The sequence below is a fragment of the Panthera onca genome, chromosome E1 (genome assembly GCF_046562875.1).
Source record: "Panthera onca isolate mPanOnc1 chromosome E1, mPanOnc1 haplotype 2, whole genome shotgun sequence".
NCBI lineage: Eukaryota > Metazoa > Chordata > Mammalia > Carnivora > Felidae > Panthera > Panthera onca.
In genome coordinates this window covers 4,668,932-4,739,778 of record NC_138352.1, presented here as the reverse complement: position 1 = coordinate 4,739,778, position 70,847 = coordinate 4,668,932, and the positions used below count along the sequence as shown (strand labels likewise).

The window sequence follows — 70,847 nt, the reverse complement described above, 5'->3', positions numbered from 1 at the left end:
ATAGAAGGATCCTGGGTTTCTGGCGGGGAAGCCACCCTTCTGACTCTGCACTGAGAACATACAAATTCATTTTACATTTAAACCACTGTTATTCCAGTTTTATGTTTTATGCCCCCAACCGTCATCCTATCTGATGCACCAAATGTATAAGTAGTCCCTGGCATAGGCGATGATAACAAGCCATATTAGTGCCATGTAAGTGGAAGCAATCTTCCAGAAGAGTCTATAGCATAGAGAGATTTCTGGGAACCTCACTGCAAAGGCGGAGGAAGATGAGACAGCTAATGAGGCTTGAAAGGAAGAGTCAGAAAACTGAAAGAATGTGTCATGTCTAGAGATGTGCCCTTCAGACCCCCCGCTTCAAGGAAGGACCCACGGCAAGAATATGTCTGGTTGACCGCCTCCAGCCGTTGGCCCCTTCTCAGCTTTCAAGGCCATTAATGAGTGAGGCAGTGGTAGCCAAGACCACTTCGTAGGGCATCTCTGCCAATGACTGAGCAACACATGGCCCCAAATCCCTACCAACACAGAGCTCCCTGAACAGGCAGTCTTTGCTACAGAGATCTGCATGGCTCTGGTAGAGACCATCGATCTACATCACAGTCAGATGGTTCCCTCTGGGCAGGAAGACTTTTGCCCTCCTACCTCTGCATTTCTGCATCCCAGAGAACCCAACAGCTGCAAAGGATAGCAAGAGGCTACATGCATTCACATGCAATATTTGATTTGGTTGAATGAGCATTCAATCATCTAATCTCAGAGTAAAGACGCAGGAGGTTAGTGATTTCCTCAACTAACTAAAACTACGAAATACAAGCATTCTTACTCAAAGCCATTCCCTTTCCAGTTCACGTGCTCAGTCCTCCCTGGATTTTTTGTTGTGTTTTTTTCTTTTCTTTTTTTTTAAATCTCTTAACCCAGGGTGCCTGGGTGGCTCAGTCGGATAGCAGCCAACTTCGGCTCCGGTCGCGATCTCATAGTTTGTGAGTTCAAGCCCTGCGCCGGGCTCTGTGCTGACAGCTCGGAGCCTGGAGCCTGCTTTGGATTCTGTGTCTCCCTCTCTCTCTGCCCCTCCCCCACTTGCGCTCTGTCTCTTTGTCTCTCAAAAACAAATAAACATGAAAAAAGAATTAAATATCTCTTAACCCAGAATATAACCATAGCCTATCAACAATCCCTCCAAAATATCACCCACTTCTATTGTCTTACTTTCCTCTTAAATTTTATCTTGCAATCAAATATTATTTAGGAAAAACGAACAGGGATGAATAAACCATAGGTAAAGGAATTCATTTAAATCCCCTTATGTATGTCATTATGAATCATTTTCCAAATCCAGCTATATTATGGCATAAACCATAGCCATTGAACACATAACTCTGTATGGCAAAAGCTTCATATAATAAGATGAGCTTATAAATCAAGTATTAAATCTGTTCCAAGATGATAATGGCCAAAAGTATTGCCAATAGAATTAACTGACAAGATCCTGGTTTCTGAGAATCGAACCATTCATTTCACAAATATAAGGGTTCATTTTCTCGTTCTTCCTTTTACATCACTCACCATTTAAGCCAGATTAATCTTCCAAAAAAAGCACATAGATCTGCCAATATGTTGGCATTTCCTTCTTATGAGGAAACAACAGAGCAGATCAAAATCTGCTTTCTCCGGTTCTGGAGAGCCACGATTATCGGTATACTATTGCAATTCTCTGAGCTTCTCTCTCAGGGGTTAGCAAACTACCACCCATGGACTAAATCTGGCCCACCGCCGGTTTTTGTCAATAAAGTTTTATTGGAATGCTCCAATAAATGCTCCATGCTCCTTAACCTAGCTATTACCTGTGGCTGCTTTCCTACTACAATGGCAGAGTTGAATCACTGCATCAGAGACCATCTGGCCTACAAAGCTTAAAATATTTACTATCCGGCCCTTAACAGGAAAAAAAAAAAAAAATCACCAACCCCTGCCCTAGTTTAAAAAGCATGGTATGTTTTTGCCTCATTACATCCAAGAAAGCAAAATGGGTCACCGGCGACTCTACTGGAGTTATCGGAGAAAATGTGGCCGGGGTTCTCACTCTTGTCACATCTGTTCAAACCAGCACAGTCCGATCAGGAAATGTGGCCTCAATATGTGCCGCCCGTGTTTCTGTCAGTCCATGAAGGGTATAGGTTTCGTTAAGTTGGTTGAAGCGAACTTCCTTGAATGGGTCATCCAAGACATACACCTTAACTGCAGATACCCAAGATACCCACCTTAATGCTCACTCTTTTTTCATAAAATAAAAATATTTCCATGATGAAAAAGAAGCATAATCTGGGGCGTGTGAGTGGCTCAGTTGGTTAAGCGTCCTCCTCTTGACATTGGCTCAGGTCGTGAGACTGATCCCCTGTGTCAGGCTTGCGCTCAGTGTGGAGCCTACTTTGGATTCTCTCTCTCTCTCTCTCTCTCTCTCTCTCTGTCCCTCCCCCACTCACTTGTGCGCGCGCTCTCTCTCAAAATAAGTAACCATTTTTTTTAAAAAAAGCATGGTCTGTTCTTACATTTCAGGTATTCATTCATTCATTATTATTCATTCATAGTATGTTAACTGACACCTCATTGCGTTAACATCACTACGGGTCAATATGAACTCAAACGATGACTTAACATTCGTGATAAATGCTCTCCTTTTCTTTACATCGATAGGCAACGGTTATTTTTAATTAACCTAATTTTTAAAAATGTATCTCCTACCCAGAAGATAAAATGTTGAACTCAGCATTGGATACTCATCCATGTTTTAGCCTAGCTTTAAACTTTAAGCTTAAGAGCAAAAAACCGATTGGTTTTCAAAAGAGGCTGGAAATAAAACATGCTTTAAGAGAAATAAAAAAGGTGATTATGCCCAAACTCCCTTGTTTTCCTTTCTTTTTGGAAAGATCGCCTCTCTCGGTGAAAGAAGACAGGAGCATTTTAAAATGCCTTTCGACAGCACAGACTTTCCTGTTTTAATGGAACAACATCTCCCTTAGGAATTCATCAATGAATCAGAGCAAGAGAACAAGGAGAAAAAGGAGGAGGGGCAGGGCTGCACTGAAAAAGAACAAAAAACTTGGTCTGTGGCTCCAAATAGTGAGTGTTGCACAGACCACAAGGTTGCTCAACTCGGATGCCCAGAAGGCCAGGCCGGGATTCCTGCTTCCCAGCTTCCCTAGGTCCAGCTTTCAGCTGGGAGCTCTTCAGGTCTGTCCCGAGGCATAAATGAACGTAGGTATTCTGGGATGAATGTGCCCCTTCTCCTGAGCCTTTTTATTTTCTCCTCCTGTTTCTTTCCCCAGGTGGGTACAGCTGTTCAGGGTTTTGTGAACTATGGGTTCAACCATATCTTTAAGATGATGAACTCAGGACTTCTCAGGATTTTCTCAGTAATTTTCATACCCCAAGTACTTTTTCATTTTCTACTTATTTAAAAAGTAACATAAAGATCTCTGCAGGGCACCTGGGTGGCTCAGTCGGTTAAGCGTCCGACTTCAGCTCAAGTCACGATCTCATGGTTCGTGGGCTCAGCGTTGGGCTCTGAGCTAATAGTACAGAGCCTGGAGCCTGCTTCATATTCTGTGTCTCCCTCTCTCTCTGCCCCTCCCTGTTTTCTCTCTCTCTCTCTCTCAAAAGTCAGTAAACATTAAAATTTTTTAAAAAGATCTGTGCATAAAAATCATAAAAATACTGGTAAAGAAGAGGAAGGAGGAGGAGAAGGAGAAGAAAAGAAAACTTAGATTATGCATTAATCCTACCACCCAAGGAAATCACTACAAAATGTATTCATTCATACATGTAGTGGGTTGAATGGTGCTCACCACTTCTCCAAAAGATGTATCTGCCCAGAGCCTGTGAATGTGCCTTTATGTGGAAAAGGTTCTTTGCCAATGTAATTACATTAAGGATCTCAAAATGAAATCAGTCTGGATTATCTGCTAGGCTCTAACTCCCGGGACAATTGTTCCCATAAGGAGAGGAGAACCATAGACAGAGGAGAAAGCCGTGTGAAGGCAGAGAAGAGAATGGAGAGATACAGCCACAGGCCAAGGAATGTCTGGAGCCTCCAGAAGCTGGGAGAGATAAGCAAGGTGTCTCTTCTGGAACCTTCAGAGAGGGTATGGCCCTTGATTTTAGATATATAGTGTCCAGAGTGTGGGAATAAATGGCTGATATTTTTTTTTTTAATTAAAAAAAAAAATTTTTTTAATGTTTATTTATTTTTGAGACAGAGAGACAGAGCATGAATGGGGGAGGGGCAGAGAGAGAGGGAGACACAGAATCGGAAGCAGGCTCCAGGCTCTGAGCCATCAGCCCAGAGCCTGACGTGGGGCTCGAACTCACGAACCGTGAGATCGTGACCTGAGCTGAAGTCAGACGCTCAACCGACTGAGCCACCCAGGCGCCCCTAAATGGCTGATATTTTAAGCCATCGACCGTGTGCTAATTTGTTGTAGCAGCCTTCAGAAACCAAAACAATACATCTGTTCCGTAAATGTTTACTGAACAACCAGATACTGTATCAAGAAGTTGACGAATAAGATGTCTTTAAAAAAAAGATACTAAACCTTTCAAAAACTTTTTATGCGTACATGAATATATGTATATGAATATTTTAATGGGCCATAATATAAAAGTTGTTATTAACATACTTTTTCACCTAATAATATAAACATTTTTCATGATAATAAATGAATATGTCCGCATTTTATAAATGAGCCACTATTTTGCTCACGCTGTTCTCCATCTTCGAACATTGAGCTCGTTTGCATTTTTTCCCTATACTGCCATCACCGTTCTTCAGTTACATACTTACGCATATTTTAAATTATTCCCTTAAATTTTACAAAATGGAATCCAGAGGTTAAAATGTGTGCCAGTTATCAATTTCTCGTCTCTCAGATCCAAACTGACCCCTGCTTTCTGACCCTGGAACTGGACCCTGCAAACCTATCTCTGCTGTTGGGTGGGCACGTGATAGGCTTGTCAGTGGAGGGCACTAGACGAATACCGCAAGACAGCAGGACCAGGAAGACACTTCCTTTTTGGGTCCCAGTTCTCAATTTTTTAATGCGACTTGGGAAACCAGCAGCCCTCACAGACTAGCTCCACGCACACTTCTAGGACACACTCACCAACACCACCAATAGTTTTCTTTTTTTGGGGGGGGAGGGGGTTATGTTTATTTTTGAGAGAGACAGAGACAGAGACAGAGTGTGAGCAGGGGAGGGGCAGAGAGAGAGGGAGACACAGAATCTGAAGCAGGCTCCAGGCTCTGAGCCATCAGCACAGAGCCCGACGCAGGGCTCGAACCCACGGACCGTGAGATCCTGACCTGAGCCGAAGCTGGACGCTCAACCGACCGAGCCACCCAAGTGCCCCAACATGTCTTTTGATTAAATCTTTCTTGTTCAAATAACCTGTGCGCTTTCAATCTCCTAACTGACCCTGACCCTACTGACGTAAAGTCTCAATGCACTTATGTGACCAAATCAACTTCTAGAACAACTGCTCCGACTGGCAACTCCTTCCCCAAGCCCTTACCAACCCTGGATATTTTTCTTCTTGTCTGGCAGAGAAAATATGATAAGAAGGAAGGTATCCCTTGTCAATTGTTTTCATTTGCGTTTCTTTGATGGCTAGTAAGGTAGAATATAAAACTATGTGAGTATATGTTGTGTTGGAAGGAGTCATATCAAAGCCACAATGGTTACCTCTGGGGAAAGGAATAAGATGGGAAGAGGGGGAAGGAAAGGGAACTTTCACTTATTGCTCTGAAACCTTGCACACTGTCCAAATATTTTACAAAGGGAAAGCATTCGTGCATTATGTATATAATTAAATATGTATACATCATGAAACTCAGGTGCCGCTGAGCCCTTTCTCTGACTACACGTGACTGCTGCTGGTGACTTGTTACCTTCTTTAGCAGAGCTGAGCAATCAACTCTGGAAAGAGCTTATCTCTCTGTAACCACAGTAACCCAGGCCTGACCACAGACTCATCTCTCTCAGGCTGCTTCTAGAACACCAAAAAGAAATGAGGACACATCGCATGTGCCTGGTCATGGCGGCCAGAGTTCTTGTATCTTCAAGGATAGGGGAATCATGACTTTTTTTTTTTATATACCCTGTCTCATTGGGAGAACCCGTGTCAAACCATGAGCTAGACCGTCAGTTCAAATTTTTACTCACAAAGTTTGGGAAGAATGGGGGGAGAGTGCAGAGACCATAGGGTCCATCTGCCTTTTCCTTACTATCAAGGGCATGTGGTTGAAGCTTGTGAATGTGAGACTGTGACCCAGAGAGGAGACTGCATGACCAGTTGGGCACAGAGATGGGCCATAGTCATCCGTCTGCTTCCAAAATGATTCATCATTTTTTTACACCTTTCATCTTTGCTTCCAAACCCAAAACAAAACAGCACGAAGAGAGTTAAGATAATGCAACTGCACTTACCACAACTGGTAATTTTAGAATTTTTTTGTCAGCCAGGGCTAAAGTATTATAATATTGTGTTACAAATATTTGAAGCCTTCCTTCAAGGAAGGGAGGATTCTTTAATGACCCAGACAGCTAACAGACCTCTGCTGGGCTGAACTCTGTAGGAAACGTGTTGGGGTCCAGGAGAATGGGAGCCAGAACAAGCAGAGCACGTCACCCTACATACAAAAAGACTGGGGTGGGGGGGAATAAAGTGAAGGGTTGAGAATGGTGGGCTTGAGTTTGCAGGGGTGTGAGATGGAGGGGAAGAAAAGAAGAAAGTGAGACCATAAAGCATGGACTTTGTGAGGCCAGATCTATATATTGGAGATGTTTACAAAGGTAGGCTAATCATCCTATAGCTCAGTAATCTAAATCTCACCTCTCCCTTAAAAGTGATGGAGTTAAGACCCGTGTTAATTTCCAGAGCGTTTTGGAGTCATTTGTATTTATTTTAGCCGTACTGGTAGTCTGAGGCTGAACTTTGAGCCAGAGCAAGATATTTATTTGTGTTTCGTTTCTTTAATGCTGGTCTCACCCACTGGCTGTGAGTTCATGTAGTGGACGAGGAGTGGTCGGACAAAGTTAAAATACTTGAAGACATGACTATCCAAAGACCACCCCCCAATCCAACTTCCTGCCTTCTGAAAATAGCTGCGCTGTAAGAATTGAAACAGAGAAAACGCATCTGTTGTTACCCAGTCTGACATATGAAGCTTGCATAACATGCACAAGGGTGCTGCCTAGAAGAACAGAACAGCTATACATAAGGATATAGATCTCTTCCAATTCAAAATGTACCTACAGCTAATTCAAGTCAAGATTGTTCTTCCACAGATTCTTTGCCCTCTATCATGTACCTCCTTTGAGAATAAAATAGTGCAGGGGTGGCTGGGTGGCTCAGTCAGTCAAGCGACCGACTCTTGATTTCGACTCAGGTCACGATCTCGTGATTTGTGAGATCGAGCCCCACGTGGGGCTCTGTGCCGAGAGCACGTAGCCCTGCTCAGGATTCTCTCTCTCCCTCTTTCTCTGCCCCTCCTCCACTTGCATTCTCTCTCTCTCCCTCTCTCTCAAAAATAAATAATAAACCTAAAAAAAAAAAAAGAAAACAGTGCAAATTCCTTGACTGCTGACCTGTAGTAACACACTTAACCTCCATATCAAAGCCCAACACTTTAGCTCAATTGTCTCTTTAAGAAGATAGAATAACCCAGGATATGAGACCACAAGGCAACTCGAGTCAAGCTTTTATAAATTTTTTCAATGTTTATTTATTTTTGAGAGAGAGAGAGACAAAGAGTGCGAGCGGGGGAGGGGCAGAGAGAGAGGGAGACACAGAATCTGAAACAGGCTCCAGGCTCTGAGCCATCAGCACAGAGCCCCACGCAGAGCTCAAACCCACAAACCTCAAGATCATGACGTGAGCCGAGGTCGGACGCTTAACTGACTGAGCCACTCAGGCGCCCCTCAAGTCAAGCTTTTAATGAAATATTGTTAAGTATACAGAAAAGTATAAAGAACAACATGACTAACATCCACATACTCACCACCCAACTTCGTCAAATTTGAACATTTTGTAATATATCCTGCAGCTCTTTTCTGCTGAGAAATAAATCATTATGGATACTTTCAATGCCCCGTATATAATCTGCAACAATCCCCCCTCTCTTTGATCTCATATATGACCAGTAACCCCTATCCTGAATTTTGTGTTCATCATTCTCATGCTTGTTTTTATCATTTTGCTACATATATATTTACCCATAAATAATATCAAGAATTACTCTGCCAGTTTTGAGGCGTATCTAAAGTATCATACTGCTATGCACACACATACATATACGTATATACACACACATATATATTGTATATAAGTATTCATAGCTTTTTACAACTTAAAGTTGTATCCATGTTGAGAAAAATATAGTTATAGTTCCTTCATTTTAACTGCTGCTACCCACTGTCTAAGCATGCCACAACTTACTTATTTATTCTCGTATAGATAGACAATTAGATATTTTGCCATTCTTTATTATTAGAAGCCAGATGGTGGGGGAAATTCTTTGAGATAAGTGCATGAATGCTTTGTTTTTTTATTTTATTTTGTTCTTAATATAGAGTTAGAAGAATAATATGACCAATCAAGTCGACCTGTTTAAAATGTATAGCTCTGTGAATTTTAACACGTGTATAGACTGACTTGACCACCATCACAACAATAAGGATACAGAAGCATTCCATAATCAGAAGCGACTCCCCCAGGCTGCTCCTTTGTAGTCACTACTTTGTCACTGTCTCTACCACCTGCCAACCAACGGCTATTCTCTGTTGTCATAATTTTCCCATTTCTAGGATATCATAACGTAATCATACAACATATTAACTTTTGAGACTGGTTTCTTTCACTCAGCATACTACCTTGAGACGCAAGGTATACACTGGGTATACACCAGTTGGTTCATCCGTTTTGCCCATTGAAAGCCATTTGTGTTATTTCCAATTTTGGGCAATTGTTAATAAAGGTGCCAATAAATTAATAAAGATTTAATTTATAAATCTTCCCAAACAGGCCCTTATGCACCCATATGGTTTCAATTAATTTCGACAAATACCTGGTCACGGGATTCGGCAAATACCCAGTCAGATGGGAATCATATGGTTATCTTTCCAAGTTCTTAAGTATTTACCAGTTATCTCTCTGTAATTGATTTCTGGTCTAATTCTGTTATGATCAGAGAACAAAATTTGTATGATTTTTTATTCTTTTAAATTTGCGAATGTTTGTTTTATAACCCAGGGTATAGTCAGTCTTGTTAACTGTCACATACACTTAAAAATAATATGCCCTGTGTTGAGTTGAGTGCACTACATACAACAGTTAGATCCAGTTGGTTGATGGCATTGGTCAGTTCCTCTATATCCTCGCCTACTTGTTCTATTAATTGCAGAGAGAAAAAAAAAGTTTAAGACTCCAGCCATAATTGTTGGATTTGTCCATTTCTCTTTCCAGGCTTATTAGTTTTTTTTGTGTTGATTTTTTTTTTAATATAATTTGTTGTCAAGTTAGCTAGCACACAGTGTATATATACAGTGTGCTCTTGGCTGCAGGAGTAGATTCCCATGATTCATTGCTTACATGCAACACCCAGTCGGGCTTATTAGTTTTACTTCATGTACCTTGAAGCTCTGTTGTTAGAGACATACAAACTTAAGATTGGTATCACTGGTGGATTGACTCTTTCATCATTACGTAATGTTTCTTTCTATCCCTGATGTCTTTCTTGCTCTACAGTCTACCCTGTCTGATATTAATATCGTCATCCCAGATTTTGTTTCATTAATGTTTGCCTGGTATATCATTTTCTATGCTTTCATTTTTAACTTTCCTGTGTCATTATATTTACATCTGGTTTCTTATAGTCAACTTATCATAGGTCCAGGTTTTTTTTAAATATTTATTGGTCTTGGCTTTTTGTTTGTTTGCTTGCTTCCGTTTAACCCATTCTGATGATCTCAGTCTTTTATTTGGTGTATTTAGACCACTTACATTTAATGTTGTTATTAATATGTTTGCATTAGGTCTACCATTTTATAATTTATTTTTTGTTTGTTCCCTCTGTTTTTTGTTTCACTCTTTCCCCCTTCCTGCTTTCTTGTGTATGGCTGGAATATTTGTAATGTTCCATTTTAATATATCTATTGAGTTTTGATTATATCTTAGGGTGGTTTTTTTTTTAGTGGTCATGGTAGGGATTAAATATACAAACTTAACCCTTTTCAATCTACTTAGAGTTAATATTTCCCCACTTCGAGTGGAATATAGAACCCTTACCAGCATATAGGTCCCTTATGTTGTAGTGATTATTAAGTCTATATGTGTTAAAACTCCATAATTATAATTTTTGCTTTCAACCACCATACATATTTTAAAGAGCTGAAGAGGATATCTACCCGCCAGATTTTTACCATTTCTGTTGCTCTTCCTTCAGTCTTGATGTTCCAAGTTTCCCTCCAGTGTTATTTGCAATCCATCTGAATAACTTGCTTTCATGTTTCTGTTGGAGCAGGGCTGCTGGCAATGGCTTCTCTTCGTTTTTGTTGACATTTCATCATCATTCCTAGAGGAAATTCATTCTGGAATGGAATTTTGAAATTTTCTGACTTCAAGTGGTCATTTTACACGGTAGAAAAATGAAGCCCAGAGACATCAAACAATTTTCCCCTATGCTGCTGAGCCAGGGCCAAAATCTAAGCTTCTTGACTCTCAAGTTCAGTGCTCTTACCCTTCCTATATAATGCGCTGGCTTGCTATCTCAATCATTTGGTATATAGTAAGAATAGGTCGTGCACAAAAAGCTTCGTTACTATGTGCTTCATACAAGACAAAATGGTAAAATTATCATTTTCTAGAACTGAAAAGGGGCCTTAGGGATCACTCATTTCTCTATTTCACGTTTCAGATGAGAAAACTGGGGCCAGAGAAACTAATTCAGTTTCCCAAAGGAAATTTACTAATAAGCAAAGACATGATGTTTTATAGCAAGATCACACTACATACCTGCCATTTGCACTGGGATTGTTTGTTTGTTTTGCCCAGCAGCCGTAGCCGAGATAGATCATGTTGGGCCAGACACACTCTCTCTGGTGTCCCCCATGACCTTATGACACAGGTGGATGGCCAACAATGCACAATGGATCCTAGCAGAATCATTTGAAATCAAATCTATGACTGTTCTCATTAGCACCAAAGATTCCCCAACCTCAGTGGTATCAGAATTGGACTTCTGTGTGCACAGAATCTTACACGCTGATACGAATCAGCTTATTGAAATTATACATTCCTGGGTCCACTTCCAAAAATTCTGATTCACTAGATCTAGCGTGGGAGCCTGGAATTTGCATTTGTATAAACACCGCAGGTAATTCTGAGGCAGGGGCTAAACTTGGAGAAAATGTCTGGCCAAAGTTGAAGCATCATGTCTTGGTCATCAAAAGAAAGTTCTGGGGGCGCCTGGGTGGCTCGGTCGGTTAAGCGTCTGACTTCAGCTCAGGTCATGATCTCACAGTTCGTGAGTTCGAGCCCCGCGTCGGGCTCTGTGCTGACAGCTCAGAGCCTGGAGCCTGCTTCACATTCTGTGTCTCCCTCTCTCTCTGCCCCTTCCCTGCTCATGCTGTGTCTCTCTCTGTCTCAAAAATAAATAAACATTAAAAAAAAATTTTTAAAAAATTAAAAAAATAAAAGAAAGTTCTGCATAAAAGAAGAGACTGGATATGACACCAAATCATTTCTTTATCTCGCTGCATTCGGGATCCGTACTCTTGCATGCCATGTAGAGTACAGAACCGCCTTCCTCCTCTCTCAGGGATAGCTGAGACAGCTAGAAGGTAACAGTCACATGCCCCTTCCCCCATCTGTATAGTAACAACAACTCTTAGGGACGCAGCTAATTCCAATTAGCACAGAGTTCATCATACGTCTCTTAGCTATAGCCTTTTCAATAGGCCCATTAAGATGCCTAAGATTTAGATGTTCCAGTTATATATAATAGTTAACATTTACCTAGAACCAGATTTTATAAGCCCAGATTTTTACTCTAAATACACTTCTTAACCGCCCTGCCCCCCGTAGGCATGAACATGCACAGACCCACATACACAAATCGTATTTATTCCACAGGAATGTGTGAATTCTCAGCTGTATGCCTTGCTGTGTACGAGAGCCTATAAAAGCAGGGAAAAGAAGAAAGTGTGTTGGCCCCGTATGCAGAGTTACAGTCTAGTGTAGGAAACCAGCCACCCAAACAAGAAACAAGGAGTCGTGTTTTAAGCAGCACACAGACACGTGCAAGATAAAAATAGAGTATAACCTTCACAGATGGAGGAACCCTTGCATTTAAATACTGACTCTGTTGTTCTCACAACTTAATTCCTGGAAATCGAGAGCTGGATATTTAGCTAGACTAAAAGGAAACACGGGTGTCCTTTGCTTTTGCCCCTTAATTCATGCAGAGATACAGATTCTCTAATCTGGCCAGCCTTCCGCCTCAGACTTGTTCTCGATTGTCTCGTAGGTACAGACAGATCTCTCTTCTCTACTAACCATAAAAGATGCTTGAAGGCGGGAACCCTGTCTGATACTCCTTCTGTGTCTCCTCCAGGCCCTAAAACTCTGTTATTTTATTGTAACCCACAGTTCAGCCCCTCCTGGGTCCCAGGCCCTGTGTGATATGCTACAGTTGCAGAGCTAACCTGAGATCCCTGCCCTCAAAGACTTGCCTTCATTCACTGAGCACAAACTTCTGCAAGTGATGGGCCCTGTCCTCAGAGCTTCGGGTCCAGAGATAAGAAACACTCTCCCTCTGCACTTGAGCGAGGAAGGCACACATGGGCATTGTGTGTTTGGGCTGCTGTCACAAAGGACCACAAACTGGGGAGCTTAAACAGTGGAAGTGTATCGGCTCATGGTTCTGGAGGCCAGAAGTCTGAGATCGACATGTTGACAGGGATGGTTTCTACCAAAAATCATGAGGGAGAATCAGCTGCTTGCCTCTTACCTAGTTTCTGGTGGTTTGCTGGCCATCTTTGGCGCCCCGCGGCTTTTAGAAGCATGAGCCTGACCTCTGGCCTCGGCTTCATGTGGAGATCCCCCTGTGTGCCTAGCTCAGTGTCCAAATTCCCCTTCTTTATAAGGACACTGGTCATATTAGATGAAGGGCCCACTCTGTTCCAATATGACCTCATCTTAACTAATTACCTCTGCAATGACCCTATTTCCAAATAAGATCACATTCTGACGTATTAAGGGTTAGGATTTCAACATATAAATTGGCAAGGTGCATAGTTCAACCTCTCACACATGCAAACAACAAGACACAGCCTGGTCAACGCTTTAATAGGAGTGTATGGAAAGGGCTAGAAGGGTACCTGAGAGTACATGGTATTGAGCTTAATGGGCATGAGGAAAAGCATCAGGGAACGTGGGACAGGAGGCCAAAGCTTGGACAGACAATTCTCCGGGTAGGGAAATGCAAAAGAGTTTTTGAATAAAGGCATGTCCACGAGTGCATGAAGCACTCGGGGAATTGCAGAAAGTATTATGGGCTGAAACCTGAACGGCATCTAAAGGAGAGGTGGGAGACGAGGCAGGAAGGGGAAACAGAAGCCAAAACATGAAGGGCGACGTCATGACGTGTAGCCTAAGCCAGACACAAAGCCATGGAGGCTTTTCAACAGGACATCATCGCTGTATCTGCATCCTAGAAAGCTCACTCTGGCAAGAGTTTTGATTACATCATAACACAGGTGGGCACTGAAATGGGACCATGTCGGAAGCTGAGAGACCAGCCGAGGAGCCTATTTGCAAGAGTCTAAGCAAGAAAAGTTGGGACCCTGGATGCAGTCGAGAGCAGTGGGAACGGAAGGGTGGGGCTGGATTTACAGCGAGAGGCTTGAAACAATGTCTCTGGCAAACAACGGTCGGGGATAATCTGGGTGTGGACTGAAGAAATGTGGGTGAGGAAGCCAGGGGCCAAGATGTGGAGAGTCAGAGCAGGAACAGAAGGGCCAGGCCCATTGCTGAGAGCGGGGAAAAGACACTGAGGACACTGAGGACATCCTGCCCCTAGGATTTCACCTCCCCCACCCGGACCTCATGCACACCTAACATCTGACTTCCACATACAGTTTTGCCCTTGACCATTATAGGGCAGGGGAAATGTACTTAGATAATCTCTAATCAAGTTAAAAATATTGTTCCCTGAACTGAGGTCAGACAAGCGAGTGCTAAGGAAGCATGGCCACAGGAGTGGAGGAGAACTGGACTCGTAAGACTGTGATGGCTTCGTGCCCATATCCTTGGCCAGCCCAGAAAAATGCAAAGCGGTCCTGCCACATGTGTGCCTGGTTTCTCCATCCCCTCGCCATGATGCCTAACTAGACACATCAGAAGTTGCAAAATTTGGGGGCTTCTGGCTAGCTCAGTCAGTTAAGCCTCCAACTTCGGCTCACGTCATAATCTCGCAGTTTGTGAGTTCAAGCCCCGCGTCAGGCTCTGTGCTGACAGCTCAGAGCCTGGAGCCTCCTTCAGATTCTGTGTCTCCCTCTCTCTGCCCCTCCCCTGCTTACGCTCCGGCTCTCTCTCTCGCTCTCTCTCTTAAAAATAAATAAGCATTAAAAAAGAGAAAAAGAAGTTGCAAAGTTTCTCAGAAATTGGGGACCAGTTGAAAGTTGGTTCCAAATAAAAAGATGGAGATCATTCAACAAGGCTTACAAATAACCACCACCATAGGCCAGCAGCAGAGTGAAATACCCAGGAAATACCCAGTACCAGATGATCCCCATGGTATCATCTTGGGATTTCTCACCAGGACTGGGCTTTGAGGCCATGATGTGCTCCTGAAAGTGGTCCCTGTCTGGCCTGCTTTTTCACACTTTATGTCTTTTGTCCCACTCATAAATTGTATCTAACTTAACCCAGTGTGCTACAGGAGCCAAGAAGTCCTAACTGTTACTAGCAAACAAAGATTTCCCACTTATTTACCAAGTGCTGGGGGCTGTTCCAAGCACATAACAACCCTATGGGGTAGGTCCTATTATTATCTTTCAGTGACAGATGAGGGGATGGCGAAGAACACAAGAACCTCCTCCCTTCCCCGCCCCCCACTGAACCACAGGGGAAAGAAGGCTGATCTGAACCCACAAGCCAAAGGGTATCTGAGGATTCCTAACTCCAGCAAGGGAAGGAGAGGGTTAAAGAGTAAGATGAACATACATGGGAATCTTTGCTGTCTGGGCAGGCAACTCACGGCAAAGATGTATTTTCTTGAACATTCAGCAGGGTGGGGCCGCCTCCCTGATCAGAATTGCACTCTCCTGTCCCCCCAAGCGCGCCCCAGGTCATTAAATAGAGGAGCCAGAAGTTCAGGCCTGGCCTGCCCCCTCCCCCTCCCTCTTCCCCAAAAGGAAAATGATGTGGGGGGAGCATGAATTACTTCACGAGCCATCAGGAGGAAACATAACATGTGCCCTCCAGTGATTCATTTGGGTGGACTACTTTCACACCGAGCTAAATGCAAAAGTTCAGAGGAGGGTCAGCGGGCGGCCCCTCCCTCTTTGAGTGCGGGAGAAATTTCCTCCTTGTAAAGGACAAGCACAGTTGGAATCAAACTCCATCCAAACAGGAAATCACCAAGATTCTAGGTAAACGTGGCGCCTTATTTTTAAAGGACCAACTTTTTAATTTCATTGACTGGGTATTTCCTGAGTGCCTACTAAGTGCCAGGCACCCGGGCACGTAGTTGTTATGGACCTAGGATGTGCCGGGTGGGAAGATACAAAGAGGGAAAAGACAATGCACACACACAGGCGCGCGCGCGCGCGCACACACACACACACACACACACACCCCCATCTGGCGAATCTTACAAGAGAAAGACTTTCGGGGGATTGTCTTTTTTCTAAAAATGAAAATAAAAGGTTGCGCGCGCGCACGCACGCACACACACACCCTGACTCCCCAAAGTGCCCGGACTGAGTCCTGAGCAGGGAAAGTGGGAGGCCTCGGGCGAGGGGGATGGGCGCGCCCAGCGGGTTGGGTGACAAGGTGCAAGGGCAGAGCCGGCAGAGGCATCGGGAGTTGGCTGGCGAGCTTGCGGCAGAGGCAGGTGCCAGCTGCGAGTGGGCGGAGGGGCGGGCGCCGGGCCAGGCGGGGGAGGCCCGGCGTCACCTCTGCCTCTAGGAGTCGGGCGCGCAGACGAGCTCGCCCAGAGCAGCCGGGGGCACGGGCGTCCCCGCCGCCCGCAGAAGGAGCCGCGGGAGCAGTCGCAGCAGCCGCCAGGCGACAGCATCCTCTGGAGAGACGCCCCAGGCTCCGCAGCCGCCTTCCTCCGCCCGGAGGCGAGCGCCGCCGCCCGCTCCCCGCGCTCCCGCTCGCCGTCGCCCCCCGGCCCCGCCGCCCGTCCGACCGCGGGGGACAGCAGGCACCCGCGCCCCCGGCCCTTCCCTGCCGCGGGCTCCCGGGCCGGCGGCGCGGGGAGAGAAGGTGCCGGAAGCAGGGGCCCAGAGGCACCATCCCCGGGTCTCCAGTCCACGCGGAGAAGAGACGCCCGGCAACACCGCGAGCCCCCGCGCCGCCGGTCCCCAAGTTCAGGGGCGACACCCCTCAAGGAGGGGGAGGGGTGCGATCCCGCGCGGTGAGCGCCCCGGCCCCATCGACCCCGGCCGGCCCTCGGCGCCCAGCGCCCGCCCGGGTCCCCGGAGACGCCCGCGCGCCCCGGCGGGGCCATGCCCGCGCTGCGCCGGGACCGCCTGCTGACCCTGCTGCTGCTGGGCGCGCTGCTCTCCGCCGACCTCTACTTCCACCTCTGGCCCCAGGTGCGGCGCCAGCTGCGGCCCCGGGAGCACCCGCGGGGCTGCCCGTGCGCCCGCCGCGCCGCCTCCCCGGGCCCGGCCCCCGCCGCCGCCTCCCCGGCCCCCCGCGCGGCCGCGCGCAACTTTTCCCGAGCCGGGCCCGGGCCCGAGCGGCGCGGCGGCCGCGGCTCCAAACTGCAGGCCCTCTACGCCCACCCGCTGTACCGCGTCCCGGAGGAGCCGCCGCTCCTCGGGCCGGAGGACTCGCTCCTGGCCAGCCAGGAGGCGCTGCGGTACTACCGGAGGAAGGTGGCCCGCTGGAACAGGTGAGGACCCCGGGCGCGAGGCGCCCGCCGCGCGCACTGCCCGGCCCCGCCGCGCCCCCCGCCCCGGCCCGCCGCGGCTTCGCCCAGCGCTCCGGCTCCTCCCGGGCGCGGCGGGTGTGCCCTGCCCGGACCCCACCAGCCGTGGCGGGCGGCAGAGCTCAGCCCCGAGCGCATCTCAGCGGGAGGAAAAGTTTCTGGGCTGCAGCCCCGCCAGGAAATGCTCCGAGCCCCTCCCCTTGGGCTCCTGGTTCACTCCTGAGCCCCACTTGTGTTCCCTGGCCGGCTACCCGCCTCTTTCAATCCTCGCCCCGATGTGGGAAGCCGCGGCTGGAGTTGGGCGATCCAGAATAGGTTCCCAGACAGAGCCAACTCCAGAGCTGGTTCGAATTCCGCACTTAGCTTTAGACCTGGGCGCCTTCCAGAAAGCAATGCTACTCCCTGAAAACCCAGCTCATTCTCTTAACTTACTCCAATGCCCAGGTCAGAGATCACAAGAGGTCAGCTGGGGCAGAAAGCTAAGTGGTTGGTGCCCTGATCCGTTCTGTTTAAAACGTGGCTTGTCCCTCTGGTGAGTGCTAGAACCCGAAGGCGGTTTTAGTGTTGTGGTGATTTGGGCAGACTTGGTTCCAGGCTTGATGCTTTCATGCACGGAGATAAAAATCTACCTGGGAATTTTTAAGATCCAAAGCAAAATGCAGAGGGGGGAAAAAAAACCAAACATATTTAGGTTTAAATTTAGAAGGATATATTTGTAAAAAGGCGCGGGGGATGTGGGGGGTGGGGGGTGGTTTGGAGGAGGCCCAGTGGTGGATACTGAGATCCCCAGGTAATGACCGAGGACGTTAAATGAGTTAGAGCTCTGTTTTGAAGTACAGACTTGTCTAAATATCACTCACATCCAGAGTTCACTTATGTACCACACCCATCCCTTTCCTTAATGCAAGAGATTTCAAAATGAGATGTCATCGGATGGTTTCAGAGTCCCTGTGGAGGATGGGTAGACCATAAATCGCCGTGGAAACTCAGTGCGAGCCCAGTTTAACTGTTTGCTCGTTATTCTGTGGTGCTAGGACCGAGAGAGGGCTTTCAGAAAGTAAAAAAGACACAAAATGGAGAGCTATTGGCTGAAATCACTGTGGTGAATTTCAACTGCAACTCCATGGCTGACGATTTTATATTAGGAAGGAAGTGGTTCTCCATTTCATGGCTAATTGTGCGTAATAAAAAGGCACTTGGAGATGGCTCCTCGGACACTGTCATTTTCAGCATTACCTTTATTTCGTCCATAACGTGGGCGGCCAGATCGATGGACGAGGAAATTTTGCCCTTAGAAAATTGTCCGCACATCTGTTGAAGATTTGAGAAGTGAAGGGACTTTGAGCAAAGTCACTGGCTCTTTGGCAAATGTAACCCCACGGTGTGCACCTTTTTGCCGCCTTCAGGTTCTTCATGTTACTTTGGTCCTGAAGGGAAAGCCTAGGGGAATGCTTGGGCAGAAAAGCAAAAATCTTCCTCACCAATCTGTCCGGCAATCGATTTGGAGCTTGATTTCTACACCCTTGTGTGTCACAAAGACGCATTTACTGGCCAGAAACGGTTTTGGTCATTTAACGGCGGATCGACCAATGAGGGCTGGTGACCTTGCTGTATTCGGAGGGAACAGGGTGGTTTGGTGGGGTTGGTGGGCATGTGACCCTTGTGATATTTATTTCCCTCTCCCTTTTAATCCTTGAGCTCTCAAGTGAGGTTTGTGGCTGAAACGGATGAGTAACCTGCACTCTCGAGTACCAAAAGTGGATCTCGGTACCTACCTTCACCCGAACTGTATGGTAAATGCCAACGCGATGATATTAATACGCATGTGCATTGTTACTCATGGCAGGGTTAAAAACGGAACCTGAAGACTCGTTAGCCAGTGTGAATTTGAATCACGCGCCTTGTTCTGTTGTGAGAGACAGTCCCCCATTACCTTAAGCGAGAGAGTGCCCTGATGAATATGAAGCCCGCATGCCTTTTCCAACGTGCAGGGCCAAGGAAGGCTCCAGAGTTCGCTGCAGACAGATAATTAGAACAGACAGCAAAGGAAGAAATAGTGAATGACCTTGCTAATGGCTTATCTCTTGCACGGACTAGCCCTCCATGTGTGTGTGATGATGTGAAGTCAGAAGGTATCTTTCTACAACTGTGAGCTCACTACCAATAAAAGGTAGATAATGCCCCGTCTTCTTCCCCCAGCACATTCCTTTTCGATTTCAGTGGAAGATGGGGCTTATACGTTGTTTTGAACGTCCCAGGTTTCCGATTAGTATTTGTTCATCGGGTGTCCGTATTCGGTTAAGTTGAAATGCAAAAGATATATCGCGTGTCGGGTGGACAGTCTTGTGCTATGGGACCCTCAGGCTTTCTGCAGACCTCCCCAACCCACTCCTTTCTCCCCCAAAATGTAAGTAAGTGTGGCACAATCCAAGTGAAAAATGCAATCAGGGAAAATGTTTCTGTCGGGTCGTCGGTCACTGATCACAGCCAGCGAGCCAACGCCAGGCCCTAGCAGGCATGATGACACATTTGGCACCTGTCTTGAATAGTGAAAAGGACAGAACAAAGAGCCAGGGGAGTATAGTCTTCACTACTTCAGGCCCTAAACCAGTCAGCCGCAGGAAGCCTTTTCCTTTCAAAGTAATGGATGGAAGGCGGGGCTTACAGATGGAAGGCGGGGCTTACAGATGGAAGGCGGGGCTTACCTGGCGCACAGGTAACTGTTCACCCAGCTGCTTTCCTTGCCTCGGAGGCTGGGCTTTCTGGGTTTGTGGGCTGGGCTGCTTCTCTGCCCACAAGCTACCCAAGCCAGACAATACCTGTCCTCTGACGTGTCAGAAGTGGCCGGGCCTTTTGCCCACATATCTTCGGTTGGCTCCTCTGTAACTCTCCGGTCTTGACAGGCAAGGCCAAACAGGGTCATGCCCCACCACCCCCCTCACCTCTCACCCCTCAGCCCCCCTCCCCATGCCCAGACTCCAGCAGCTAACACATAAATGCAAGCTCCCCACTCCCCACTCTCTGCTTTTCTTTCTTTGTGACATTTCCTCAGGTATCCGGAAGGTTGTGTCTCCCCACAATTACAGCTTCAGCATTTCTGAGCAGCGTACGTGTGTATCTGTGTTCTCCGTCTCCTCCTACCTACTTGCTGTCGCCGAAAGCCTAGCCCTGTGTTTCTCTTTGAAAATCACAGCGAAGACACTGGGCAGCTTTTCAAACCTGACAGTTGTTTAAGGGGAGTAAATTGGCTCAGGTTTTTCCGGGGGAAGCTTTGAGAAGACCCAGCAGCCGAGGCAGATAGAGGAGAGCAGGGAGGGGAGGGGTGGGAGAGAGAGAAGGAGCCAGGAAAGATGAAGAAGTCAGCTGGAAATGAGAACTGTCTGTTCTAAGAGGTTTTGAAGGCCAAGCTTCTTCCCACCGTGGCATCTATGGAATGAAAAATACAATCTCTTTATTCTCACCCCGTCCAGCCCCCCAGGCCTGTACCTCTTTTTCTCTTTCCTGCTTATCTCGTGCTGGCCCCAGACCATTGGGATTGATTGGGGGCAGGCAGTGCAACTCGCAAAGGCAGATAAAAGTCCAGGTTCTTACTCCTGGAGGGCGACCATTTGCTTTTCTCCCAGAGTCAACAGGGCCTTGGCCCCCTGACCGATTCTTCCGCCAGCGATGCCAGGCTAAGAAAGGAAATGACCTCCTTTGGTTTGAAAACGGGCCTCAACCCGACCTGTGTGTGACTTCCATTTCTCTTTTCCAATTAGAGCTTTGCTTGACTGGTTTGGGAAGGGCTGTTGTTTTATAGCAATCCCCGCATCCCTGGACTTGTAGCTGGAAGAAACCTCTCCACTCTCCTCAGAGTCACATACTCCAAACCGATGGCGTCTGAGAGGACTAACCCAGGGCCATCTTCGGGTCCCTTCTCCCTCGTTCCAGAACCCAGTCTTCGCTGCCGTTTCTGCAGCAAAGACCTAAATCAGGGAGGCTCTCTGTTGTCCAGTCAAGGAGGACAGGCACTTCCTGTGTCCAGTTATATCAAAATGAAGTCCTTTGGCCAAGGACTAGAGGCTGTTTGTCAGCTGTTCCATTGTTCCCAGTCCCCAACACTCTCCTTTCACCGCACGAAGTTCTCATCAATCCTGGGAACTCAACTGGTTAACTGCATGCAAATCCCTCTTCCCGAAACATGAAACATACTTGGTCTGGCCCAGGGACTCCCCATACACGTGCTAACTTAGGCCTCACGGTTTCCTTAGAAGTAGGCATGTGCTTGGTGGCGCCTGGGTGGCTCAGTCGGCTGAGCGTCGAACTTCAGCTCAGGTCATGATCTCACGGTCCCTGAGTTCAAGCCCCACATCAGTCTCTGTGCTGACAGCTCAGAGCCTGGAGCCTGCTTCGGATTCTGTGTCTCCCTCTCTCTCTGCCCCTCCCCTGCTCATGCTCTGTCTCTCTGTGTCTCAAAAATAAATAAAAACATTAAAAAAAAGAAAAAAGAAGTAGGCATGTGCAGTAGGCAGAATTCCAAGGTGGCCCCATTAGATTCCCAGCCCTGGTGTAAACATGCCCTCTCCTCATTATTCTACCAAATGTTAGTCTAGGTGCTGGTGTCGAGGAATTGTACAGATGTAATTAAGGTCCCAGATGAGTTGACCTTGGGATAGACCGATGATCCCGGTGTGCCTGACCTAATCGCAGGAGCCCTTTAAAAGCAGGGAGTTTTCTCCAGCTGATCAAAGAAAAGGAAATCAGAGATCCAAAGTATGATACGGATCTGAGGGGCCACTGCTGACTTGAAGATGGAGGGGGCCACCTGGCTAGGGACACTGAGGACTTAAGATTGGCCCGCAGGCGACAGCCAGCAGGGAAACAGGGACATCAGTCCCGCCACCACAAGGAAGCAAATTCTGCCAGGGGCGAGAACAAGCTCAGAAGCAGATTTCTCCCCACAGTCGCTAGACGAGAACTCAGCCTGGGGGACAGCTTAACGTCAGCCTTGCAGAGGCTGTGCAGAGAACACAGGTACGGCCAGGCTGGACTTCAGGCACAGAACTCGGTGACTGAACCGATGGGTGTTGCTCTAAGCCCCCGGGTGTGTAGTAGCCAACAAATAGCAATAGCAAACAAATCTGGTACTGCCGTTGATTTCCCTCCATAGAGGAAACTGAGGACGAGAAGGTTATATCACTTGTCTTCCAAAGTCAGGCAGCCGGCAAACCACAGGCAGGCTTCGTACCCAGAGCGTCTGGCTCCAGGATGCACGCCCCAACCACCAGCTGCACCACTGTGCGTCTTTTGAAGTCCACAGGCCCTCGCTTTCCCTCTCCCGGAAAGGCTTTTCTGACTGCCTCCACCCACTCTGGCCCCTCTCTGACTATACCCCTCCTCTGCATATAAGACCATATTACTTTTTGTGACTGAGCCCCGTCCGGCTTCATGGCAGCTGCTAGGAGCTTCCTGGGGGAATGAATAGCCACTTGCTTCTGGCACGAAAAGCCCCCGGCTTGCACGTGGTCACGCTGCCACATCTGTTTCATGGTTTCTCGTGGGGCTGGGAGGGGGCGGGGACAGCCAGAGTCAATTATCTGGGGAACGCGTCATGGGGAACAGACAACATCAGGATTTGGGGCCTGTGAGCAAATGGTCTGTTGTCTCCTGTGAAGAAAGCCTCACACTGAAACAATCCCAACTGTAAAATCACCCCACCTGTCGCTTTAACTCCTCCCTGTAAAGGTCTAAGACAAAGCCACCCTACTGAGACTTTCTGAAATTTGGAGCTAAGGTGGGTGTTCTCTTTATTGCAATAGCCTAGATGAAATCAATTTAAAAAAAAAAAAAAAGCCCCGAAGGAAAGTTGAGAGGGTGTCATATGCCAGGAAGAGGGAATTTCCTCCGCTTCCGGTACTTTCTGAGGAAGAGCAGCCAAGAAGTCTTGCTTAAAGAAAGTGGGAAGCACGGAGACCCTGAGTGAGCCAACGCAATCCCCGAGCTGCCCCTTGGCAAGTGCTGACCCATGTTTTTCTTGTGATTATTCATTAAGCTGAGGCCTACGAGAGCCTGTGGATTCTGCTGAAGTCAGCCTGCCTGTGGCCGAAAGCCGAGTGGGGGATACCATTCTCAACAGCTGCCGCTTTAGGGGAACAGAAGTTTCTAGGCCAAAGAGCATCTGCGAACCTGTTGTCAGAGGCAGGCACACACATACATGCCTGATGAAAACCATAGCAAGGAGAAAACAAAAAGGGCTTAGCCCTTCTGGTGCCCTGTCACTTGGCAGAATGTCCTATGGCTGCAGTGTGAAATCAGGACAGACTGGGTCTGAGTGCTGTGGAGACGCTGGCATCCGGGACTCTGAAGGGGAAGAACTGGGGGCGGCCAGCAGAACCGGGCTTGGGCGCGACGCAAAGTTAAGAATCAGAAAAGGGTCTGATTTATTGGATCCCCGAGGAACAGACCAGTTCCATCTGGAAAGCCACAGGGAATAGAAAATAGTGGAGGACTGTGGTTCCTAAGCCAAGAACCTGTAATAAGACTCAGCAAAATACGGAGAGTAAAAGAGAAACTTAAGGAGTTTGGCACTGGGGCACATGGACTGAGAAGCTGGGCTATTAAAAAAAAGCTGGCCCGGGAAGAGATGGAATTTTAGAAAACTTGGAAGAGGTTGATGGGTTAGAAAAGATCTCTCCCGGCAGAAGGAAATCAGAGCTGCCTCTGGCCCTGGGAAGTCAGGCATAGCTCAGATAGCAAACTTGCGATCAATACCTGGGTCGTCGTGGAATCGTGGGGAAATGTTTCTGGGGGGGTCGTAGGGAAATTATTTCTGATGTTGCTAACCAAAATGGAGTCTCTGCGGAGGGACAGATTGTCTCTCCTGGCCAATTCAGGTGTCCCACAGGGTCTCAGTTTCATTAGTCCAAAGGGGAGTTTTGGATTTCTGACTCATTTTTCCCCATGGCTGAAGAGTTACAAATTCTATAGGAATAGTGTATTTATCTGCACTTACAGCTCAGCCCATGTTTTCCACTCTGAGTTAAGAATTATGCACAGCCAGTAGCTGTATTTTTTACGCATTCTGCGCCCCTCGGAAGGGTCGGAGACGCTAGAGAAAGACCAGCCACAACTCCATCATCAAATCAAGCCCCTTATTAACCACTGTTTCATTGAAAGTGGTTTTGTTTTTTTTTTTTTGTCCCCCACGGGAGGGGGGGAGGGGGGCGGTCCCTGGACCCTACCGAGTTCAAGGGATGAGGTCTATGTTTCCCTTAAATGTTATGACAAATTTGCATTCTGTGCATATGCTTATTTTCCTAAGAAATAGTTTACTGCTTTTGGAAAGTCTACTTTGGTTTCAAGTGACAGAAACCTAACTCAAAGTAACGCAAGTAGGAAAAGGAAATGTAGAGACTCACGTAACCAAAACCCAGTGAGGGCCTGTCTTAATCCCCTCCTGCGGCTTTGGGTCCCAGCTGCTCAAGGACCAGAGAGAAAAAGGGAGTCTCCGGTTTCCAAAAAAAAAAAAAAGATAATGAGCAGAGATGCTGATTGGCCAGGTCCGAGAAAACAGCCAGGCTGTAGAGGACTATGATTGGCCCAGCTTTGAGGCGTGCCCACCTCTCAGCCAATCCCTGACGTCAGGGAGGTGGAGTCATTGGAAACTGTGCATTCTCAGGACAGGTGGCTCATTGAGGGGAGGAGCGGTGCACCTGGGTGTAGACTTCAAGGGTCCCGGAGAAACTGTCACGGGTGATGCTGGAAAGTTTCTCAGCTTAAGCGCAGAGCACTCCTTTAGCTACTGTTCTGGAGTTTTAATTGAGACTTGAAAATCGAATTCATTCACAACAAATTCCTAACATGTGCGGGCTTTTTATACCAACCATTAAAATCCTCCCAAGAAGACAGGCATCTTCATTTATTGGGGCTTAAATCAACCTTACTCTCTTCACGGGAGCCCAAAGAAGAAACCGAGGTGGACCCAGCTCATTCGTGGGCTCATGTCTCTTTCTCCCAAAAAGAGATTCCACTTAGAGCCCAGATGCCAGTGTGTCAGTCCCGAGGAAACCACTTACCTTCTTCAGGATTCCCTTCCTTTGGAATGAAGAGAGTGAACCTCTGGTCCCTGAAGGCTCCTTGCTGCTCTGTTTTCCAGGCACAGCACATCTTTGACCAAGATTTCTTCTTCAAGGTCTATCAGAGCGAAAATATGGGACAGGCATTTTCGAGATGTGCTCCATGAACTTCCAGGGTTCTGGGAGATGCTTCTCAAGTTCTGCAAATGACGGATTAATTTTTCATCTTGAAAGAGTGTACTTTAACACAATTCTGAAGTTCTTGTATGAGAAAACTCACACCCGATTGTGTTATACACACGTGGTAGCCTGTAGAGCTTGTGGCAGGTAACTTAGGTGGACAGATGGCTTCTCCTCCTATCTTTGTTTAATTGAGGAGTATTCTGAGATTGCAAGGTGAGCTATTAAAAACCGTCTCCCGTCCCAACTACTTATGTATGTTTATCACGATTTTTTGTACCGTGCTACCAAAACGATGTGCGGAAATTAATCAGGTACTGAAATAAGACTACTTCTATCTGTCATTCCCCCCACTTTTGAATGCTTGAGTTCGTAATCCTGTTTTCCTTCTTGTTCTTATCGATTAGCTTTTAAAAATAAGTTTACATATTTTAGCCTATAAATTAGATTTATAATAATAAATGACGAGTTTATTTCATACATATTGGGATTCTGTGCAAGGTTTCTTTTGTAAGGAAGGTTCCACTTCTAGAAAATTTTTGAAAGCCGCTGATTTGGACTATATGGGAATAGAGTAAACATTTTTTCCTCTTTCCTCAAAAACCGATGGGCCTAGAACCCAAGCCCCCTGCCCTCCCTTACCCCCCTCACTCCCAGCTATTATCACTAGTGAGAGCACGGCCACACACCCCCACCATGGCTTTGCCAATGCTTGTGGCCACTTGAGCGAATGAGAGCATCTTTTAGGCCTTGTGTACTATTCCTGCTTTGCTGCACAGCAAATCATACCAAAATATGACTTAAAAACAAGAACCATTTACTGGCTCACGATTCTGCAAGTCTGGGCTGGGCTCAGCTGAGCGGTTCTTCTGGCCTCCTTGGGCTCAATGAGACATCTGTGGTCAGGTGCCACATAAACTCTGCTGAGCTAGGCTGTGTCCCCTCCCGGGGGGGGGGGCCCCTGTCTGGGCCTTGGTGGAGATGATGACGGTGGTTCCGCGTGGCAGTCAGCTAATCCCGGCTGCATCACGTAGTGGTGGAAGGTTACCAAGAGAGAGTGGAAGTGGGCATCACCCCTTGAGGTCCTGGCCAGGACCTGCTGAATGTCGCTTCTGCTGCCTTCTGTTGGCCAAAATAGATTAAAGCCCACGTGGGGAGATTTGGGTCTCCTGGCCATTGGAGAGGAGGTGGTGTAATAACTTAGGACCGAGCAGAGGCTCCAAGGAAGTCCCTTTTGCTGGCACTTGTCAGGCAGTGAGCCAGCAGCTGTAAGTGGCAACAGCCTGCCTCATGTGTCCGTGAGAAAGAAATCTAATAGAGCCCTTTAAAACTCGAATGAAGCAGTTGTGGACTGAATCATGTTCCCACAAAACCCGTATGTTCAAGTTCTTACCTGCAGCGCACCTCAGAATGTGACTGTTTTTGGAGACTGGGCCTATAAAGAGATAATTAAGGTTAAATGAGGTCACCAGGGTGGGGCCTTAATCACCTATGACTAGTGTCCTTGAAAGAAGCGGGAGAGACCCCGGGAGATACTTATGTACGGAGGGAAGGCCATCTGAGGACGCAGGGAGAAGACGGCCATCCACAAGTCATGGAGACAGGCCTTGGGAGAAACCATCTCGGCTGACATCTTGATCTTGGACTTCCAGGCTCCAGAAGCGTGGGAAATAAATTTCTATTGTGTAAGCCACACCCGGTGTGTGGTATTTTGTTATGGCAGCCTGAGCAGACTAATAATACAGAGGCTAACTGACAGGGATAGTTAGGGCTAATCTGCTGGCTCAGGCCTGCCTGCACCTCAGCTCCCTGGGGCACACGGCAAAGCCAAGCTGTCTTTGAAACTGTCCCCTCCCCCGGTGTGGTTCTCCCAGCTTCACCAGGCCTCCGGGCCTCCCTTGTCAAGCCCTTAAAAACTCCCTCGTTCACAGACAAGATGACCTCAATCCTTTCCTTAGGGCCAAGTGATTAGCTCTTCATTTAGTTTCTTTTTAATCTACCTGTTTGTGGGTAGACTTGAAGATCTCCCTTCTTCTGGAGACCATTTTTGAGACCAGAAGCCGACACCTGGCTCTCTGTCTCCCTGCATCCCTCCTAGGATGGTCCTCCTCCTCCCCAAGTCCACAGGTCCTCTGATTGATGGGCCGAGGACACAACGTCATCCTTCAAGGGTGCTTAAAGCCCGTTTTGTAAATTTTTAAACACTCCCTTTCCTGTGAACCGCCAGAATATCTAGAACAGCGATGAAAATTTGTTTTCGCTTATCAGGTGTATTAAGCGCCTATTATTTCATAAGCAAATCTCCAAAGACCGTTATCTGTTCATTTACCTATAGGGAATTTGTGATAATAATTGTTAATATTAGTAATGGCATGAATGTGGAGAGTCCTTTCACTTCCCGAAGCTTTTTTTTAAATTATTTTTTTATGCTTATTTATTTCTGAGAGAGACAGAGGCAGAGCATGAATGGGGGAGGGGCAGAAAGAGGGAGTCCCAGAATCCGAAGCAGGCTCCAAGCTCTGCGCTGTCAGCACAGAGCCCGACGCGGGGCTCGAACCCACGAACCGTGAGATCACGACCCAAGCCGGAGTCAGACACTTAACCGACTGAGCCACCCAGGTGCCCCTTTCCTGAAGCTCTTTTAAACAGTCTGTAATTCATTCACCGTAGATTGGTGTTTACAGGCAGTAAGAGGCTGACCTGAGTGTCCCCATGGAAAGACATCCAGTCAGTCTGTGTTTTGAAGCACAAATTGTTATAAAGCTGTGTTATAAAGCAGCGTCCTTGGCAACAGCCTGGGCTGGTGGGACCTCAACTGTCTGTAGTGGATGCTATGCAGGACCCCCGGGGAGAAACTATGAGTACTGCCTTGTACCGAGACCATCAGAGGCCACACCTCTCAGAGGAGTCTCCATTGAAATGGACAGAAACTCCCTCAGTGAAACTTGATGGTGTCAGAACAACACAGGGAAACATTTGTGTGCTGTGTTTATTATAATCATAAGTATTATGTTATTCTAATAGAAGAATGAGAAACTGAGGTCTTCCAGTATCATTTGCTATCAGAAAATCAAATACCATCAAGGATGGACTTTAAAATACTTTTAATGTTTATTTATTTATTTTGAGACAGAGAGAGAGCGGGGCGGGGGGGGAAGGGGGTTGGCAGACAGAGAGACAGAAGGAGAGAGAGAGAGAAAATCCCAAGCAGGGGGCATTTGGGTGGCTCAGTCGGTTAAGTGTCCAACTTCAGCTCAGGTCATGATCTCAGGGTTCGTGGGTTCGAGCCCTGCGTCGGGCTCTGTACTGACAGCTCGAAGCCTGGAGCCTGCTTCAGATTCTGTGTCTCCCTCGCTCTCTGCCCCTCCCCTGCTCACGCTCTGTCTCTCTCTCTCTCTCCTTCAAAAATAAATAAAAAATAAAAAAATCCCAAGCAGGCTGCACCCAGTCAGGGCAGAGCCTGACATGGGGCTCGATCTCACCGACCACAAGATCATGATCTGAGCTGAAACCAAGAGTTGGACACTTCACCGACTGAGCCACCCAGGCACCCCTGCCATCAAGGAAGGATTTTAATGCCACACACTTTTTTGCTCCGTGGCCTGGACCCCTTGGCAGAGACTTTACGAGATGTTCGGCAACAGCTGCGAGCCTGAGACGACGCCCCGCATCTCAGAAGCTGGCAGCCACGTCTTTGAGCCATTGGGTCTTCGCATTTCCTGAGCAAGTTCTGAGAAGGGAATTCCGTCACTACATTGGTTTCCTAGGGCTGCGAATGTTTCCTTGCACACTTCTGGAGGCTGAATCTGAAACCAAGGTGTCAGAGGCTCTGGGGAGGCGGGGCGGGGGGGTGGGGTGCGGCGCACAAGTCCTTTGCTACAAGAATAGCTGCCAGCATTCTTGGACTCGGGGCCGCATCACCCCAAGCTCTGCCTCCACGGTCACATCACCTCCTCTTCCGCCCATGTGTCTCTCTTCGAAGGCCACGTGTCACTGCATCTGGGGCTCACCTGAATAATACAAGACCATCTCTTCTCAAAATCCTGAACTGTGTTACATCTGCACAGATGCCATTTCCAAACAAGGTCACATTCCCCGGTTCCAGGGATTTAGGTCCTGGACGTTAGGTGTTTGGGGAGAGCACCCTGCCCCCCGTACCGTTATGAATAGAAAGGCCGTCAGTTACCTTTGTAACTGTCCCATTATTTTATGATGAGATAGATCATAAACATCATTATGATCTATCTCCTAAAATAAACGTAGGGACACCTGGGTGGCTCAGTCGGTTAAGCGTCTGACCTTGGCTCAGGCCATGAACTCGTGGTTCATGAGTTCAAGCCCCACATCAGGCTCCGTGCTGACAGCTGAACCAGCTTCGGACCCTCTGCCCCCTATCTCTCTGCCCCTCCCCGACTTGCCCTCTCTCTCTCTCCCTCTCTCAAAAATCAATAAACATTAAAAAAATTTTTTTTCATGAAAAATTTTTAAAAATACAATACAATAAAATAAATGTAAAATAGTTGAGAAAAACAAGTCCAAGGGAAAATAGGACAGATGGGGCCTAGAGTGAAGAGCTTCTCAGAGCGCTTCTGTGAACACCTGCCCACCCCAGAGTTAGCTGTGCTTGGGGACCCATCAGTCGTGTCTACAGGGCGAATGCTAGCCTGTGGCCCAGGAAGACCATAGGGTTCCCGTCAATTCCCCGGGGTCCTCCTCCCTCACATCCTACCGCTCAGAGGACACCTTGTGGGTAAGCACCAGGGTCCTCCACCTTGGAAGACGGTCCCGTCGGTGACTCCATGCACTCCCCAGCATGAGCGGCACTGTGTCCCAGAGCAAGTCCGTGCAGTCATGTCCCCGTGGGCCACACTGCCCAGTTCCCGGCACACAGGCCTGCCGGCTTGTCTTATCTAAGGAGAAAATCAACAGCGCTGAGGTTCCAGGGGAATGGGGAGCAGGTGCACGCTTGGGGAAGTCCTCCACCCCTCCCGCTGTCTTAGCAGAGCTTCTGAACGACACTGAGTGGCAGCGCATTTAGGGTCAAACTCCTGGAGGCGCCTGGAGTGCAGCTCGTCAGGGTTGACGTTCAGCGCAGAGAAACAGACTTGGCTGTTGGCTAAACTTGGAGATAAACACAAAAGGCTCTTGAAGAAGGTCACGGTCAAACCAGACGGGTGAGTGGATTCAAAGCCACCGACCTGTGCCCAGCGAGGAGCCCAAGTTCCAAGGGCAGTCGGGATCCTCCCGAGATACTTGTGGATCTGCTGTGACAGATGGGCCAGAGGGTAATCGGTACCTCCAAGCCATATGCTGTAGCATGTGACTGCAAGATTTGGGGCTGGAAAAATATGAAAATAGATAATAACCAAATGCCCACCTTAGGTATTAAAAAACCATCGACAGAGCAACGATCGAGTGCCTAATTTGAGCAGCGGAACTTACTAGTGGTCCCCGAGGGTTAAATTCATTGCAAAATGTAACCGAATGAGGTGGTTTTCTGTTCTGTTATGAGCTGTAAAGCCATTAAAAACGTCTGAGGAGGTCAGCCAGAAATGATGAGCTTGGATTTATGGCAGTTTTTCCATGGCCCTTCTTTCTGGCAATAACAGAGCTAAGCGATCTGTTAAGGCTACTCATGAGCTGTGATATGAAAACTGTTTTGTCTGCACTTACGAAAATGCTTCCTCCTGACTTTCTTGGCGGGGGGGAGGGTTGCTATGCCCAACTCATCCAAAAACATCAGTTACTCGTTAAGTATAGAAAAGTAAGCAGATGGAGGGATGCCTGGGGGGCTCAGTCGGTTGAGCTTCTGACTCTTGGTTTCGGCTCAGGTCATGATCCCAGGTTCATGGGATTGAGCCCTGAGTCGGGCTCTGTTCTGAGTGTGGAGCCTGCTAAGATTTTCCTCTCTCTCTCTCTCTCTCTCTCTTTCTTTCTCTCTCTCTTCCTCTCTCTCCCACTTGTGCGCTCTCTCTCCCTCTCAAAACAAAAACAGAAACAAGCAGATGGGCCAGAATGTTTGAGCCCCAAAGGAGACAGCTGGCTCCTTCTTGCCCTTTGGATCTCCTTTCAAAACTGCCCACTCACAGGGATCTTTCCTGTCCCATCAACCTAGAGGGGTCCCCAACTCTCTCTTGCCACTCCTGCCTTATTTTCATCAGGGCTCTTGACACAATTTAACACCTTCTTGTTTGTTGATCTGCTTAGCGTAAAACCTCACTAGATCGTAAGCGTTTAAGGATTGTATCAAACTGAATAGATATATCCACATCCAAATCCCCCCCGAATCTTTCACCGGTATCTTAGGGGGTGGTGGGGGAGAAAAGTCTTTGTAGATGTAATTCAGAATCTTAGGATGAGGAGATCATCCTGGATAATCTGGGTGGGTCCTAAAACAAGAACAAGGGTCCTTATAAGGAAAAGCAGAGGGAGGTTAGACACAGAAGAGGACACAGTGCGACCAAGAAGGCAGAGACCGGGGTGATGTGGCCACCAGGCAAGGTAGGCCAACAGCCACCAGAAGCTGAAAGAAAAAAAAGAATGGATTCTCCCCCGGGGCCCCCGGAAGGAGCCTAATAGCCTCACTGATACCTCGATGTCAAGCTCTGGGAGTCCAGAACGGTGAGAAAATAAATTTCTGGAAAGCCACCACGTTTGGGGTTATTTCTTACGGCAGCCACAGGAGCCGCTGGACGGAGGCTTGCTCGCCTCTTTGGCAGTGTGATCCCGTACCTAAAAGGCTGCTTGTACACAACAGGTGCCTCATAAATGTTTGGTAAATGAATGAGAAAAAAGAGTACTTGAGAGGCTCTGTAGTTAGGCAGTTCTGGGTTTAAATCCCAGCTCTGCCACCAGGCGCCCAAAGGCCTGAGGCTCATTTCCTGGAACCTCAGCGTCCGGGTCAGGAGTCGGGGGCTGTAATACCCATCCCCAAGGGGTAGCGGGGTCTGTCCCGCACTGAGCAGGGTGCCCGGTTCATGTGGTACATTGTTTTATGTTCCACGCGGACAACTCGCTACCTGTCCGTATCCAGCCTTACTCATGTGTGTGTGATACTCGGGTCAATGACACTCAGCAGCCGGGGTCAGCTCCATTGCTAGGGTGAAACACCCGTGGGTCCAGCCCAGCCAGGGCCCCCCGCTTGTCTGGAAGCCCCGGTGCGTCCAGAGAGAGAAAATACACATATTGATTTGTCCGTGGTCACCGGGACGTCAAATGCCTCATGCTTGCAAGCGGAGAAAACACAGAACCGGGTCAATGTGCAATTAGCCTACCTCTTTCAGAAATTACACCCCGGGGGCGCCTGGGGGGTTCAGCGTCCAACTTCGGCTGAGGTCACGGTCTCGCAGCTCGTGAGCTCGAGCCCTGCGTTGGGTTCCGCCCGGACAGTGCCGAGCCTGCTCGGAATTCTCGCTCTCTCCCCCTCGCTCTCTGCCCCTCCCCCGCTTGTGTTCGCTCGCAAAATACGTGAATAAATTTAAAAGAAAGAGAAAAGAAATCGCACCCCTTCCCACCCCCTACACCCACACTCTGAGCGAAAACGGGTCCGTCAGCAAACGGTCCTCGGTCACACGACTTGAAACGACAGGAGTCCTGCAGATGGCAGATGCCATTTTAATTCTTCTCTTCTCCTCTCTTGTCACCGAGTATTTTTTCAGCCAGTTAAACAGGCTGATCTCTTTCCCGTCCGGCCGTGCCTCTGGTGAGCTGGTGACGTTGACAGTAGCCGACCCCTGGTGAGCACGTACTCTGGGCGCTCAGGGCGAGGCACAGGGCTTGTGTCCTTTGCATACTATCTCACTTAATTCTCACCACAACCCCACAAGAGAGGTACTGTTACTACGCCCACCTTGGGTCACAGAGAAAGGCTCAGACAGGCTAGGTTCCCCTAGAAACCGGATTTCAAAGGCGGAAATTCCACACTGACTTGAACTTTGCCTCCTGTCTCAGATCGGGTCCTGGAAGCATATCTGAAGTGAGATTGGAGGGCAGGAGGCCTTGCGGGCGGAGCTCTCAGATGCCCCCTTGCATCACGGCCCAGACATGCCCGAGGCAGAAACGCTCCCTACCTGTCTGCTATGGACACATGAATCGCTATTGCTGGGTGGGCTAGAAGCACCAAAAAAGCTTTAAAAGATAGCTCAACTGGGGCGCCCAGCTGGCTCAGGCGGTTAAGAGACCCTTGGTTTCGGCTCAGGTCACGATCGTACAGCTCGTGAGTTCGAGCCCCACGTCGGGCTCTACACGGACAGTAGGGAGCCTGCTTGGTATTCTCTCTCTCCCTCTCTCTCTCTGCCCCTTCCCCACCCGCGCCCTCTCTGTCTCTCTCAAAATAAATACACGTAAATAAATAAATAAAAATTAAAAATAGCTCAACTTGTCAGTCCTTATACACCATAGACCTGCTTTTTTATTTTTACACCAAAAAAAAAAACTTGCTTTTTTAAACCAGGGAGAACATCGGTTATCGGTAGAATCTCTCACCCACATTCTGATTCCAGGCTTGGGTTTCATCACAGCCCTGCCACTTTGTAGCCGTGTGACCCGGGACAAGTCACCTGGTCCCCGTGCCTTTAAGGAAGTCGTGACGGTAACACCGATTTTATACGGAATTTCTGTGAGGATTCAACAGCTCAAAGTTGCAAAGTGCTTAAAATAGCGCCTGGCACAGGGGAGGCACCGCGTCGAGGTGAGCGAGTTTTCTTACCATCGTTCCGACTCGTAGACCCCTTTCGGATCACTGGTTCCTGTACCTGATTTTTGCTCATCAGAACGGAGGTCCGTCCACACGGTTCCCGTGCCTGGAATGGGTCCTGAAACGCCCCTTCCGATTCAGGCGTCCTCTCCTTGGGCTCCCCTCCAGCTCAGAAGCCCCTGTCACCTGGGCTAGGTGTTACTCAACCGCTGAGCCAGAGCGGTGACCCCATGAGGTCAGGATGGGCTTGGGAATCCAGGTGGCCCCCGCGAAAACAAGAGATCTGTTGCAACACAGCATGAAGCCAGCTCCGAGAGGAGGAAGTGATTGTATTTCAACCGGATAGAAACGAGTTTGTGTTGTGAAATCCGCCCATTCTGCAAAAATCTCCCTCAAATCTCGATACAGTCCCTGCTTTCCCGCTGGCGAACAGATCAGCGTGTTTCGCGGTCTCCCCCACGACCTCTCCCTGTCTTTACGGAGGCCCCGGCAGGAATCTAAATAAACCCTTGACGGAGCATCGCTTTCTCCGCACCCTCTGTTTTTTGATTTTTACACCAAGAAACGTTGCTTTTATAATCAGGGGGAACATCGGTTACCGACAGGCTGTCTCCCCCACATTCTGATTTCAGGCTTTGGTTGAAGAACAGAAAAGGCTCAGGTCAGACGGCCTGGCTGTTCGGCCCTCCTTTCCATTTCCCGTGCTGTTTCCTTAATTTCCTCTTCCGGAGACGGGAGGGATGACGTATTCACAGGGCTTGAGGGAACTAGATCTAATCCATGCAAAGAACCCCCCCGGATGCATTTGGAGTAAGCTCTACACAAACACAAGTTGATAGCGTTAAAAAAAAAAAAGTCATCCTATGTGAACTAAGTACCGCGAGACTGCGGCCGAGGCATCAAAATCCATGTGTTCCCCTTGTGTCCCAGCCCCCTTGCAGCCAGGCGGAGGCCCTATGACTGGTTCCAGCCCATGGTATGGGAGTTGGGATGACTGTGTCACTTCCCGGCCAAAGCCCTTAACAGCCGGTGCCTGTCTTTTCTCCCCGTGATGACCTCGAAGGCCACTCGCTGGGATCTCGGCGCGTCCCTAAAGCCGGGTCCCTGGGTCGTGCTGTGACCTTCATTAAACAAGTAGGCACGTGAGTGAGAGAGAAGGCTTCGTTGGGCGAAACCCACTGAGGTTTCCGGATGAGATTGTTACTCCAGCAAAATCCGATTTTGCTCCGCAAGCACAGGTGTGAGGGAGACGTAACATGGATTTCTTTTTCTTTTTTTAAAGTTTATTTGGGAGAGAGAGAAGAGAGAGACGGAGCGTGAGTGGGGGAGGGGCAGACAGAGGGGGAGACACAGAATCCGAAGCGGGCTCCAGGCTCCGAGCGCTCAGCACAGAGCCCCAGGCGGGGCTCGAACCCACGAACCGCAAGATCCTGACCTGAGCCGGGGTCGGACGTCAAACCCACTGGGCCACCCAGGTGCCCTGATTTCTTCTCCTAAAAAAAAAAAAAAAAAAAAAAAATCAAATGAAATGAAACTTTTCTTGAAAGAAAGTCAAATGAAATGAAACTCCTATTGGGTTGGTTGGGAATTGAATCTGAGCCATCACGGGATCTCCTTTCCCCAAACCCCCTCAGTGTTGGGGGGATGGCCTGAAGGTTTTCCGGTGGTAGAACACTTGAGGAGGACCCCCTAATCCACGTCCCATCACCTAGCCTCGTCCAGCTGGGAAACTGTGGGGTCTGGAACGATCTCAAGTGCAAGTATAGAACTAGGTGGGTTTCTGGTACCTGAAATGCACCTTCCTAGGCACGCTATGCCATTTTCCACCACCCTGGGTCACCCCCAGGAAACAGGCCAGACACACGACCCCAAAGCCACCTTTCCTAAGCTCGGGGAATCTGCGTACCTCCCCAATACTCTCTGCTTCCGTAGGCACCTCCTGGTCTCTGTCAAACTCCCCTGTCAAGCGTATCCCCTCACTGAGTTTAGGCTTCCCAGAAATCCAAAAGTCAAAAAAGCCAGAGAGGGAAGGAGTGGGGTAGCCTGTCCAAAGTGTGTGCTCGGTCCTAGATCATAAACACCCTCGGAGACACATGCAAAAGCCCAGCTACCTTCTCAGAACGGGGGTGGGAGAAATTCTGCAAGAACAAAAAAAACCACAAATTAATATCTCAATAAATCATCCTCCCGCACACGGGTCACTGCTCATGCTGAGGAGGAAAACAGGCCAAGATCGGCAATCATGCTCTCAGTTTGTTAAACCGATGGAAAAAATAATACCATGCAAATTAGCGCTAGCTCACGGGCCAAGGACTTGAAAGAATTTCAGCTGTGGGTGAGCCACAAGGAAATTTGCCTACAAACCATGAAAATATGTGCTCCCAGCCTAGCCCTCTACTGCAACCCCCTGTAGTTAAATATCCCTTCATGCAGATCTTTCTGTCCTTCAAATGTCCGTGCCTGTGTGATAAGCAGTAAGGAAAAGCTCACACGTTTTTGAAAATAAATATGTTCTGATCAACCTTCGATTATCAGAGGACCCAGGGTGTGGATTTTTAAAGTTCCTCTTTTCTCTTGGTCCACTCTGAGTACTGCCTTTAGACCACATTTCTTTAAAAAAAATAATAATAATTTTTTCATGTTGATTTATTTTTGAAAGAGAGAGCATCAGCGGGAGAGGGGCAGAGAGAGAGAGGGAGACACAGAATCCAAAGCAGGCTCCAGGCTCCCAGCTGTCAGCACAGAGCCCGACACGGGGCTCGAACTCACGAGCCATGAGATCATGACCTGAGCCGAAGTCGGACGCTTAACCGACTGAGCCACCCAGGCACCCCAGACCACATTTCTGTTTTCTGCACTCAGGAAAATGGTACAGACCAGAGAAGACACATGTCCACACGATGTCAGTATCATCGGCTAACAGTGTGTGTGTGCATGTGTGTGCGTGGGTGTGTGTGTGTGCGTGTGTGTGTGTGTGTGTGTTTGTGAAACATAGATTTGTTGCTTTGGGGATTGCACAACTGGAGGATGAAAAGAACCAAAATTGGGACACGTAAGTGGATCAATGCCGCATCTCTTACAAGTAACACGTGTGTTAGGATTTTGTCAACATGCTTGTTAGTTTGGTAGAAATGTGATGACTGAATGACTGCTGACTCACACTGGGTTGTTTTTTTTTTAAGCAATTAAGCAGCATTTTTAATTTTTGCTGCACAGAGATAGAGAGGAGGGTAGGAGGCCCCAAGGAAGGCTTTGATGGTGTCTATGGAAAATATTAAATTGCACAGAGTCCAGAACCCATCATAGCGATCGGGTCATCATCAGAGGATTCAGTGCTTTATTTCCTAGTGATTCTGTGGCTCCAGCCCAGGGTTTCTCAACTTCAGCACTGCTGACATTTTGGCCCAATTTTCTGCTGCGCTCGGCTCTCCTATGTCCCATCGGGTGTTCCGCGGCACCCCCCGAGCACTCCCCCCACCAACGATAACGCAAAATGTCTCTAAGTATCGCCATCCCCTCGGGGGGTGAAATTGCCTCTAGTTGAGAACCTCTGGTCTTCCCCAGAGGTGACAGTCCTATGGAAATAATGGGTGACAGTGTGGGACCCCTGCTCTATGAATCATCACATCGTGCTTGGGTTGAGGGGTTCCTTGGTCCAGTATTAATATTTAATATTTTCCAAGGGTGTTGTGTGCAATACAGCATCCAGTGGGTGCTGACACGTGCTGTGTAAAGGAAGGGCTCTTGGGGAGGGCTGGCTGCAGGGCTTTCCAGAGCCTCTACTGTCTCCCCACATCTGCGGCTCGCCCAGAGAGGTTATAGTTTGCAGCCCTTTCCACATTTACTAACAAACCCGTGAGGTCTGTTAGTCATTCTGGTGCTTAGCTTATGTCCGGGACCAGAACCGGGGAATTGTAGCCCAAGCGGAAGGGATCCACTCGTTCTGACTCGAGTCTGAGGGCCCCTTAGACTAGGGATGGTCCGTGCACTCCTCTCCAGAGTGTGCAATCTACTCACATCTCTGGGGATCGGTCTTAACAGATCGGATCTGTCGTGAAGTCAGAGAAGCAAGTTCCCACCTGACGTCACAGTCTCAGCTCCCGGACTGTCCTTCCAGGTCGCCAGAGGCATCTAGCCCATTCTGTTAAGCCATCCAAAATCAACAAGCTCTGAGCTTTGGTAGGATCTTTATTTTTTTTCACACGTTGGGTCACGAGGACCGAGGGTTTCTTCTTTTATCTCGGACTTCTGCGTCAGTTAAGCAAGTCATCTTGTGCCTTAAGTTCCCACCTACACGTAGCTAATGCCTTCTGTGGTACCCACCACCGAGTGTGACGGATGGGTACAGTGATGCTCTCCCTACCTGGTTGAGCTTCCCGGTTGCATCCATGGGCCTTCAAAGCCCCCGCACGAGGAGCCAGAGGGTGGTAAATGGCCCAAGATGGTACGGGCATCCAGATTGGCGATGAAGAGGTGCCCTCAGAAGGCAGCTGGTGAGATTTGAGTCCCTGCTTGGCAGCTGCTACTCGCCAGCCCCGTCACCTTGAGCCAGTTCCAGACAGGTCCCTAACTCAAGTCAGTCTCCTCATCTATGAAATTGGGCTAACGGTGGACCTGCCTCAGTGGGTAGGTGGGACAAGCAGCGAGCCAGTGCTCGTGAAGTGTCTGGCCCAGAGCAAAAGCTCCGGTGCGCTGACGATTCCCAGTTACCGCCGCGTGCGAGAGCGCCCGGGGAAGCCAAGGGCGCCGGCAACAGGTGCCTCAGCAGCCGGAGGTCAAGGGCGCAGCAGCCCGGATTCGGATCCGGACAAGCATCCCCTTGTTGCCTGCCACCGGGCTCTCGTGTCTTTCTGGGAGCTTCTTTCATTGTCCGGCCAGATCTGTTTAAAGAGTTTAGCAGGCAGCCAAGGTTCAGAATTGGGGACAGATGGAGAAGCAGTAACTTCTCTCCAGCCTATTAACATCCACTTCCCCCAGGGCCAGCTCCTGGGCGTGGGAAAGGTGCTTTCTTAGGGGACACCCTTTTGGACTCGTTCTCAGGGATAGCGGTGCTGGTAGTTTCTTTCCATTGGCTCCCTCGGCTGTACCTGCCCCCGGCTGACCGGATTAGTGCCTGCCAAAACAAATTACCACAAACTGGGCAGCCTAAAAAAAAAACAGCAATTTATTTCCTTGCTTTTTCTGGAGGCCAAAAGTCCAAAGTCAAGTTGTAGGCAAGACCGCGTTCTCTCCCAAGGCTCCAGGGGGGAGCTCATTTCTTGCCATTTCCAGCTTCTCGTGACCCCAGGTCCCTGCCCGCGCGGATCTCTGCCCCTCTGGTCACATCGCCTTCCCCTCCACTCTCGGTCTTCTCCCCTGTGTGTCCGTCTGAGAAGGATACTTGTGACCACATTCAGGCGATCCAGGATCGTCGCCCCCTCTCCGGATCCCCAGCTTCATCGCTGCTGCAAGTCCCTTTGGTCATTTTGGGAAACGTTCATAGGTGTCAGCACTCAGATATGGATATCTTTGGGGGAGCCATTACGCAGCCTAGTGCAGGAACCAGCCCGGCGAACGCAGACCAGGGTTCTTCTTACTTCCCCGCCCCCGCCCCCCCACGCGCAGAAATCGGGCAACTGGAAAATTAAGCGGCCCTGGCACAAAATCCTTCCCCACCGGCATGAGGCATACAGGCCCTTATGAAAATGGAGTCCCAGGACTCACAGTAATAACAGCGCACACAAATAATCCATTCATTTACTCTTCATGAAAATCGCATAAGGTGGGTCCATTTAGCATCCCGACTTTTCAGCGGGAGTGAGGCACAGAGAGGTCAGGTAACTGGCTGTGAGCGGCAGGGCCAGGACTCAGGACTCAGGACCTGCCTCCTCCCCCCGCTCTGGATTGGCAAACGCACCATTAATTTACAGATACAGCAGCATGACCACCTGTTGGCTACCCCTAAAAATCAAGCTTCAATCCATGAGCTGACTGAAGCAGATACACCTTCAGAGCTGAAGGACAGACGCTGGGGGTGAGTGCATTTCTGTTTTGGGAAGTGAAATGAGGAAATGAGGACAGTTAGGGGAAGTCATTCTGGGGTCTGCAGCCCCAGGTCACTATACTGCATCACGGCTTCTGTGGGCTTCCCTTGGCCTCCAGGGCACAGAGATAAACAGAGGAGGAGGCAGATGAGTAGAAACGGAAGAAATGGGAAATGCGCCCTTTGAACCCGTGGGACGGAGCGGCGGGGAGACATCAGTCAGCATCCTGTGACCTGCGTAGGACGAGCCATGGGTGTTTGACCGTGAGTCAAGCAGTCTGCGGAAGGCTGGTCATTCTACACGATTCTATAAGTGAGCATGTGCCACCAGCAGGAGCTCAATGCTTGGCTCTCAGAAACAAAGTCTATTCGAATGGTGAACAGAAAAGCCTTTTCCAAAAGCCCATGGCCTTCTTGGCCTCAATCGCTTCCGCTCAGTGCTATTTATTGTGCTGACGTTCTCGTACTCAGCTGCGGGCTAGGAGGATGGGGAAGGTCCGTTGGATGGAGCCCCTAAAGACTTCCCTAAGGTAATGTGCTTGAAAGTGACATGCTAGGAACTCAGTAAATATTTCTGGGTTGTGAGTTGCACTCGCCTGGCAGAGGCAGATTCACCATGATGCTGATAACGCGTCAGCCCAGGCTCCCTGACTTCCCCTGCGGGTGCTGGGAGCTGGAAGGTTTGGAGGAAAGCTAGCTATGGAGGGAGCCAGGTCCCAATCCAGACGCATTTCCAGGTAAATATGGAATCTCGGAAGAAAGGGTTCTGGATCCTCAAGGCACTCTTAATTTGTTGATATCTCTTCCTATTCTTAATAAATAGCCACTCTCGTGCCTAACGTGGTATTCATGATTTTGTGCTCTTTTTCCTAAAAATGGTCCTCCAAATGCCTACGTGTCAGGCCCCACTAAACCTGGATCCTTCTTGGTCACGGGAGACACAGAACAGTCCAAAGGAGCGTTTTTCACACTCATCACCACCACAATCAACAACTCAGAAGAAATGTTCTTTCTAAGACCAATGTCAAGGATAAGGATACTGAAACAGACATATGGATCAAGCAGGGGCACAGACTTAAGTGGAAAGCCAAGTCCCGCAAAGGCTCACTATAATGCATTTAAAATTTTCCTCCAGAGTGCTTTTGGAAATTCATAAGATGAGGAAAACCAACCTTCTGAGTTCCGTTCTAACAGAGATCAAACTCCAGTGTAGTTCCCACTTTCAAGAGGGTCCCCCCACCAAGCTTCGATGCTAGCGTTTCAGAGGCTGATGGCATCTTTGCTGTGGGGAAATTTGTTCGAACATCTTGGGATCGTTATTTGTAGAGCATTTCCTGTGTGCCGAGCGCTTAGTGCCAAATACTTAGACGGAAGCAAAAGAAATCCAAGGCAGGTCCTTGTCTTTAAGAAACATAGAGGGGCCTGGGTAGCTCAGTCGGTTGGCTGAGTGTCCGACTTCGGCTCAGGTCATGATCTCGCGGTCTGGTCCATGAGTTCGAGCCCCGCGTCAGGCTCTGTGCCGACGGCTCGGACCCCGGAGCCTGCTTCAGATTCTGTGCCTCTCTCTCTCTCTGCCTCTCCCCCTCTTGCGCTCTGTCTCTCAAAAATAAACATTAAAAAACAATTTTTTTTTTTAAGAAACGTAGAGCTTAGCTGGGAAGAAACCACGTGACTCTGGAGTATTTCAGCCTTGCTCTGTCTCTCTTCTGATGCTATGGCTTAGCGACCATGAACCTGAGTTTCCAACCGGGAGCATTTTGCCTGAGTGCCTGACAGCCGCAGTGCCACCTCCGTCTCTCCATTCAGGATCCTGGGTGCGGATAGCCAGGGTTCCCCCAACTCCCAAAGATCATCTGTCCTAGCCTAGGTGATGGAGCAGGGGCCGTAGCACAGCACCTTCTAGAATTACTCAGGAATGAACAGCTCCAGGAAACGAGCCGGGATTCAGGTAGTTAGAAAATAATTAATGGATTACCACCAGATTCCTCTGCAGGGGGCCTCAGTGTGAGCTTTTAAAGCAGAGGGAGTGTCCTTTCTCATAACAGCCTCATAACCCCCGAATTCAGCAAAATATAAATTCTATGGCGCACAGTGAAACAGGTATGCGTGAGAGAGGTTGGCGCCTCCACGTTTTGCTTTTCGAAGGGAACGCGTGTCCAGATGCCAAGGGGAGACTAGTCATTTCGGCAGAAAGGACACGGGTTATTTCCCAAGGTCGGTCTAGGCAGTCCTGACTCCAGAGAGCCGGGAAATTTCAAAGATGACTCCGTTATTAAGAAGGAAGGATGGCAAGTAGGATCTCTGGAGATGTTAATACTATAGCAAACATATGGTATCCAAAAAGGAGGCACACCAGCTTCTCCCGAGTAAGCTTGTGGTTTCTATTAACTGTCTTTCCAGAAGAACACAGTAGGTGGTTCTTACAGAGCGGTGCGCTCAGTGTGTGTGAGATTAGCAGCACATTCATTCACTCAGCAGATGTTTATGAAGCGCCTCTTACCTGCCAAATGCTAAGGATCCAGCGTCAAGAAGTTTTCAGAAAGTTTTCTCTGAGGGCAAGGGGGGAAAGACCAGATTCGTTTTGAATTACAGACCGTCAAATCCCTGAAATGTTTTGCAACCCGCTGACACCAAAAGTAGGCTCGAGCCATGGCATGTGTCGGTTGAGAGCTTCTGACTTCTTTCAGTAGTAAACACGGGTGCCTTCTGCGGGCAGGGGGCTGTGTTGGGTTTTGGAAGGGGGACAGAGACGAACGAGACATTGCCCCTGTCTGCGATGTGCTAGAAAGAGTGAGAAATGGGTCAAAATCACCGTTACTCCGAATATGGCAAGAGCAGTAGAAGACACGGGAGTTGTGTGGAAATTTGTGGGTCCGAGAAAGAAAGATCATATCCGGTGGTTGGACCAGGAGAGCCTCAAAGAGGAAGCTCCGTGGGAGTTTAGCCTAGAAGGCTGGGAAGGCATTCTTGAGACAAAGATGTGGAAGGAAGCGTACCACACGAAGGAACAGCATGAGGCGGGAGGAAGGTCTGGGAGCGTTGAACACAGGAGTCAGGTAGGACAGAAAGGTGGGAAAGTCCAAAACCAGGAGGAGAGGCCATCTTGGAGAATGCAAGAGCAAGGGGTCTGGACTGGATGTCGTGGGCAGCGAGGACCTAGCGGAGGGTGTGTAGGAGGGAGATGCAAACTTGGGAGCTGAGCTCTCCCGTCGGTCTGGCCGTGAGTCAGTCTGGCTGTGGGGGCAGAGGAGGCAGAGGCCGAGGCTGAGTTAGAAGCATCAGGGAAGAGGACATCCCAGGGTCTAGGTGAGAGGCGTGAGGGCAGAGCAGGAAGAGAAGGAAATTCGAGAGGTTGTGGAGGTAAAATTACCGGATTGAGAAATGATTTGCAGGGGAAAGGAGTCGGATGCCTGAGCTTTGCCCCTGGTAACCTTGGGGACTGATAGCTTGCTCCTTGGTTTTGGAGAACAAACAGGGGCCTCAACTCCCCCTGCTGATACCGTGCTGGCTTCTGCACCGGAGTGGCCCGCAGAGAGTATCGTCGTGTGCATACCTGCCCGGCTTGGTGCCACAATTCTTCCAAAGGGGCCGGACCCCAGTGCACAGGGATTGTGTCAGTGTAACAGAGGCACCTAGGCCTTGTTTGGGGGCAGAGGTGGTGAATTCTGTTTTCCCCATTTCCCCCAAACACGGAAATTCAGGCACCAGGGAGGTTTTTCAGGCCTGAAGCCGTGTGGTCAGTGACCGGGAGTCTGGCGAGTTCGCCCAAGCCGCTGAGCACCTTCCGGATCCTTCCTGAACCCTGGGAGGCACAGCTGTCTCCCCGCCTTGCCTGACGCACTCCCAGCACCTGGCTAATTAATACCGCACCCCAGCAGCTGTGCCCTCAGGATCCCAGGAGGAACAAGGGAGGTTGGCACCCTCCACGTGCTCTCAGCCAGTCACCTGCCGAGAAGCAAATGGGAATCCAGGCTCCCGTGTAGCCCAGGGTCCCCAGGCCAGACCCGCCCGTGCACTCAAAAGGTGAAAACCAGCTTCTGTCCCTAATGCCTCGGAGCTACCTTAGCTAGTGCTCGGTGTGCCTACCAAGGGACCGCAGAAGAATTCCGAGGTCCCGTGGATGATGCCTGACCTCGAGGATGTGCCAAAGCATTGCACGTGGAGGTGTCTAATGCAACAGATGACCTAGATGTCACTCCCTTGCTCGCGGGACGTTCCAAGGATTTTGCTCTGGCTTGCAAAGCTGGTTGTTTCTCCTTACCCACTGCAATCGTATTTTTGAAAATTTATTCGCCTGATCACCGGTCTTTTTATTATGCTTTTTTAATGTTTATTTTTTGGGGGGGAGGGGGTGGGGAGAGAGACAGCGAAAGCAGGGGAGGGGCAGAGAGAGGGAGACAGAGCATCTGAAGGGGGCTCTGCACTAAAAGCAGAGAGCCCGATGAGGGGATCAAACCCACATCTCACGGGGACCATGAGATCATGACCTGAGCTGAAGTTGGATGCTTAGCAGCCTGAGCCACCCAGGCGCCCCTGACCTCCAGTCTTTGTAAACAGTAAGAATAAGAATAAGAATTAAAAAGAGCAACCATTCTTTGAAGCCTTCTCTGTGGCTGCATATTACTGCAGTTAATTTCTTATGATACAATGAGGTAGGTGTCAGGATCCCCATTTTGCACAATGGGTAAACTGAGGCTCAGAGGGCCTAAATTTATTTTTAAGGCCATGCCCTGTCCTCAGTCTTTCCATTAGCAAATTGGGGAGAAGAACGTGTATCTCCTGTGGGGGTCATGGGCCCAGAGGAGGTACTGTGAGTACAGCAATGGCACCTAGTCCTATCCTCAAGGTCACTCTGCTGGTAGGAGGCAGAACCAGGTCTTTGTGACACAAAACTCTGTGTCCTTTTCTATTATTTCACTCCTGATTAGCTCCCGCTCTGCTGCACTGTGCTTATTAATGTCCCTTCTGTGACACGCTCACCTCATTCCAGCAGGGAGAGAGCTTTGCCTTTGTCATTATTGTCGCCCGAAACAGGCCTCATGTTTTGCTTTTGTGTTTCTTCTTTATTTGCAAGAGTCAAGGGCTTTTGAGATGGCCCTTGAAGGAGTTCCATGGGTGAGGGTTTCCGTCACAATGGATCAAAGCCTTGGAAGTCTCTACAGAAGAGATTTAAGGGGCACCCCGGTGGCTCAGTCGGCTAAGCGTCCGACTTCGGCTCAGGTCGTGATCTCACAGTTCGTGAGTTCGAGCCCCACGTCGGGCTCTGTGCTGACATCTCAGAGCCTGGAGCCTGCTTCGGATTCTGTGTCTCCCTCTCTCTCTGCCCCTCACCCCACACTCTCTCCCTCCCTCTCTCTCTCTCTCAAAAATAAATAAGACATTAGAACACAACCAACCAACCAAACCAATAATTCTGAGTCTGGAAATGAAGCAAGGATGTTGAGTAATAATGAAGATTATTGAGAAAAGCATCTCTCCTGTTGTCTACGTATAAGATGGGGTTGAGGGAGTGGTTGTGTTTACAGTAAAAACAAAAAAAGTCCCTAATAATTGTGGACGTGGGGAATGAATTCCAGAGCCCTGACTGGAACCTGGAGGTTAGATGAGATGGCCGAGCTCCAGCCCTCTGCGGTGTGGGGCCGCATAGCGGGGAGCTGATCCCATTTGCCAAAACCAGAGCGAGTGCGCAACACCCCAGGAGGGAGGTGTCGCGAAGGGCAGATGGGGGGACCCCAGCCCAGAGCTGCTAGAGGACGGGACTTGTTCCATTCAGATGCCTGCAAAGTCCAAGCATGGAGGCTGCACCCAGGTACTCAACCAAGACAAGCAGATGTACACACGCGCGCACACACACACACACACACACACTCACACTCACATACACACATATATACACACTCACATACACACATATACACACTCGCACACACATATACTGACACATACACATATACACACTCACATACACTCACATATACAACACACACATACTCACATATGCTCATATACACACATACACACTCACATATGCACACATTCACACACATTCACACACTCACACTCACATACACACTCGCACACACATATACTCACTCACATATACACACTCATATACACACTCACATATGCACACACATATACTGATACTCATATACATATACACACACATACACACATATACACACACTCACATATACACACTCGCACACACTCACACACGCACACACACTCACACACATTCACACACACACACTCACATATGCACACACATACACTCACACTCACACACATACACACTCGCACACACATATACTCACATACACTCATACACACTTACACTCATACACCCTCACATATGCACACACACATTCACACTCACATATTCACACACACTCACATACTCACATATACACACTCATATACACACTCGCACATACATATACTCACATACACTCATATACACACTCACACTCATACACACATATGCACACACATATTCACACTCACGTATTCATACTCACTCATATGCACACACACACATACTCACACACACATACACACACTGACATATACACACTCACATATTCACACATTCACATACACACACACACACCTTTTTCTTAATGTCTATTTATTTATTTTGAGAGAAAGAAACTGAGCAGAGAAAGAGGGAGAGAGAGAATCCCAAGCAGGCTCCGTGCTGTCCAACGCAGGGCTCGAACTCACGAACCCTGAGATCACGGCCTGAGCCAAAAACCAAGGGGGGGGACACTTAACCAACTGAGCCACCCAGGCGCTATATCTTTTCAAAAACATAATGGGATTTACTCTTGCCATATTGATTGACCTGCTTTTTTTAGAAGACGACTATCCCTTTTTTTCTAAGTGTAACAAACAGGAAAGAACGCAGGTAACCCCCCCTTCCCCTCACCCCGCCCCACGCTCACCGCTTTCATGCTTGCCACTGACAACCGTGATCAGAGTGCAGGCTGGCGGTGTGCCTTTTGGGGTTAAAAAAAAGGGGCGCCTGGGTGGCTCAGTCGGTTAAGTGCCAGCTGGGCTCAGGTCACGATCTCGCGGTTCGTGGGTTCGAGCCCCCGCGTTGGGCTCCGTGGTGACAGCTCCGAGCCTGGAGCCCGCTTCGGATTCTCTGTCTCCCTCTCTCTGTCTGCCCCTCCCTGGCTCATGATCTCTCTCTCTCAAAAATAAACGGAAGGAAGGAAGGAAGGAAGAAAGGAAAAGATATTACCCTTAACAGCCCTAATTTAATCATTCAAAACAAACAAAAAAGCAGTAGGAAGGATACCCTTTCTTTCCCGCCCCACCTTCTCCCCAGGCTATGGCACTGGCTCTGGTGAGGGCAGGATGACAAGCCAGAGAGCCAACTGTCCCCACCTAGCAGTAAACGTGGATGCTTTAAAGAGGAATTTGTCCTCGTCCAGAAGTTGCACTCAATTTGCCACATGTGTTTTTCCTTCTCTGGACTCTGCCTCCTCGCCTGCTGCTGCGGCTGGAACCCATCAGCTTGGAGCGCCCCGCCCCCCCAACCCTGTGCCCGGAGCAACCCGCCCCCCCAACCCTGTGCCCGGAGCGCCCCACCCCACGGACCCTGTGCCCAGACCCCCCTCGGCCAGGCTCTTCCTCCTAACTTGCTCTGGGCGCTGCTCCGATTCGGGGTGACTAGCTTAGCTCCGGCCTGTGCAATCTTTCCACCAGACTCCCAAGAGAGGCCAGCAGGCCACTGAGATTGAGCCGCAGAGTCTGGCCTGACTAGTCGCTAAAATAAAAATAAATGTTAATAACGTAAGGAAAAGTTGGCGGGAGGCCTACAGCCCTGGTCAACAATGCGTCCTTTCCCCTGATTGTCATAAATCATAAGACACGGGTCATGTTGAAGAACGATCACAGTGGCTCACATCTCCCCGCACCCCGGGCTGGATGGCTGCCAACGGCTTGCTGTCTCCGGCAAGAGGTCTCAGCCGTCTTTGTCTCTTCTGCTCTTGCAGACCAAAGTCTTAAAATAACAGAGTTCCCTCGCCTTGTCTGCTCTGTGCTCGGACTTCCCCACAGCTACACGGCCGGGGGGACAGGGTGTCTTAAAACCACCCTGCGCTGACTCAGGTCACATCTGCATCTGCTTTAATGGCAAAGGGCACTGAACACGGGTGGGGTGCTATTTTGTTATTTTGTTGTTGTTGCTGTTGTTGTTCTAGCTTTAGTGGGGTGTAATCAACAAGTGGGGTGTAATCGACAAAGCCTATATGTGTGTAAGGTGCAGAGCTTCATATTTCAATACATTGTTAAATAATTCACTATGCAGCCAATGAACTTATCCATCACCTTACACAGTTACCTTGTGTGTGTGTGCGCGCGCGTGTGCGTGTGCGTGTGTGCACGCACGTAGCGAGAACACTTAAAATCGATATTCTTAGCCTATGTCAAGCGTGCACTAGAGTATCCTTAACTGTGGTGACACTGCCGGGTATTAAATCTGCAGAATTTAACGCATCCTGTAACTGAAACTTTGTTGCCTTTGACTAAGCTCTCCCCAGGGCTCCTTCCTCTCAGCCCCTGCAACTACCTTCCCACCCTCTCTGCTGCAGTGAATGAGTTGGACTGTGTTAAATTCCAGATATGACTGAGCTCGCGCAGTGTCGCCTGCCTGTGTCCGGCTTCTTTCACTTCGCACAGTGTCCTCCGGGCCTCATCCAGAAGTTCGTCCACGGGCAGGATCTTCTTTGTTAAGGCTGAATAATATTCCGTGGCGCAGATATAACACACGCCCTTGACCTAGTTATCCACTGACAGGCATAGAAGTTGCTTCCGTGTCCCTTGCGAATAAAAACCACAGTGAACGCGGGAGCGCGGGCGTCTCTTCAAGTACGGGCTTCGTTCCCTTTTTACATATACCCAGCCTACACAGGATGTTTTAAATTTTTTTGTAATTTTTTTAACTGTTTATTTATCTTGAAGGAGAGAGAGAGAGCATGAGCAGGGGAGGGGCAGAGAGAGAGGGAGACAGAGAATCTGAAGCAGGCTCCAGGCTCTGAGCTGTCAGCGTAGAGCCCGACGAGGGGCTCGAACCCACGAGTGGCGAGATCATGACCTGAGCTGAAGTCGGACGCTCAGCCGACTGAGCCACCCAGGCACCCTGGGGATGTTTTAAATCTTAAGTCAACATGTTTTAAAAAGGAGATTATACATTGTGATCAGAATCTGGATTTTTAGGGGCACTTGGGTGGCTCAATCGGCTAAATGTCTGACTCTTGATTTCCACCTCAGGTCATGATCCCAGAATCATGAGAGGGAGCCCCGCATCAGGCTTGGCACCACAGTGCAGAGCCTGCTTAAGATAGTCTTGGGGCGCCTGGGTGGCTCAGTCGGTTAAGCGACCGACTTAGGCTCAGGTCATGATTTCGCGGTCAGTGAGTTCAAGCCCCACGTCAGGCTCTGTGCTGACAGCTCAGAGCCTGGAGCCTGTTTCGGATTCTGTGTCTCCCTCTCTCTGACCCTCCCCTGTTCATGCTCTGTCTCGCTCTGTCTCAAAAATAAATAAACGTTTAAAAAAAAAAAAAAGATTCTCTCTCTCTCTCTCTCTCCCCCACTCGCTTGTGCACACTCTCTCTAAAAAAAAAAAAAAAAAGAAAGAAAAAGAAAAAAATATCTGGATTCTTAGCTTCTCTTGAAAACTCAGAATAAAAGATTTCTCAGGAAAATGTAAGTTTCCTGACAACAAACGCTTTGTTTTGTACACAGCCTTAGTTTCAGTATGTAGATCAGTGTCTAGCAGTCAATAAATGTTTGATGAATGAATAAATAAATGAACAATGACAAGACATGACTACTGTTAGCTGAAACCTAATGGCAGCTGTCCCCTTTAGATGGGGAGTGTGCTCTCCCTTGCATGTCGAGTAAGTGTGCCCTACGGATGAGTTAAGGGTGGAGAAATGAAGCTCATACTTTTATGGGCTGAATGCTTGTGAGTCCCCTGCACCCACCCACCCCCACCACCAAATTCATATGTCAAAGCCCTAACTTCCACGGCCATGGTATTTGAAGGTGGGGGTCTTTGGAAAACAATGAGGTTTAGATGAGGTCATGAGGGTAGAGGCCCATGACGGGATTAGTATCCTTACAAGAAGAGAACGAGAGGTTCCCCTCTCTCCACGTGAAGACACAGCGAGAGGGTGGCCATCTGCAAGTCAAGAAGTAAAAACCCTCATCCAGGGCTCAATCTGGGGGCGCCTGGGTGCCTCGGTCAGTTAAGTGGCTGACTCTTGATTTCCGCTCAGGTCACAACCTCAAGGTTCATGAGTTCGAGCCCCACGATGGGCTCTGCCCTGACAGTGTGGAGCCTGCTTGGGATTCCCTGTCTTCCTCTCTCTCTGCCCCTCCCCTGCTCCTACATGTTCTCTCTCTCTCTCTCTCTCTCTCTCTCTCTCTCTCTCTCTCTCAAAATAAATAAATAAATATTTTCTTAAAAAAAGAACTGAATCTGCCCATACCTTAATCTTGGACTTGCCAGCCTGTAGAACTGCAAGAAACCGACGTCCGTTGGCTAAGCCACCTGGTCTGCAGAATTTTGTTACGGTGGCCAGAGGGGGCCAATATACACACACTGCCGCCAGGTACTTATCTTAGCCCCCCCGGAGAGGCTGATAAAGGAGAAAATGGAAACGCATAGCTCTGCCTGACGGATGTGAGCCTAATTGAATTCTGTAGATGGGTAGAAACGTGTCCAGAAAGGAAGTTCCATCCATGTAGAGTTACCTCGCCATCCGCACCCCTTCTCTCTCCTGACCTCCTGGCTGGGGTTGAGGAAAGCCTTCTGGAATGGACCTTCCTGGCGACTGGCCGCAAACATTGTAAATGGGCAAGTACCGTGGACCGATTTGTGTCGCCCCCCCCCAAGATTCCTACATAGAGTGGGCCCTAATTCAATAGGGCTGGTGTCCTTATGAGAGCAGGAGACGCGAGGGATGCTCGCACACAGAGAGAAGACAACGTGAGGAAGAAAGAAGGAGGCCGTCCCCGAGGCCGAGAGAAAGCGAGAGGGGGCGCAGGCGAAATCAAAACGTGGCCACATTTTGATCTTGGACTTCGGCCTCCAGAAGCGTGCGAAAATAAATGCCTGCTGTTGACTCTCCCGGTCAGTGGTATTTTATTTGGGCATCTGAGCTAAGACAGTGGGTCAGGGTTCATTAGCAATGTGGACACAGTGCCTAAAATACACAAAAGCTTTTCAAACGCGGCAGGACCTGAACAAAGAAAATGTGTTGGCTCGAAAAGGAGAACTCCGAAATCAAAATGAATTCATATGTAATTAAATGTTTTTACAAAACAGTGAGTCAGTGTTGACTCGGCTACATTACCGGATGCTTTATTCTTAACAGAATTCGCAACGACAGAATTCAGAAATCAAAAATCATAGCAAAAAAAATGTTTTAAAAACCCACACCAACCCATCACAGACCTCAGAGGTGTGGTATCAGCTTGAGAAATATGCACATAGAGGAGCACCATTTTCCTGCCCCCAAAAATCCCACGTTCCCCTGCAGTCAGCGTCTCCTCGCCAGGTGACATCATGCTAATTTGCTCTGCCTTCCAAATGGAAGCCTTCACCTTTTTATTCAACCATCTGTCGAAATAATGCCTCCCTCTCTAATCCTTAGATACACCTGTCGCCCGCCGGCCTCTCCTCGCGCACCCCTGTAATACCCCATTCAATCCAAACGCCCCCCATTCGTTACGAGTCAGCTGAAGTCCACCTTCCTCCCCGATTGTCTTCCTCTGACCAGTCTTTCCCTTCTCCAAAATATTGGGAGCGAGGGGGTAGTCTGAACCACATATCTAGCAGTCAACTTATAACTGCCTTCTTTTTGGCTCCGATGATTTCACAGACCTACAACTTGTCTCCCAAACTAGACTCTTGGCCTCCGTAGGGCACTGGCATTGGTTTTTATTTGTACCCTGGTAGAAAAGGCTCTTGAGTGGGCCAACAGTAAATGGCTAATTAATTCTTCTTTTCCTATATGACTCATCGTTTAATCTATTGTCTAATCTATCTCTACTTAAGGGATCCTTGCCCTCCATTCACTTCCTTCTCTCCAAACGTCAGAAAATAGTGGGGAAATATAACATACAGACTTCTTCCATGGAAAAGTGCACAGGAGAGGCCCAGAACACCTCCCCGAGATCCCCAGTTATAGGAAGTCCCCAATTTTACTCGTCATCATCTACTCTTTTCCTCTGCCGTGGTTGTCATGGCTTATAGTTAGGTATTTGTGTGTTTGTGTATGACACTGTGTAACCATGCACCTGTTGTACTCGCTAGATTGTAAGCCCTCAGAGGGCAAGGAAGGCGTGTGCCCGTTTTGCTCCCCCCACCCCCCGCCATGGTATCCTAAGCAGAGCAAAAGGCTGGGTACACAGTGGGCACTTAATACTGCTGCTGAAGGAATGAAAGAATGAATAGAGAGCCCAGACACGGTGCTTTCGCAAGTCTCTGCGTTCTCGTAGCCCAACCGAAACAGAACAAAACTCTCTCTGCTCTTTCAGGCGGCACAAGATGTACCAAGAACAGCTCAACCTTACCTCCCTGGACTCGCCACTACAGCTCCAACTTGACGCCAGCTGGATCCAGTTCCACCTGGGGATCAGCCGCCACGGGCTGTACCCCCGGTCCAGCCCTGTCGTCCGCCAACTCCTCCAGGACATGAGGCGCTCTCCCACCATCAGCGCTGGTGAGACTCACAGGGTCGCCTTGTGGGACGCCTTGACTTTCTCCCAGAGAAGCTGCGTAAACCATGTCAGGCTGGGCTCTAGCGTGAAATCTTAAAGGGTTGACTCTGACACCTGATAGGTGAGAAGAAGAAAAGGCTAGCCATTGATCCTTTCCCCCTTTGAAAGACCTCTTTTCATTCTAATCTCCTCACCACCCCATCAGAGAGCCCTAAGAGTTTCCACACACTTAAAGGATGGTGGTTTTGCTACCATTTATTGCATGCTCCTTTGGAACCTGTCAACGATCTTTCATACAGTGACTACGTGACATAGACCTTATCATGGCCATTTTACAGGCGGGGAAACTGAGACTCAGAGAGGTTAATCAGCTCAGCCAAAGACCCCGTGGTGGCGTTGGGATTCAAACACAGACCTGCTGTGTCCCAGGTCTGGGCTCTCAAGCACTCCAACAGTCCAGTTTCTAGAAGACCAAACTAGCGTCCTTCACTCACCCAGGCGCTGCTCGAGTACCCGCTGAAGGGCTAGAGGGCACGGGCCCTGGCATGGAGCAGGGTGGAGGCTGCAGCCAGCTGGGGCCACGGGACGTGCCCTGCTGAGTGGGCAAGGGCCCCCTGGGCCGCCTCACCGTCTCCCCCACTGCGGTCTAAACCAGAGTCGAGGCCCCTGTGTGGTGGGCTCTTCCAGGAACAAGCCTGGATGTTCTCACTGCCCTTTTCCTTCTTTGCAGATTACAGTCAGGACGAGAAAGCCCTGCTTGGGGCTTGTGACTGCACCCAGAGTAAGTGGCCCGGCCCCGCCTCTGTCCAGCCCCCTCCCCTCCACAGCCCTGTGAACCCCAAGATTTGGCAACAACAGAGGGGGCCCATCATCCACTCCGTGGTCCACTTCTGGTCGGAAGTTGGAGCATGACTCTCTCTGCCTAATCTCTGAGAACGCAACATTTTTCCCCACCCACCCACACAAAAGAAAAGAAAAGAAGAGGGACAGTTACCAGGCCCCGCTGGTGAGCCTGGGGTCCCTGCATCATCAAGGAGCTTGCTAGGAATGCAAAATGTCGGGGTGCCTGGGTGGCTCAGTCAGTTAAGCATCCAACCATTGATCTCAGCTCAGGCCTCGATCTCAGGGTTGTGAGTTCAAGCCCCAGCTGGGCTCTGCGCTGGGCCCGAAGCCTGCTTAAAAAAAATAAAAATAGAAAAGGGATGCAAAATTTCCGTCCCCACTCTGCTTTTGTGAATCGGAATCTGGAAATTAACATCGTCGGTTCTCAAGCTGGCCCCGTACTAGAGTTGCCCGGAGAGTTTTAAAAGGTACCATGTACTGGCCTCCCCCCCACAGGAGATTTTAATTCAGTTGTATGGGGTGATCCCCAGGCAGCAGAATTTTGAAGCCCTCCGGGTGCTTCTAATGTACCCAAAGTTGAGACCCACTGGGGTAAATGATGAAAAGAATCAAAAAGATAAATGTGAGCTATAGCCCCTCCCAGGGTGCTATGAATTGGGTACAGGCGTGCCTGGACACCGGAATCCCCAGCCCTCAGCGTGGGCAGGTCTGGGCCGGACACTGAGGCCCACAGGCCAGTCACCGCCAGCGATGAGTAACCTCACGCGTTGACGGCAATACTTACCCAACAGGGAAATTCCCGTGTAAGTCATGATGTGACAAAGGTTTGGAAGAAAGTTTGTAGGGCCCGGGGCTCCCCTTTCCTTTAGTTTAGCACCTGCCCTTTGCCATTTTATAGAAGACAAAGGTTGAGCAAGTCGTTGTCCCAACCGTCACGGGGCTTATAGCAAGGCCAGGATGGGGCAAAGCGTGTGAAGGGCTCCATGACATCCCTGGAGGCAGCACCCAGCTCAGGGTGACGGAGGTGCCCCCGCAGGTGTCTTACTCACCAGACCCTGTCTCACCCAGGTATGCAGTGTCGAACGGAAGGAGATGTAGATAAACTCGCCCAGTGCAATGTAACAGGTGACACAACCAGAATCCACTGGGACGGAGGTACAAAGAGGAAGACAGTGGTTCTTCTTAGGAAAACGTTTTCTGGGGTTTGCAGTGAGTGTCTGTCCGGGGAATCCCGCATTGTCTGCCCTGTTCCCACGACAGCAGAAAAAGTAATGCCTTGAGCCCCTGGATCCGCTCTCCGTGGCCTGACATGCTAGGCCTTACCCTGCAAGGTTTTGAAAGCAAACGCTAGGCTTCGGGGTCTTATTAAGGGCCAAGAGAAGAAATCAGCTGGGTTTATTGAGTGAACAAAGGCTCACAGCCCCGAGGTTAGGCCCAGAAGGATTGCTAACTCCCCGCTTCTCCCCCTTACAGTTGTGAAACCCAGTGGGGTCCACCTCAAGCTGGTTCTGAGGTTCTCAGACTTCGGGAAGGCCATGTTCAAACCCATGAGGTAAGTGACTGCCTTCCTCACCTCCACGTCCAGCTGTGGCAGCCGTAAGGGAGTTTTGACCAAAAATTAATAAATGTGGGCTAAAATCTTCAAGCTAGTCCTTTATGGGCTCTCTTGGGGGCAGTCTGCCCAAGCGTATAACTGATTTTAGTGGTCATGAAAAACAGTAAAAGGCAGTCTTGATCAGGTCGTTGCTTGTATCTAGGCCACATGCTTTCCCTGATTGGCTCTTGGGTCATCAATAGGCTTATGGGCCAGGTACTGTCACAGAGGGGCCACCTTGCCCCAACCTCCCTGCTGCAAGCAGCGGAACTGGGATTCAAACCCAGACGGCTGGCTTGCAGAATTCCCACTGCACCTCTATACTTGATCCCCACTTTTGTTTCCAGGCCCAGGACCCTCACAAAGTCTACTTTATAGATGACTGAAAAACTAGACAATGAAGAAAGGGTACTAGGGAGGCAATTACACCTTTACGCTAATTTCTGTTTTATTCCTAACAACAGCACATACATGTCTTTAAAATACTGTGGCACAGATGTGTGGGCGAAATACTATGCAGTCTACAGACAGAGCTTGGTGTGCGTATGGATTCCTCGCCCCAAAGGGTCTATAGCTCAAAGACTGGGGACTTTTGAGGTGACACTGTCCCTCCTGCAGATGACACGCACAAGGGAAAATGGCCCAAGACGGGTTCCCGTTACCCAGGTCACGCTTTCTGCCAGAAGGCACTGTCTTCCGGGGGATCCAATTAGACTGACTTAGAGTCCAAACCTTCTGGCAACGGACAGGCCTTAGTACCTGCATTGCTTTGGCAAAACACCCCTTTAAAGAGAGCTTCTGTGTACACTGGGATCACTTGGGGACCCTTAAACATCCTGATGCCCGGGTGGCTCAGTCGGTTCAGTGTCTCACTTCAGCTCAGATCACAGTCTCACGGTTCCTGACTTCGAGCCCCGCGTCGGGCTCTGTGCTGACCGCTCAGAGCCTGGAGCCTGTTTCAGATTCTGTGTCTCCCTCTCTCTCTGATCCTCCCCCGTTCATGCTGTGTCTCTCTCTGTCTCAAAAATAAATAAATAAATAAATAAATAGCCTGATGCCTGAGTCCCACCCTCCGGGAGTCCACTAGGACTGGTCTGGGAGCTCCCCCTGTGATCCCAAGGCCAGACGACCTTGGGAACCGCTGCTACATAAGGGGATCCTCCATTGCTCCCGTGTGAGAACCCAAACACCTAGTTATTTGATCAATTTCAACCTGTAACTTATCAGAGAGGCACATGAAACAAGTGAATGTCTGCCTATGTTTAATTTATTGATGAAAAAGACCCCATCCTATAAAACGATACGTAGATTCATAGAAATCTTGCCTGTTCCTTCCAGACTCTTTCCTCGCTCATCCAAAAAAATTTTATTTATTCATTTTGAGAGAGAGAGACAGAGAATGCGAGCAAGGGACGGGCAGAGAGAGAGGGAGAGAGAATCCCAAGCAGGCTCCACGCTGTCAGCACAGAGCCCAACATGGGGCTCGATCCCACGAACTGTGAGATCATGACCTGAGCCAAAATCAAGAGTCAGATGCTTAACCAACTGCGTTGGTTAAGCCCCAGCGAACCATCACTCATCCAAATGCTTAATGTCAATCATCATCGTCACCAGGGTCAAGTTGGGGGCCAATGTTGAAAGAATGTTAAGTTCTACACCCATCACTGCCACCAGTCTGTTTTAAGCAGTTCTGTCGGTAATAAAACCCAACGCAGAATGGAGGCAGCTCTGCTGAAGGAGTCTATCCCCGACAAAATAAGAGGAGGCTGTGTCATTTGAGAACAGGCAAGGAATCAAGTATAGAGAAGTTCACTTTTCTGAGGGACAGTTTTGGGAGGGGATCTCATCTCGTATTCAGGCATATAAAATACTGGGGGGAAATTGTGTTCCTTTTTAAAGGGAGTGATCCCAGTGAGAAATACTGGGGGAAAATTGTGTTCCTTTTTTTTTTTTTTTTTTTTAACGTTTATTTATTTTTGAGACAGAGAGAGACAGAGCATGAACGGGGGAGGGGCAGAGAGAGAGAGAGGGAGACACAGAATCGGAAGCAGGCTCCAGGCTCTGAGCCGTCAGCCCAGAGCCTGACGCGGGGCTCGAACTCACAGACCTCGAGATTGTGACCTGAGCTGACGTCGGACGCTTAACCAACTGAGCCACCCAGGCGCCCTGTGTGTTCCTTTTTAAAGGGAGTGATCCCAGCGAGCACACCTGGCTGGTTTAGCCAAAGCTCCAGGAGAAGGCAGGTGATTCTTTGTCACACCACTCAGCTGAACACAGAGCCACCAAGTTTGGGGAATTACAGGGCTTTAAACGATTATTATGGTTAGTCATGCGGGGTGAGCGCAGGCTCAGAGGTGAGCACTGGTTACAGAGAGGAGGCAGAAGGAATGCGGATGTAGAAACACGAGGCATTAAAGAGAAGCATAAAGACAGTGATAAACTGGGGCCTCTGGGTGGCTCAGCTGGTTAAGCGTCCAACCCTCGATTTTGGCTCAGGTCACAATCATGCGGTTCGTGAGATCAAACCCTGAGTCGGGCTCTGTGCTGACGGCACAGGGTCTGCTTGGGATTCTCTCTCTCCCTTTCTCTCTGTCTCTGCCCCTCCCCCTCCCCCCACTCAGGCTCTCTCTTTCTCTAAATAAACTAAAAAAACGATGAGAAATCTGCAAATTCACCTCACCTCATCGGCTCCACGAGTTGCATCCTCAGAGCAGAATTCTTATCCGGCACATGAGCATGGCTGTGAGCTTTTAAAATGAAAGCTAATATAGAGCGGATGAGGTTCACTGTGACTTTTTATACGTGGGGACGAAAACCACTCACACGGGCCACGTTTTCCTGCAGGAAAGAACAGGAAGTACTTGTCTGCCCCGTCACTTAACAAACAAAATACAAAGACTGTTCAAACGAACAGGGTTATCTCTCTGAGCGTAACGCAAAAGTTTCCAACATTGTGTCTATTCTTACACCGTAACACAAAGTGCAAATGTGCATCTGTACGCAATTTAGTCCAAACCCAAACAGCATCGTTTAAAAATGTTTTCCTTGGAAAAGCATGCGTTTATTTCTACATGTAACTTACAGTAAAAAAAAAAAAAAAAAAAAAAAATTTGTCCCTTCTTAAAAATGTCTTCAGATGATTTCAATTCTGACCATAATTCAAGATTATATTTTTCATGTGATATATGCAATATATATACTGAGAAATACGTCAGCGCTTGCCGAAGCCTGAGAAGCACCCAGGTACAAATGATTTTCAAGTTTAAAATCACATCTAGATATGCCTTACAAAAACAGGGAAAAGATGCTTTAGAAAATTCTAGAAAGGGCCGGAAGATTGTGTAATCTTAGGGATGGATGCCTGGATGTATTCTTCTGGATATTCTTCAGGAATTAAAATTTGGAGACTGGGACACACGGACGGTCCTTGCTGCCCAGACATCCAGAGGCGACGCTGGTGAGGAGATGCAGGGCAGGCCTGGGCACCGAGGCCGGTCCACGAAATGTGGCTGCGCCCTTTTTAAATAGAATCCCTGCTTCTGGGCAGCCTCTCGCTGTGGTTTCTAGGACTTGTGTTTCTTGGCAAAGCGCACGTCACTATTTCAATTGCTGGGGCTGTGTGTTTACAGCTTTCTGTAACACTGTACTTATTTACCTGTGGATGGCTTCTGCAGCTCTCTCGCGGTCCCACACGATGGATGATACGATTGCTCAAAGGTCTTCGTCCTTCTGTATCTTAGCGTCGAGGCAGGTCACCCAGGCTGCCCGTGATGACCGCGAGGCACCTTCCTGAACACACATGCCAGCCGGCCCGTCACACCCGGGCAGGCTGTCGCTTTTCAGGAATCCGTTAGAAATTTTTAAATGTACATAAATCAATTTCCTCTGCACCAGCCTCCCTCGAGCCTCTGGCTGGGCTCACTCTCAGGACCCAGCTGAGGTTTCTCTGAGGGGACAGGCTCGATTACTCACCCCTGTCACCCTAAGACCTGGACCCTCTCTGTTCTTCAATATCAGTTGTACTAAACTATAATATAATAACCCGGGGCGCCTGGGTGGCTCAGTCGGTTGAGCAGCCGACTTCAGCTCAGGTCATGATCTCGCGGTCCGTGAGTTCGAGCCCCACGTCGGGCTCTGTGCTGACGGCTCAGAGCCTGGAGCCTGTTTCGGATTCTGTGTCTCCTTCTCTCTCTGACCCTCCCCCATTCATGCTCTGTCTCTCTCTGTCTCAAAAATAAATAAACGTTAAAAAAAAATTTAAAAAAAAACTATAATAACCCTAGGGCACTGTTCCTGTTATACCGCCCCGCCTGCTCGTCTACCCCTAACCCTTGACCCCTGGGTCTGTGCCAGCCTCTTGTTCTCTTCTGTTTACACCTGCTGAAGGATGTTTGTCTTTCTTCCGGACTCAACTACTTTTTAAAAAAATTTTTTTTAATTTATTTATTTTTGAGAGAGAGAGAGTGCACAGGCGCAAGTTGGGGAGGGGCAGAGAGAGAGGGAGACACAGAATCCGCAGCAGGCTGCAGGCTCCGAGCCATCAGCACAGAGCCCGATGCGAGGCTCGAACTCACAAACTGGGAGATCATGACCTGAGCCGAAGTCGGACGCTTAACCGACTAGGCCACCCGGGCACCCCTGGACTCAACTACTTTTTAAAAGAATCAGCCGCTGTCTCCAAAGTTGCTCAAACAGGAGACCTGGTAGGGGGAGTGCCTGCCGGACAAGCTCCGGGGAGAATACTGCAGGTCTGCCCCCCGCCCAGGGAGCCGCAGGCCGACCGTGGTGCCCCACTCCGTCATGCACACAGACCTTAAAAGCATGAAAGCATGTTTCCCCTTCCCTGCGATCACGCTTCTCAGCTCTCTTCTCAGGCTCCCGCTGAAGTCTGAGTCCAGGGCGTGACTCCTCCCTTCCTTCCAGACAGCAGCGACATGAAGAGACACCCGCCGACTTCTTCTATTTCATCGACTTCCAGAGACACAACGCTGAGATTGCAGCTTTCCACCTGGACAGGTAGGGCCGGGCCCCGGGGACGTGGCGTGGACTTGGAGGGCTGACCGCCAGAGAGGGGCGCTGGGCAGACCCCCAGGTGGGAAGGCCCTGGCATTTCTTCTTTCTGGCACCCGGTCATTCGTGAACTTCAGTGTTGCCCTTGAACCCAACGCGTTTCCTCAGCCCCACCACTGAAAAACACAAGGTTTCTAAGGTAATGAGAAGAATGACCTAGAGAGAAAACTAACCCTGCCAGGAGGCTCAGGCTGCCACCTTGGAGCTGACCTTGCCCTTTGCTCTAGTTTCCTGCTCTGGAGACGGGGAAAAGGCATTCACCCCCATGTACCCCAGGAGTCTTAAACGATGTTAAAAGGTGAAAGCGCGGTCCTAAACTTCCTCCCCTCCTATTTGCCCGGCATTGCTACTCAAGGTGTGTTCTATGGACTGGCCGCCAGGGGGCACCACCCGGGAGCTTTTCACAAATGCCGAATCTCGGGCTCCCCCCTGGACCCACTGAATCAGAGCCTGCAAGTGAGCGAGATGCCAGGTGACTCGTTACGTACGTGGAATTACGAGAAGCTCTGACCTAGGACGCGGCCTGCGTTGTGCGAAGGCTTGCCCAGGAGGCCTGCCGGAATCGGGATTCCTTTTCCACCCCTTCCGATACGGGTTTGCCCTGGGCACGGTCAGCTCAGTAGCGCAGAGCGCCCTCGGCTGGCCGTGGTCGGGAATGGCAGTCGACGTCCAACGGGCCACCACCGCCCTCGCTGAGCAAGGCTTTGTCTCTTTCAGGATTCTGGACTTCCGACGAGTGCCACCCACAGTGGGGAGGCTAGTCAATGTCACCAAGGAAATCCTAGAGGTCACCAAGAATGAAATCCTGCAGAGTGTTTTCTTCGTCTCTCCAGGTGGAGTACTGGCCGGAGCAGGGTTTGCCACCGGGATGGGTATATGCTGCCCCCAGACGCTCCCCCCCTGGTGCCCCCGAGCATCACGCCCGTGAGATGCCAAGCAGGCTGTGTGGGCATGAGCTACAGCGCCAGCCTCCCCGGCATCAGATGTTACCCATGCAAACAAAGAGCATTCTAATCACACGGATGGGATGCCGGGAGACGGGGTCCCACGCTTTCTGTCCTGAGACATTTGAAAATTGGTACCCAGCATCCCCAGTCTAAAAGCATTCACGGGGCGCCTGGGAGGCTCAGTCGGTTAAGCCTCCGACTGTTGGGTTTCGGCTCAGCTCACCGTCTCATGCTTTGTGGGTTCGGGCCCTGCCTCAGGCTCTGAGCTGACAGCATGGAGTCTGCTTGGGATTCTCTCTCTCTCCCCGTCTTTCTTTCTCTCTCTCTCTCTGCCCCTCCCCCGCTGGCTCAGTCTCTCTCTCTCAAAATAAATAAATTGAAAAAAAAAAAAAAAAAAGCATTCACAAGCCCTGACATCTGGAAATGCAATATTTTCTTCTTCTTCTGCCTCTTCCCAAGCTGTGGGTTCAGGGTTTCCCTTCCCTCCTAGAGGATTTGGGGGGCGGGGGGGAGGCGCTGGAAAATGGCCTTGCCCCCTTCTCTTAGTCCTCTCTCTCCTCCGCACCCTCCAGCCAGCAACGTGTGCTTCTTTGCCAAGTGCCCATACATGTGCAAGACTGAATACGCCGTCTGCGGTAACCCGCACCTGCTGGAGGGCTCCCTCTCCGCCTTCCTGCCGTCCCTCAACCTGGCCCCCAGGCTGTCTGTGCCCAACCCCTGGATCCGCTCCTACTCGCTGGCAGGAAAAGAGGAGTGAGTTGGCCCCCTGGCCACAGTGCCCTGCCCCCGGCCCTCCAGGCTTGTCCCTGACAGTGGCTACAGTCCCTGTCCCAAGGCCTGGCGGCTAGCCTGGCTTTTGGACCCCAGAAGCTGTCCCCGACCATTTGCCTTACATGGATTCTGGAACCAGCTGTGCCTCGTCTCCCCCTTTCGCTCATGGATTCAGTTACAAAGAGCCTACTGTGTACCCAGTACTGGGTGCCAGGGGTTACGGAAACCAAAGACCCAGGCTCTCCCCTCGGGAGGCTCCCAGCCTAGTGGGGTGGTCAGACAAGAAGCCTTGAGTATGAAAACACGGTGCTACACCTGCTTGTCATACACACGAGCCCATGAGGAGCCCATGGGAGAGACGCCTGCTTCCCTATGGCTGTGGGCTGAGCGCCCACAGCAGGCGCTCAGTTTCTAGCAGGTGATGGAATGCATAGGTTCATCCGTCCAGCCACTGCTGAGGAGAAGTGAGTGGAGAAGGGTTTCTGGAGGACAGGACAGATCCTCGGGGACTCGTGAAGGCAGGGTCAGAGCCCAGCAGATGGACAGGGACAAGGGGGCATTCTAGCAGAGGAGCATAGGAAAGGGAGAGGTGACAGAGAATTGGGGGCCTGGCAGGGGGGCTCCGAATGGTTCAGGGCCAGGGTCCAGGAGGCTCGGTGACAGGAGCTGCAGGCTCTGGCACGCGGTATCCCAGCCAGGAGTATAGCGCCCAGCAGAATGGATGCTCAGGACCCAGAACCTTCTTCGCCCCACGTGGGGTCTGCAGCCCCCCACCACGTCTTTGCCCGGGGGCCTCCTGTGTCCCCAGCTACCACCCGCATGCCCAGGACCTGCCGGCAGCCCAGGGTGGGATCGGGGAGGCAGGGATCGGAGGGGGCAAGGGGAGGTGTGAGAAGGACCCCCAACACCTTGCCATCTTGGCTCTTCCAGCCCCAGGACTTCTTCTCCCCCTCAGGTGGGAGGTCAATCCGTTGTACTGCGACACGGTGAAACAGATCTACCCGTACAACAGCAGCCGCCGTCTCCTCAACATCATCGACATGGCCATCTTCGACTTCTTGATAGGTAGGTCCCCGGGCTCGGGCCCTGGGCCGCGGCGGCCCCCCGCTCTTGGGCTGGGATTCGCCATGACCTTGGGCGGAAGAGTTGCAGCCTGGAGCGCGAGGACTGAGTGAGCTGGGGAGCGGCCCAGGTCCCAGACGACAGAAGTTCCCATGCTCCCCTCTTCAGAGAGGACGTCACTCGGGAGGCAGGCACGCGGTGTGAAAACGGCCCACCGGAGGGCTTGCTTGCCTGGGTTGGCTCCCTTCTCCCTCTGCGGCTCCACTCAGGACCCCGGGGAAACAGCCTGTGGCCCTGGGTTCGGAGTCCGGCCTCAGCCGGTGACAGGCCTCCGTGCCCGGGAGAGCTCAGAGGTCCGCAGCGTCTGCCCTCCTTCACAGGGAACATGGACCGTCACCATTACGAGATGTTCACCAAATTTGGGGATGACGGGTTCCTTATTCACCTTGACAACGCCAGAGGGTAAGTGGGCCAACGCCCCTGTCCCGGCCATGGCCCTGGTGCGGCTGCCCGGGGCAAACGGGAGGCCCTTCCCCGTCCCGTTCCCGGCCGCCTTGCCCCACTCCTTCCACTTCGCTAAGTGACGCTAGAGTCCCCTCCTACCTGAGAGCGTTACTGAAACAGACTCGCGTTTTCCGTATTTTTTTTCACCGTGTGGTTCAGTCTTGGAGGCGGAACACACGGTTCATCCTCAGTGCCGGGTCCCCTGTAGTTAGGGAATGAATGAATGAACGAACGAACGAACGAATGAATGCACATCTTTGGACAGAGGCTTCTGTGAGCTGATTGAGGAGGGGGCTGGAGAGGAAGCCACCACGATCCCCGGCGTTTTACCCCAGGGCTGTGAGTCAAAACGAGGCTGAGGCAGAGGAGAGAGGCAATCATTAAGGAGGGGCTGTGGGCCACCCTGAAAGCCCGTGTCCCCTTCCAGGTTTGGACGACACTCCCAGGACGAACTCTCCATCCTGTCACCGCTGTCCCAGTGTTGCAGGTAAGCTTTCAGCTCCGGGGCAGGTCACGATCGCGACCCTTCACGCTCTGAAGGTCTCAAGTGTGCGCTAGGACGCCGGTGGGAAGGATGAAGGGAATGACCTCCTTTCTGGTACGGCCACAGAACCGTCCCCAGCAACAGCCTCTTTCACCTTTCAGCATAGGATGACTGAGGACCTCAAGGCTTGCAAACCCTCCGGTTGCCGAGTTGAATCCTTAACCCACTCAGAGATCTCACTCTTGCAAAGCCTGGGTCTTCAACGGGACTAATCACATCTCTGCTTCGCTCGGCACTCACAGAAGCTCAGATTACTACCTGCTCACAGGTCTAAGATCCTGACGGAAATCCCATAAACTTGGGGCGCCCGGCTGGCTCAGTTGGTAGAACACACGACTCTTGATCTCAGATCAGGTTGGGGGTTCGAGCCCCACATTGGGTGTAGAGAGTACTTAAAAATAAAATCTTAAAAAAAAAAAAAAAAGTCCCATAAACTCACGTCAGGTTGAAAGGAGGTAGTTAGACTTGGTGCGGCCGCCATTCTCTAGAGAGTGTCTAATCCACCTCCACACCTCTCCGGGGCTCAAGTCAGGCTCGTGAAATGGCCCACCTGCTCCGGTGCGGTATCTAGATCTAACTAGAAATCCCGGGATGCGCGCCTAGCAAAACCACCTTTCATTTCCAGCTGGAAAACTCAGAGCGAAGCATGTTCTTTATCTGCTTCCTAGCTTCATTTAAGCGTGCCTCCCTCCATCCCTCCCTGTCCTCCTCAGGCGAGAAAGCCGGTCGGACAGTTAAGCTGCTTACACATCTGAGTGCAAGTCGGATCCCCCCACCTACGAAGAAATCAAATTCCTAAAGCCCGGATTGGTTCCACCCCATTGCCATCCCTCCAAGAACCTGACACAGAGAAATCGTATAAAGTTGGCAAGGAACAACCGGGAGGCTGGCTTTTGAGATGGCAAACGTCCTCATCATGTCACCTGCCAGAAGCTTCTCTCGTTGGCTTTAAATCTCCTTGAGATGCCATTAAATGTGGCTTATTTCCTTTTCCCTGGTTTTCGTTAAAATGGGCTCGAAAAGACCCCGGGGAAGGCGGCTCCCAGGACATCAGCTACAACAGCTGCTTGCGGGGAACCGAGCTCAGGCAGGCTTTTCCCTTTGCATTTACTTAACTTGCCTCCTCTGACTTTGTCCTTCCAGGATAAAAAAGAAAACGCTTTCGCACCTGCAGCTGCTGGCCCAAGGCGACTACAGGCTCAGTGACGTGATGCGGGAGTCTTTGCTAGAAGACGAGCTCAGCCCCGTCCTCACGGAGCCCCACCTGCTGGCCCTGGACCGGAGACTCCAAATCATCCTACAGACAGTGAAGGGGTGTGTGGAGGCCCACGGAGAGCAGAGCGTCATAGCCAGTGACCCCGCAGGAGAGTCGGCCCCGGACTCTGGCCGGGCTAACCCGACAAGCTAGGGGCCGGGTGAAGCCGCACGTCAGGGACGACGCCTGCGGCCAGCGGTGGACTCGGGTGCGGACCCCGGCTTCCTCGCACCCCCGTCGAGCGGGGAGGCGCTGGGTCAGGAAGTCCTGGGGCACCAGGATGATTCTACAGGAGCAAGACCCAAAGCAGAGCGATCCGCCGAACTTCCCCGGTGCACTGCTTCTCTAGGGGACCTCCTTGGCTCCCTCTTTCCCAGCAGGCACTGCTTCCTCAAGGCCACAGACCAGCTCCTGAACCCACCAGGGAAATCTGGGCAGGAGTCGGGCTTGGAAGGCCGGGAAGCCTTGTCCCCCGGAAAAGGGTAGAACAAATAAAATAAAAGGACGCCTGGAGGTGGCACCTAGCTGACCTCCAGATCCTTAGAATACCTACGAGGATAATTTCTGATCCAGATAAAATACCTGGCATCTCACAAGCAGACAAAAAAAAAAAAAAAAAAATCTAAAAACGGTAGCTCTCCAACCGGTTCAAAGTAGACCTAACCCTTTCTATTTATGTCCCAGTCACTGTGGCCCCAGTGAATAGAATAATCCCTCGCTGACTGGTCTGGTCCAAAAGTAGTTTCTCCAACGTTATTACGAGAGGTAGAAAGAACATAGGAATTTGCTCAGAATATCTGAAAGGGGATGTGTTCCATCTGAAGAGTATTTAAATATCAAGTGAAAGGACGTCAAGTATGTCAAAATTAGCGTCCGGCAACAACAGAAGGAACTTTAGTGAAGGGAAAAGCACGGCCGTCCCGAAGGGGTAACGGCACCAGATAGGGCCCAGCACGTGCGTGAGCCTGTACTCCGGCAGGAGAAAAGCCAGGGCCCACCCCTCCCCCACAATCCTCTTTTCCAGAAGATCCCAGAACCTGTCACCCTCCTGGTCCCCGAGAGGCAGGGGGCTCTCTGGACAGGTCTGACGCTCTGGATGCCCCTCCCCAGCTGCTTTATCCAAAAAGGACTAAATTGAGTTGACTTTCAAAGCCTCCCTTAGAAGTTGAGTAGATAGGGGTCGCGTCCCCTCAGCTTTCTCCCTACTGACTCGCCCACATCGGAGAGGCCTGTCACTGGAGGCTCTGTCTCATGTGCCCTAAGTCAGGTCTGAAAACCCAAATGACAGGAACGTAGTCCTCCTGTGAGAGTGATCAATAAGTCCACAAGTAAAAATGGCTGCCTTGATCACATCAACTTCTCTGAGGCCAGAGATTCCAATTCTAGAAATGTGAGGGGGGCGGGAGGGGGGGGGGGGGGGGACTTGAAAGCTGTCAGTGAAGCAGGTCCCAGGTCAGCAACCGGAAAGGTCACCCAAGCCCTCCTCACTGGACAGTGACACAGGTCTTTCTGACCCAGCTGGTCCCCATAAACCTGGGTCTCTGTGACATTCGCTGAGCTTGGGTTAGGAGAGTCAACAAACAGGTTTCTGAGACTCCCAAACACACAGGGGGAACCCCTGACCCTCCAATGTATACAGGAAAAAATGGTCTCAGAGAGATTAACTCATATCACGCCAATGAATGATTTAAACCAACTCCCGGGTGTTCTTCCCACTGTGACACAAAAACCCAACGGTACGGCAGTCTGTGAAGTCGTGTTTGTTTCCGGAGAAAATGAACCCTTTCGTAGAACCTTCACCCCAGAGACTTCCATCACGGTAGGGCTCTACTACTGCTCAGGGCTTCCCACTTGATGGACCGTCTCCTACTTCAACACAGGGTTTCCTTTGGGTAGAGGGACCAGGTCACCGCACACAGGACGGCAGAAAAAAATATGCAGGCAAAGATGTTCCAAGAATAGCACAGAACAGTCTGGGATGTCGAGCTGCAGAGCCTGCGGAAGGCAAGCCACAGCCCCATGTCAAACCCAGCCACGTTGAGGACAGTGCGCTGGTGTGAGAATGGCCTATGATAAATTTTGGTGCATTTTACAAACTGAGAGTAACAGCAGTCGGTTTGACTACAATACGTAGAGTACGGAGAGATCTAATTATTTGCTTCAATGCTCCATTATTTTTTCACTGATGCGGAGGACAAGACTGCATCAATGTCAAAAATACCAGAAAGCAAAAAGGCTCCTCTCTTACGATGGTCAGGTTCTTCTAACACGTCCATTCTGGGCCACTGTTCAACTTCCCCTAACACAAAAATTCTCCCCTCTTTGTAAAAACTTTTCACGTTACTATGGACAACGAACTGAAAAGTGAAAGGACATTGTACAGTACATGAATTGGGAGAGGAAGGGGTTGGAAGGCATTTGTTTGAGCCTGCGCAAAAGCCGGGAGGACAATCTGAGCTCGAAGACCGGAGAAAGTGCAGTGGGTTCTCTTATTCGTGGTAGTTTTACGGTCTATAAAATCTCTGCAGACGCCAAATTGGTGGAGACTGAATCATCCGCTCCCAGAGGACACACGGGGGGTAGATTCCCAACCTCTAGTGGCGACACTTTTGTAAACAAATCAATACATAATCTTGACTCGTGTGTTGAAGACACCACCCTATGCGTTGTCGGTTTACAACACCGAACTTGTGGCCAACAGCACTGCAACTCACGCCTGAAAGAAGCGGCTTAATACACTTCCTTTCCCCACCAGACACACATCACGGCTTTCTCGCCCTAAGGAACACTAGTTAGCACTTCAGCACTACACTTGGGGGCCATTTCAAATGGTACAGTCACCAACAGAAAGCGCAAAACTGCCAGAGTAGCACTAAACAGACCGTGAAACAGACATGTGATGACAGTGTGAGAGCCGAAACCAGAAGGCAGAGCATCCCTTTGTTCAAGCTCAGCTGGGCACCCGCATGTTGGGAGAATCAAAGTCTTTGCCCCTCCGCCCATGTCCCCGAATGACAGGGAAGGTGCTCCGTGTACCGACCTGGGGGGGGGAGGTGGTCACAAATTTTAGCCGGTAGGCAAATCTGCAGAATTCACAAATACAACACCACGAATATACAAGGACCAACTGTGTAACTCATTTGAGATTAACCAAGATGGTAAAAAAAAAAAAAAAAAAAAAAAAAAAAAAAAAAAGCTCTCCATCTAGTGGCGACTTGGGAGAATCACAAAGCTACTTAAGCTAAATTGGCAGAACTTGGCACAAAACGAGAAAGATTACACTCGCTAGTGGTTTGGGTTTTAGGTTGACTCGGGATGAAGTCACAGCTCTGAACTTACATTAACAAATTTAAACTTTAAATGTACACAACAATATCGATCTCTATGTGAAAGTTCCACAGGGTAAGAGAGAGGTTTAAGATGTTCCCTTTTTACTGGTAGTGGTTAGGATAGCTCACTTTAGGGGGAGCATTAAATGGCGATGTGGCATTTCAGTGCTGTTTTAGCCATCTAGAAACACAGTGCCGGGGCCTAACAAAAATACAAGAAAGGATTCCGTTATTAATCCATGACCAGCAATAAAGCAGGATTAAGAAAATGATCATCTGGGGAAGCCTGGGTGGCTCAGTCAGTTGAGCGTCCGACTTCGGCTCAGGTCATGATCTCACGGCTCGTGGGTTCGAGCCCCGCATCAGGCTCTGTGCTGACAGCTCAGAGCCTGGAGTCTGTTTCAGATTCTGTGTCTCCCTCTCCTCTGCCCCTCCCCCACTCACGCTCTGTCTCCGTCTCAAAAACAAACATTTAAAAAAAATTTTTTAAAGAAAATGATCATCATGCTCCTCCAATTCTAAAATGTCAGCATCTAAGTCAGCAAAAGACAAAAAACAATTCCACACGAGCCAGTGTTCTAGAAGAATGAGAACAGAAACAGCTCAGTCAATCCAAGGAAGTTCTCTTCAGTTATTTTCTGTGGTGACTCTACATGCTCCGCCTCCAGGGGGCTGAGGGAAGGGGCTACTAAATCAGGGCAAATCAAAATTAAAGAATGTTCGGGAATAGGACACATCTTCACTGGATGTGAAGACATTAATACCAATAAACTAATGAGTACAACTGAATCGTCTCAGAAACCTGAGGAGTAGCAGAATTAAGACTCCATGAATGCAAAATATATAGAAGCATACCTAAATAGCCAAATGCATGTACTGAATTTAAGCCACAGAGAATGCTGATACAGAAATGACGAATCCCATGAGCTCTGGGAAAGTTCCAAGGGCAGAGAACCACTCTTGTCTCAAATAAAAAGGAACTCTTTCAGCTTTTGAGTTAACCTTTTCCTTCTATTGCTCAGTGAACAGGTCGGCTAACAACTCAATTATGCTTCGAGTAAGGATTTCGGACTCATTCTTTAACAAACTGAATTGGAAAACGTTGAAAACAAACATAATCCCTTCAAAACACTAATCCCGTAATTCACTTGATTTTCATTCTTGCCCACCAGATTTCAAAGTTTCTGGGGGAGACAGGGAAGAAGACAACAAGGAAAGGAGAAGGGGAAGAAAAACCGATTCATTTAAGAATGTAAATTATTTCATTTTTTTTATTACTTGACCTACCGTTAAGACAATCTATAACAAAAAGAATAGAGTATATTAGCACACACAGTATAACCAGACTAGTAAACCAGGAAACAATACAAAATGGTCCTTTGGCCATCTGTACTTTCTAGAGCAATAAATCTCTTAAATTCACTTAACCACGCCCGGAAACAATGACTTCTAAAGCCCTGAATATCAACTAAGACAAATTATGCCAGTTGTGATTTCTGACATATACTCAGATTGCACAAAGAGAAAGCTTTAAATGTGATAACTTTTCAGTTTAGACTTAAAGTTCCTTAGATTAAAAACTACAAAAGGGAGTAAACAGCAAGCCAAATGATTTAAGAGCAAAACTCATTTAGAAGGCATTATATGTATCCAAATACACGTGAACATGATTATATACATATACGAAACTGTGCAAACTTACGGCATTCTAAAGAATTCAGTTAAGTACAGTTTTGGCATTTAAACAAAGATTAAATCAAGCTTTAAGCTAACAAGAACAGAACTTTTATTTTTCATTTTTAAATAGAAAAGATAGCTAAACACAAAGTACAGATCAGAAAACCTTCATTTAGTGTAATTTTGAAAAACACAAAAATTTGTAATGTGGTGGCCATCACACTAAAATGTAAATAAAACCGCTTTCCCAGATTTATCCTCCAAACTCAGTTAACAAAACCTGAAAACCGTTCAAATCTATGAACCAAACCTGCCATGACCAATTTAAATTCCCCAGGAAA

The 70,847-nt window shown here is 49.4% G+C and overlaps 1 protein-coding gene, 1 long non-coding RNA gene and 1 pseudogene across 5 annotated transcripts; 2 read left to right on the top strand and 1 right to left on the bottom strand.

Annotated features, from left to right (window-relative positions):
• Positions 1–2,026: 2,026 nt before the first annotated feature.
• On the top strand, positions 2,027–2,266 carry LOC132688519 (small ribosomal subunit protein uS14 pseudogene; annotated as a pseudogene).
• Positions 2,267–15,566: 13,300 nt separating this feature from the next.
• FAM20A (FAM20A golgi associated secretory pathway pseudokinase) lies at positions 15,567–66,009 on the top strand. The gene is made up of 11 exons (XM_060645592.3): positions 15,567–17,182; positions 52,728–52,912; positions 53,641–53,691; positions 55,227–55,305; positions 60,271–60,363; positions 61,135–61,250; positions 61,937–62,117; positions 63,091–63,200; positions 63,578–63,659; positions 64,129–64,188; positions 65,389–66,009. Exons 1-11 carry the CDS (start codon positions 16,791–16,793, stop codon positions 65,651–65,653), a joined length of 1,614 nt encoding a protein of 537 aa, XP_060501575.1. The 5' UTR covers positions 15,567–16,790; the 3' UTR covers positions 65,654–66,009.
• Positions 17,198–34,600, bottom strand: LOC132687409 (uncharacterized). Of its 4 annotated transcripts, XR_009614092.3 has the most exons (6): positions 34,160–34,600; positions 33,937–34,067; positions 26,846–26,887; positions 25,273–25,390; positions 19,152–19,233; positions 17,198–18,669 (listed from the first exon to the last, which is right to left on the bottom strand). It is a non-coding gene; the product is annotated as an uncharacterized LOC132687409 (long non-coding RNA). The 4 variants fall into 4 exon arrangements; XR_009614091.3 differs by having other exon boundaries at positions 17,198–19,233; XR_009614090.3 differs by lacking the exons at positions 17,198–18,669; positions 19,152–19,233; positions 25,273–25,390; positions 26,846–26,887 and adding exons at positions 28,561–29,462; positions 30,182–30,362.
• Positions 66,010–70,847: the final 4,838 nt, after the last annotated feature.

What these genes read in the sequence shown, in the direction of transcription:
- FAM20A (XM_060645592.3), top strand. Translation starts at nt 16,791, where the DNA reads ATGCCCGCGCTGCGCCGGGACCGCCTGCTGACCCTGCTGCTGCTGGGC. An exon ending in TGTTTTCTTCGTCTCTCCAG is followed by an intron (nt 61,251 to 61,936) that starts GTGGAGTACTGG and finishes CGCACCCTCCAG; the next exon opens with CCAGCAACGTGTGCTTCTTT. An exon ending in TCGCTGGCAGGAAAAGAGGA is followed by an intron (nt 62,118 to 63,090) that starts GTGAGTTGGCCC and finishes TCTCCCCCTCAG; the next exon opens with GTGGGAGGTCAATCCGTTGT.